The sequence below is a fragment of the Rutidosis leptorrhynchoides genome, chromosome 4 (genome assembly GCF_046630445.1).
Source record: "Rutidosis leptorrhynchoides isolate AG116_Rl617_1_P2 chromosome 4, CSIRO_AGI_Rlap_v1, whole genome shotgun sequence".
Lineage (NCBI taxonomy): Eukaryota > Viridiplantae > Streptophyta > Magnoliopsida > Asterales > Asteraceae > Rutidosis > Rutidosis leptorrhynchoides.
The window spans coordinates 637,222,556-637,294,644 of NC_092336.1; the positions used below are offsets into that span (position 1 = coordinate 637,222,556).

Consider the following 72,089-nt stretch of genomic DNA (forward strand, 5'->3'; position numbering starts at 1 on the left):
AATAAACGAATATTACTCGAAAATGGAACAATTGCAACTAAAATCTTGTCTTTCTTGGGGGATTTTGCTATGAAATATATGTTCCTTTTTAGCCTTATCAATATCCCCACACTTGAGCGTTGCTTGTCCTCAAGCAATACAGTCTTGAAATAATATAATACATCACACGAATCACTTCTTTATTCTTCACACTTTGTACATCAGTGATTTTGATAGAGCGGTATAAACAATGATATTAACAATAGAAACATGGTTAAAGGTGGGTGTGTCATCCACAGTTGCCTTGGGTTTAGGTCAACGACACTTGCAATCAAATAGCCGATTTACTTTCGGTTTCCAAAGCAAAGTGCACATTTGAAAGGCGGTTTACAGTCCCACATGACTATAAAAATTTAGATCCTTTAGGAAATAGGATCTTTATGAAAACATTTGATCTTTTAAAAATTCAAGCTAGATTTTACCCTAGACAAGTTTTCTGATTTGACCCACCATCGGTGTTGCAAAATATATTTGTGGATCAATATTTTGGCTAAAAACATTTAGGTTCGTGTAATCCACTGCTATCCCGGTATCGAAAAGCACACATCCAGTTTACTTGTTCCGTATATTACCTTTCGGCAAACTACCGTCCGGTTGTAAAGGAAAGCGATGAACAAGAAACTGTTAAGGCAATGTCTAATGACATGCTTTTGGTTATGGTCTTTTAACGTGTCGGATGCTAGAACTATCCTTGGTAGGAGCGATAGTAAAGATCATCCTATAATTTTTCGGTCTGGCACAAGGTCCTGTCTCCGACCATGCTATGCAACCACCGTTCTTACGGTTGACACCCGATTTGGTTCAGGTGACCTAATGAATTCCAGGTGAATTTCTTAGGATTTTACGTTCAATGCTAATGAACGCATTGAAAATGGTTTTTCAGAAAACAAATCGGTTTGTATTTTTGATCAAAATATTTTCTCGTTCAAGCTCGAGTTTAGATATCATTGAATTCCATGAGTTTGAATTCTCAATCTTTAAGGTCAATCTCTAGGATTGAGTAATATCAGTCTTAAAAGCTGATTTTTAATCTTTAAGGAGATTATCCTTTCTGGGGATCTGATTCATTAGTCTTATCAAGCTAATTTGCACGGTGCCCTCCCCATTTTACAAGACAGACCCTCTCATGGTTAGGATAAGTCTGACCACTTGGCGACCCTGTTTGATGCTGAGGTCCGTGGATTTCCTGCTGATTTTAGTGATGACTTTTCTAGGTTTTTCGTCAACCTACAGCTGGTCTGGACGACAACTTCATGACCTAAATCAAGAAGCGCGTGTCTTTTTCGGAAGACTTTACTTCCTTCAAATGATGGAATTGATTCATCGTGTAGATCCATCTCTTCTTTTCTTTCATCGGATAAAACAGTTGATTATCGTTCAAAACAAAAGTATTTTCAATTGTTTGTACAAAAATATGTGATAGATAGTTTTTAATTGAATAACTTGGTACATTCTCCCCACACTTAGTTTCTTTCTTTGCCTTTTTATTCTCCTTTATTCTAATTTAAATGAATTCAAGCGTTTTAAGTTGTTTCTCAATTTATGTCCTTTTCGAGGTAACGATAATTTCGGTATTAACACCTAGTTTTCATCGTTCATAAATATGTATAAACATGATTTTGAGTTCATTTAATTAAAAAATTTTAAAATTTTCATAATATTTAGAAAATAAGCCAAGTATAAACCCGAGAGAATTTATAACCCTTCCCCACACTTGAGATCATGCAATGCCCTCATTTGCATGAAATCGGACTATAATTATTAATTCATGAGGGTGATTAGTGTAGAAAAGTGATTAAAAATACCCAGTTTGTAATTACAAAGCTCGTCGAATGATAGATGGCGCGCCTCATCGTTCATTCCTTCATTTATTATATCACATTTGTTGTTTTGCATCTTGTCGTCAAAATCAGTACCTTTTGCTGAACTTAATGTTAGTCTTTGAAAGTGCGTTGTTTTACCCTGTTGTTTACATGATAAAATACGAACATATATACATATTTTTAAAGTTGGGTATATTACCCCACGTTCAAAAATTTATAAAATCAAATATATTTTTTTTTGGCATACTTTAAATCAATAAAATTAAAAATAATGATGAAAAAATTTTTCGCCCCGCCCTCGGGTAAAGTAATTTCGGCTCAACGGCCTAGTCTTCAACTCACGACGAATTTTAGAAATCATTTTTTTTCAACTTAATGAAATATAGTAAATTTTTGTTTTTAAATTCACACAAAACTTAAAAAGAAAACATATTAATTTCATATAAAACCTAAAAAACAAAAAAAAATTCAGAATGGGGGGAGAAAACTAGTTCTTTAGTGTCTGCTAGCGGAAAAGACCAATCGGATTTCATTCTCGAAACTACACGAGAACAGAACAACTAACTCTAGATAACATTTTCTTAGAACATTTGAATCTCCCCACACTTAGGTAGCTGTGGTGTCGAAATTGTGATTAACTTCATCGTCAATTTCTTTTGGTCCATAATCAACTTGCCTATCTGTGACTTTTTCTTTAAGCCAGTGCCCGGCTTCTTCCGTAATATCCCAAAATTCAACTAGTTTCGCCTTTTCTTTAGGCGACAGATTGGATACTAACCGGTTACATAACTTAAAGTTCCCCTTACTTCTAGCATCGATAGCCCGTTTAAAAAGTTTCTTCATTGAACTGTTAATAACGGGGTCATTTAATTTCGTATCAACAACGGGGTTCTTTGTTATCAGGTCATCATTAGGTGTTACTTCATTTTCCCCACACTTAGGCGTTTTATTATTATTAAGCACTACCGTTGGAGTTGGTAAAACAACATGGTTATTACCAATCGTTTTTATTGGTTCAACGGTTTTGGTTGGTGGAGGTTTAGATTTTCGAATCATAAAGGTGATCGATTTGTCACCACTTTTAAGTGTCATTCTTCCATTTCCTACATCAAATAACGCCCCGGTGGACGCAAAGAATGGTCGACCTAAAATTAGAGGAACGTTTGGGTCCTCTTCTATGTCAATGACAATGAATTCGACTAGAAAGGTTAAATTTCCTACTTGAATGGGTAGGTTGTCAGCAATTCCAACTGGGTGCTTAATGGTTTGATCAAAGAGTCGAACACTCATATCCGTTGGAGTTAACTCACCTACACCTAATCTCTTATATAAGGAAAGAGGCATAACACTCACACTTGCACCTAAATCTGCTAGTGCATCATACATGACACAATCACTAAGTAGACAAGGAACAATAAATTCACCCGGATCACCTATCCTAGGAGGAGGTTTTGGTGGAACTGTCTTCACCGGGTTTACTTTTACGGCTTTTGTTTCTTGCACTTTCTTATTCTTTTTCTTCTTCTTCTTTCCAGAGGTATCACAATCTTTATTACCTATCACTTGCTCATACTCAACTCCTTTTCTTGGAAACGGGATGGGTGGTTTGTATGGTGCCACCACTGGCTTTACATACTCGGGTGGTGGTGGTGGTGTAACTTTTTCATTGTTACTCACATCTAAAACCTTCCCATCTTCTGGAGCTGGTTTTTCAGAATTCGTTGAAACCATGTTAACATTCTCATTCCGAGGATTTACTTCAGTATCACTCGGTAGCTTTCCTTGTTCTCTTTCACTTATTAATCTAACAACAGTACCTACTTGTTTTTCTAGATTCAAAATGGAAGCTTGTTGAGTTCTAAGTGACTGATCAAACCTCTCATTCGTTTGGGTTTGAGATGTAATAAATTGTGTTTGAGATTCAACTAGCTTTGCTATCATTTCTTCTAGATTTGACTTTTTCTCTTCGAGTTGTTGTGGTGGTTTATACAAGCTAGGTCTTTGTTGATTGAAAGTGTTGTTTTGAGTTGGTTGGTTATTCGGACCTTGTTGGTTGTACAAGTTATTTTCGGGTCCTTTTGGATTGTAAAGAATGTATTGATTTCGATTGAAGTTCGGCCTTGGCGGTTGATAATTATTTTGATAATTATTTCCCGGCCTTTGGTTCATATAGGAAACATTCTCTCGTTGTTCCATCGTTGGTTCAATGTGACAATCTTTCAATAAGTGTGGTCCACCGCATTGCTCACAACTGATTCGTATTGCGTGAATATCTTTATTCATCTTTTCCATTCGTCTTTCGAAAGCATCTATTTTTGCGGAAACGGAATCAAAGTCAGGGCTAGAATCGGCTCTAGCCGCTTTAGATGATCGAAAGATATCTTTTTCTTGGTGCCACTCATGCGAGTGGGAGGCTGTGTTATCAATAATTTTGTAAGCTTCAGTTGCGGTTTTCTTCATAATGGATCCACCAGCTGTTATGTCGATGTCTTTTCGTGTAGCAACGTTGACACCTTGATAGAATATTTGTACTATTTGATAAGTGTCTAAACCGTGTTGAGGACATCCTCTCAACAACTTTCCAAATCTTGTCCACGCCTCATATAGAGTTTCATTTGACTTTTGTGTGAACGTAACAATTTCTCCTTGAAGTCTCACGGCTTTAGATGCCGGAAAGAATCTTTTAAGAAATTTCTCAACTAAAACATCCCATGTGTCAATCGCCCCTTCAGGTAACGATTCTAACCAATCTTTGGCTTCTTCCTTTAAAGTCCAGGGAAATAACATGAGATAGATTTGTTCGTCTTCCACTTCTCGGATTTTGAATAGTGTACAAATTCTTTTAAACGTACGAAGGTGTTCGTTAGGATCTTCATTCGGTGCACCACTGAATTGGCATTGGTTAGTCACCATGTGTAGGATTTGTCCTTTGATTTCATAATCTGGCGCATTAACATTTGGCTTAATAATGGCGTGACCTTGGCCCGTGCGTGTAGCTCTCATTCGATCTTCCATACTTAGAGGTTCTAGATTTTCCATGATAGGAAGTGTTGTATCCGAATCACTAGAGGATTCTGATTTAATGGTTTGTGGCTCAGGAGGAATAATTAGTGGTTCAGGATCTTGGAATTGTCCTTGAATATGCTCCGGGTTCTTAATTGTGAAGTCGGGTTCAAAAAATGGATTATCGGAAATTTGAACTGAAGTACTTGGGCGACTGGATGACGATTCTAAAGAAAAATCAACGGCGGTTATATTTGCTAAATGTCTTGATCTAGTTACAGGTGGTGAACGTATGACCGGCGGCGAACGTCTTGCTCGGTGCATTCACTGAATATCCTATTAGTTTTTAAAAAGGAAAGAAAAATTATAATAAGTTATCCAATTAATAGACTTTTCTGATTTTGCCCACGTTTCGAATAGCCAAAAGATGCAGCAGAGGGGCAGGATTCGTTTGGTCTCAATATAATTGAGGACTGTTTGGCTCCAATAACCCGGTCCACATACAAATCCAACTATTACTACGAACCAGAAAATTTTGATGTCTATCAATTTAACCACTTAAAATAAATTTTCGTAATTTTAAGAAATTTAGAGAAGAAGTAGAAAAAAATTCTAAGTCCTAAAAACTAGAATGGCGAGAAATAAGAAAGAAATAGATTGCGCGTCGAAAAATGTCGAAAAATAAAAGGTCGAAAAATAGGCGTCGAAAAATAAAAATAAGAAAGTAGTGCGAAATACGGCGTCGTAAAATTCTAAAGCACCTAAAACTTAGTCTAAGGAATAAGCACTTAAGGGATTTTACGGCAAAGCCTAAAAATTCTAGAAGTAAAAATAACTATGGCAAAACTAAACTTAATACTAAAAGTTGCGACTATAGTCTAAAAATCTAAAGGTAATAAAACTAAAAAAAACATTTTTTTTTATAGACAAAATTTTAAAAATATATATATTTTTTTTTTTAATAATTTTTTTTTTTTTTTTTTTTTTTTTTTTTTTTACGTTTTTTTTTTTTTTTACGTTTTTGTTTTTTTTTTTTTTTTTTTTTTTTTTTTTTATAAATTTTAAAAAAAAAACGATTTTTTTTTTTTTTTACAAATTTTTTTTTTAAAACGATTTTTTTTTCTTTTAAAAAAAACGATTTTTTTTTTTTTTTTTTTACACAAATTTTTTTTTTTTTTTTTTTAAAAAAAACGAAATTTTTTTTTTTTTTTTAAAAAAATGATTTTTTTTTTTTTTTTTTTTTTAAAACGATTTTTTTTTTTTTTTTTTTAATTCATTTACTATTCATGAATAGTAAATGAAAATAAATTAATTAATTTACTATTCACATGAAAGCGACATGATAGCAATTATTAATTATAAGTTACATAATGTACCCCTGAAGTATTTAATAAATACGACTTTTTTTTTAAAAAATTTACGTAAATTTTTGATTCTTAAATATTTTTATATTATTATATTCTATTTCAATATTATTATATTATTATATTCTATTTCAATATTATTATATTATTATATTTTATTTCAATATTATTATAATTAAAAATATAGCGTTTTAGCGCTCCCCGGCAGCGGCGCCAAAAACTTGATGTGGTAGCGGAGGGGTATAAAATACTACTAAATATGACACAAGTTTTAATTATTTATAGATGGGATATACCTAAACCTTGCTACAACACTATAGGCAGTGTACCTAATCGTAGAGTAGTGTAGTTTTTAGTAAGTCCGGTTCGTTCCACAGGGAGCTGGTGATACTTACTATATTTTTAACAACTATATTTATACAAAATATATATAATTATATAAGTAGTAATATTATTATAAAATGGGGGTTTTACCGTTTAATGACCGGTTTGTCGATTCTATATTTTAAGCGTAAAGATAAATGACGATAATTAAAGTGCGTAAAATAATGACAATAAATAAAATGACAGTAAATAAAATTGCGAGTAATAAAATGACAGTAAATAAAGATACGATGAGAAATATAATAAAAGAATTATGCTTATTTAAACTTCCGTAATCATGATGTTTGACGTGTTGATTTTAATTTATTACCATGGGTTAATTGTCCTTTGTCCTGGTTTATTTGATACATATATCTGGTTTTTGTCCATAATAGTCCATCGGTCATAAATATAAAGTGCGAGTATCCTCGTCAAATTACCCTTATACCCGAAGTCAAATATTCCAACTGATTAAGGATTTAAACTGTGACGCAGTTATCACTTCTGTCAACAATTACACCAGTTATCACTGTATGTAATCCACCCCTGTTTTAATTAGTTTATGAATATTAATTCATCCACTTGATCAGAATGAATAATCAATTACCCAACCCAATTGATTAATTAAATGATTATAACAGATTCCATATGAACATCACTAAATAGGACAACCATAATCATTATTAATTATTAGGTTAATTAATTTGAAGATAGGTTCGACAGACTCCAATGAGTTGTCACTCAATTAGACAATACCCCCCATCTATTAATAGTCAATAGTTCAATTTCCACAAGTGTCGGTCTTTTGCCCAAACCTTAATTATGGTACAAAGCCCAATTACCCAATTTTAGTAATTAGCCCAACATCATGATTACTTCGTTTTAAATAAGCATAATAATAACTTAGCTACGAGACATTAATGTAAAAAGGTTGAACATAACTTACAATGATTAAAAATAGCGTAGCGTTACACGGACAGAATTTCGACTTACACACTCAAATGATCTCTATCATAAATCTTATTATTATCATAATTTAAACTTAAAATTAAGATTATTGTTATATCTTATTACATTAACATTATGATAGAGATATAGAATATAGATATTGATAATTGATATTGATAATTGATCGAAGAAAAAAAAAAGATCGAACAAAAAATTCTTTTTTCCTTTCTCATCGTTACAATCGTTCCTTTTATAGGCTAAATTGTAAATTGAATTTTCATTGACGACCCCTGAACTATGCTCAATTAACAACTTTTTATTATTTAATATTATTCTTATTATGAATTATTTAAATATTATATTTTATTCTTGTGCATAGTTGACTCGTAATTTTTACACCGCTGCGTCGAGCGCTGAAAGTTGGTTCATGCCCCGGTTCCGGATTTTCGAACGTCCTTTCGTACAATTTTATATCTTGTACTTTGCGTTTTGTAACTTGTACTCTTGTCATTTTTAGACGTTCTTCATCAATAATTTGAACCTTTTTGATTGTATCTTGTACTTTTGAGCTTTTTGGACCTTTGCGTCTTCAAATCTTCGTTTTCGCCTTTTGTCTTCGCACTTATTTAAAATAAACGAATATTACTCGAAAATGGAACAATTGCAACTAAAATCTTGTCTTTCTTGGGGGATTTTGCTATGAAATATATGTTCCTTTTTAGCCTTATCAGAAACCACGAAAACTCCGAAACACATACGCCAGTTTTTAGGACTAGCTGGTTACTACAGAAGGTTCATCCAAGACTTTTCCAGAATAGCAAAACCCTTGACTGCATTAACGCATAAAGGGAAGAAATTTGAATGGAAGGATGAACAAGAGAAAGCGTTTCAGTTATTGAAGAAAAAGCTAACTACGGCACCTATATTGTCATTGCCTGAAGGGAATGATGATTTTGTGATTTATTGTGATGCATCAAAGCAAGGTCTCGGTTGTGTATTAATGCAACGAATGAAGGTGATTGCTTATGCGTCTAGACAATTGAAGATTCACGAACAAAATTATACGATGCATGATTTGGAATTAGGCGCAGTTGTTTTTGCATTAAAGACTTGGAGGCACTACTTATATGGGGTCAAAAGTATTATATATACCGACCACAAAAGTCTTCAACACATATTTAATCAGAAACAACTGAATATGAGGCAGCGTAGGTGGGTTGAATTGTTGAATGATTACGACTTTGAGATTCGTTACCACCCGGGGAAGGCAAATGTGGTAGCCGATGCCTTGAGCAGGAATGACAGAGAACCCATTCGAGTAAAATCTATGAATATAATGATTCATAATAACCTTACTACTCAAATAAAGGAGGCGCAACAAGGAGTTTTAAAAGAGGGAAATTTAAAGGATGAAATACCCAAAGGATCGGAGAAGCATCTTAATATTCGGGAAGACGGAACCCGGTATAGGGCTGAAAGGATTTGGGTACCAAAATTTGGAGATATGAGAGAAATGGTACTTAGAGAAGCTCATAAAACCAGATACTCAATACATCCTGGAACGGGGAAGATGTACAAGGATCTCAAGAAACATTTTTGGTGGCCGGGTATGAAAGCCGATGTTGCTAAATACGTAGGAGAATGTTTGACGTGTTCTAAGGTCAAAGCTGAGCATCAGAAACTATCAGGTCTACTTCAACAACCCGAAATCCCGGAATGGAAATGGGAAAACATTACCATGGATTTCATCACTAAATTGCCAAGGACTGCAAGTGGTTTTGATACTATTTGGGTAATAGTTGATCGTCTCACCAAATCAGCACACTTCCTGCCAATAAGAGAAGATGACAAGATGGAGAAGTTAGCACGACTGTATTTGAAGGAAGTCGTCACCAGACATGGAATACCAATCTCTATTATCTCTGATAGGGATGGCAGATTTATTTCAAGATTCTGGCAGACATTACAGCAAGCACTAGGAACTCGTCTAGACATGAGTACTGCCTATCATCCACAAACTGATGGGAAGAGCGAAAGGATGATACAAACGCTTGAAGACATGCTACGAGCATGTGTTATTGATTTCGGAAACAGTTGGGATCAACATCTACCGTTAGCAGAATTTTCCTACAACAACAGCTACCATTCAAGCAATGAGATGGCGCCGTTTGAAGCACTTTATGGTAGAAAGTGCAGGTCTCCGATTTGTTGGAGTGAAGTGGGGGATAGACAGATTATGGGTCCGGAGATTATACAAGAAACTACCGAGAAGATCATCCAAATTCAACAACGGTTGAAAACCGCCCAAAGTCGACAAAAGAGCTACGCTGACATTAAAAGAAAAGATATAGAATTTGAAATTGGAGAGATGGTCATGCTTAAAGTTGCACCTTGGAAAGGCGTTGTTCAATTTGGTAAACGAGGGAAATTAAATCCAAGGTATATTGGACCATTCAAGATTATTGATCGTGTCGGACCAGTAGCTTACCGACTTGAGTTACCTCAACAACTCGCGGCTGTACATAACACTTTCCACGTCTCGAATTTGAAGAAATGTTTTGCTAAAGAAGATCTCACTCTTCCGTTAGATGAAATCCAAATCAACGAAAAACTTCAATTCATCGAAGAACCCGTCGAAATAATGGATCGTGAGGTTAAAAGACTTAAGCAAAACAAGATACCAATTGTTAAGGTTCGATGGAATGCTCGTAGAGGACCCGAGTTCACCTGGGAGCATGAAGATCAGATGAAGAAGAAATACCCGCATCTATTTCCAGAAGATTCGTCAACACCTTCAACAGCTTAAAATTTCGGGACGAAATTTATTTAACGGGTAGGTACTGTAGTGACCCGAACTTTTCCATGTTTATATATATTAATTGAGATTGATATTTACATGATTAAATGTTTCCAACATGTTAAGCAATCAAACTTGTTAAGACTTGATTAATTGAAATATGTTTCATATAGACAATTGACCACCCAAGTTGACCGGTGATTCACGAACGTTAAAACTTGTAAAAACTATATGATGACATATATATGAATATATATATATAGTTAACATGATACTATGATAAGTAAACATATCATTAAGTATATTAACAATGAACTACATATGTAAAAACAAGACTACTAACTTATTGATTTTTAAACGAGACATATATGTAACGATTATCGTTGTAAAGACATTTAATGTATATATATATATCATATTAAGAGATATTCATACATGATAATATCATGATAATATAATAATTTAAAATCTCATTTGATATTATAAACATTGGGTTAACAACATTTAACAAGATCGTTAACCTAAAGGTTTCAAAACAACACTTACATGTAACGACTAACGATGACTTAACGACTCAGTTAAAATGTATATACATGTAGTGTTTTAATATGTATTTATACACTTTTGAAAGACTTCAATACACTTATCAAAATACTTCTACTTAACAAAAATGTTTACAATTACATCCTCGTTCAGTTTCATCAACAATTCTACTCGTATGCACCCGTATTCGTACTCGTACAATACACAGCTTTTAGATGTATGTACTATTGGTATATACACTCCAATGATCAGCTCTTAGCAGCCCATGTGAGTCACCTAACACATGTGGGAACCATCATTTGGCAACTAGCATGAAATATCTCATAAAATTACAAAAATATGAGTAATCATTCATGACTTATTTACATGAAAACAAAATTACATATCCTTTATATCTAATCCATACACCAACGACCAAAAATACCTACAAACACTTTCATTCTTCAATTTTCTTTATCTAATTGATCTCTCTCAAGTTCTATCTTCAAGTTCTAAGTGTTCTTCATAAATTCTACAAGTTCTAGTTACATAAAATCAAGAATACTTTCAAGTTTGCTAGCTCACTTCCAATCTTGTAAGGTGATCATCCAACCTCAAGAAATCTTTGTTTCTTACAGTAGGTTATCATTCTAATACAAGGTAATAATAATATTCAAACTTTGGTTCAATTTCTATAACTATAACAATCTTATTTCAAATGATGATCTTACTTGAACTTGTTTTCGTGTCATGATTCTGCTTCAAGAACTTCGAGCCATCCAAGGATCCATTGAAGCTAGATCCATTTTTCTCTTTTCCAGTAGGTTTATCCAAGGAACTTAAGGTAGTAATGATGTTCATAACATCATTCGATTCATACATATAAAGCTATCTTATTCGAAGGTTTAAACTTGTAATCACTAGAACATAGTTTAGTTAATTCTAAACTTGTTCGCAAACAAAAGTTAATCCTTCTAACTTGACTTTTAAAATCAACTAAACACATGTTCTATATCTATATGATATGCTAACTTAATGATTTAAAACCTGAAAACACGAAAAACACCGTAAAATCGGATTTACGCCGTCGTAGTAACACCGCGGGCTGTTTTGGGTTAGTTAATTAAAAACTATGATAAACTTTGATTTAAAAGTTGTTCTTCTGAGAAAATGATTTTTATTATGAACATGAAACTATATCCAAAAATTATGGTTAAACTCAAAGTGGAAGTATGTTTTCTAAAATGGTCATCTAGACGTCGTTCTTTCGACTGAAATGACTACCTTTACAAAAACGACTTGTAACTTATTTTTCCGACTATAAACCTATACTTTTTCTGTTTAGATTCATAAAATAGAGTTCAATATGAAACCATAGCAATTTGATTCACTCAAAACGGATTTAAAATGAAGAAGTTATGGGTAAAACAAGATTGGATAATTTTTCTCATTTTAGCTACGTGAAAATTGGTAACAAATCTATTCCAACCATAACTTAATCAACTTGTATTATATGATATGTAATCTTGAGATACCATAGACACGTATACAATGTTTCGACCTATCATGTCGACACATCTATATATATTTCGGAACAACCATAGACACTCTATATGTGAATGTTGGAGTTAGCTATACAGGGTTGAGGTTGATTCCAAAATATATATAGTTTGAGTTGTAATCAATATTGAGATACGTATACACTGGGTCGTGGATTGATTCAAGATAATATTTATCGATTTATTTCTGTACATCTAACTGTGGACAACTAGTTGTAGGTTACTAACGAGGACAGCTGACTTAATAAACTTAAAACATCAAAATATATTAAAAGTGTTGTAAATATATTTTGAACATACTTTGATATATATGTATATATTGTTATAGGTTCGTGAATCAACTAGTGGCCAAGTCTTACTTCCCGACGAAGTAAAAATCTGTGAAAGTGAGTTATAGTCCCACTTTTAAAATCTAATATTTTTGGGATGAGAATACATGCAGGTTTTATAAATGATTTACAAAATAGACACAAGTACGTGAAACTACATTCTATGGTTGAATTATCGAAATCGAATATGCCCCTTTTTATTAAGTCTGGTAATCTAAGAATTTGGGAACAGACACCCTAATTGACGCGAATCCTAAAGATAGATCTATTGGGCCTAACAAACCCCATCCAAAGTACCGGATGCTTTAGTACTTCGAAATTTATATCATATCCGAAGGGTGTCCCGGAATGATGGGGATATTCTTATATATGCATCTTGTTAATGTCGGTTACCAGGTGTTCACCATATGAATAATTTTTATCTCTATGTATGGGATGTGTATTGAAATATGAAATCTTGTGGTCTATTATTATGATTTGATATATATAGGTTAAACCTATAACTCACCAACATTTTTGTTGACGTTTTAAGCATGTTTATTCTCAGGTGATTATTAAGAGCTTCCGCTGTCGCATACTTAAATAAGGACGAGATTTGGAGTCCATGCTTGTATGATATTGTGTAAAAACTGCATTTAACTTATTTTGTTGTAACATATTTGTATTGTAAACCATTATGTAATGGTCGTGTGTAAACAGGATATTTTAGATTATCATTATTTGATAATCTACGTAAAGCTTTTTAAACCTTTATTGATAAAATAAAGGTTATGGTTTGTTTTAAAATGAATGCAGTCTTTGAAAAACGTCTCATATAGAGGTCAAAACCTCGCAACGAAATCAATTAATATGGAACGTTTTTAATCAATAAGAACGGGACATTTCAGATACACAATTAATATATAAAAGATAAAATATGGGTGCTTACGTATCAATATTGAGATTAAATATTGTAGGAAAGTACGTAGATGCAACAGAGATGATAAACACTAGATTTGATTCACAAATATACCCTCGAACATTACCCATAACCTCCTTGGCAATAACCCATAATTTCCTTAGCTCTATCCCGCTCAAAAACCCATTTTGAAGGTGACACGCTCACAACCTCGTCGTAGTATTTTATGTATATATACTACTAATAATAATATTATAATAAGATTAATAATAATCTTAATAATAATAATAATAATAATAATAATAATAATAATAATATAATAATAATAATAATAATAAATAATAATAATATGTGGAGAGTGGAGACCAGATCGAGCTTTTATAGTATGTGGCCTGCTACAGTACCTCATGCGATCGCATGAGTTTTCAGTGTTTTTGCCATGCGATCGCATGGCCGCCTTATCCTGTTTTTGTTTGCTAGTTCGTCGATATCAAATAGTGTTTTTACTGTAGCAAATAGTGTTACTGTAGCACTGTAGCAAAATACGGTTTCACTGTAGCAAATAGTGTTTTACTGTAGCAAGTCATTTTACTGTAGCAAATAGTGTTTTACGGTAGGAAAGTCGTTTTTACTTGTGCATATATATATATACATACATATAATTGTTCATGAATCGTCGAGAGCAGTAAAATGTAATTTAATACATGAAACAGTTCTAAAATTTTGAAATTCAACTTCATAGACTTTGCTTATCGTGTCGGAAACATTAAATCATTTAAAGATAAAGTTTAAATTTGGTCAGAAATTTCCGGGTCATCACAGTACCTACCCGTTGAAGAAATTTCGTCCCGAAATTTAAGTGAGGTCGTCATGGCTAACAATAGAAATGTTTTCATGACGAATATGAGTTTATAAATAGAATTTTATCACCGTTGAATTATATGGATAAAACAATCCAATTACTCGAAGCGTATGAGAGAAGTTATCATAATAAAGTGAAATGAGAGAATAGAGATTCATCTTAACTTTTGATGTATTAACGATTGATTTCTGGAATTTAAGGAATAGAAAATCTTCATAATCTATATAAGATTTGATTCTTCGAAATTTGCGGAAATTAGGATTTTCTTTGATTAAATGCGTAATCTGCCTCGATTGCTATGTATGATATTTCGCTATAAATTGACCTATTCCGTTTCATTTATTTTCACCACTCCTATAATCTTCTTTCTTATTTCATACATCCCAATAGATTGTGAAAATGCTTAATCCAGTTCTGATTCTTGATATTTTCTTGGCTATCGTATCCTTCATTCTTCTTTTTCATCTGCCACCAGAGGAATTTATTTTCTTCTACTATTACCTTGGGGTTATAGTGTTTTTCATTCTCCCGTGTCTTTATATTGCTATACGCATTGATATACACGGTTTGTAATTTCGGAGTTGTTATCGGGCTTTATATTCTCCATTATATTTCGAAGCTTCATGCTTTCGTTATCTCTTCCCGACCTTAAGTCAAGCGGATAATGGTCCAGAATTCGTAGGTATGAAGTTTCAGATGAACATAACTAATGTTCTAAGAAAGAAATGGTAATAGCACAATCTGACTTGTCAAATTACCAGAATACCTCGAAAAAACCGAATCATCAAGAAAAATATTTTCTTGATATGTTTAGAGGTTAAATAGAATGAAAGAGTTATGTAACATGGTTCATGATGAGGGTATGATCTGTGAACCTTTATCACGTTCCATTAGAAACTCGGCATGACTTACTGTAATATAATCACGTTGATCAGGTGTCATTATATTATACTAACTCATGCTTCAGTTCCCAATTACTACTTCAAAAACATTTGTATTTTAAATTCGAATTTTTCAGAATATAGAAACTAGAACAGTTTCTTTTATGATATTACACAGATAGTGTGAAGAGATAAATAATCTCGGACAATGATAGTTATGAAGATATTTATAATGAAAGATATGATAATATCTTAGAATATCTAATATCAACGGATGGTGAAGAAGATTTGTCTGTGAAGGTTTAGAGTCAGGAGCAAGGTATTCGTTAATATCTTCAGCAGATACTGAATCATTTGGATTCTTTGAAGGCAGGTTTAGTCTTTGTGATTTGTCCACAGCCTCCTTCATACTTTACTCAATCCGTTTTTCAGTTCCAAACCTTCTCTTTTTCTCAACTTTACCCCATACTATTCTTTATCATCAAACTTTTGACTGTTAAGGTCGTTTACAGTTTTTGCTGTTTCATTAGCATTTTTCCAATTTCAGAGAACTAGTTCATAGTTTGGGATGTTTTTCAGAAACTTCACATTCTAAGTATGTAAGTCTAGAAGTTGGATGTTATCTATATATAACTGTTGTCGTAGAAAATGCGGCGAAATTCAAAATACTGATTGCTAATTCCCGGTGGTTGGTATGGCAATTATTGTTACAAGATGTGGATGAGTACATGATAGGGTTTCAATGAGTATAAGGATTTTTCGAAAGGTCAAAGATCAATGGAGTTGTTGGTAAATTTACTGCTAATGTGGTGGAACATGAAAGGTTTTCCAGTAACAAGAACGTATATATCAAAGTCACAATAAGGCTAATATGAAAAAGTCGAAGTTGGTTGGAAGTGTGATAAAACTGGATACTTTAAAAAGGATTGCAATATTATTTTCAGTAATAACAATGCTAAAGGATCTTTCTCATTTTTTGAAGTCAAAGTATAGCTTTGAAAGATGTAGAGATCTAAGAATGATGTCACCCGTTAAATCTTGACTTGGATTCTGATCCGTCAATATCAGAATATGTAATTGAATTTGTATGGAAACGATTGTATATCGCTGTGAACATAGTTAATAAGTTTTTTTTGAATCAAAGTTGAAGAATGTACAGTATAACATATTAATTGTGAACTTATATATTTCCCGGGAATTACCTACCCGTTAAAGATTTCACAAGTAATATTTTGTACAAAAGAATTTTCATTACAGTCTTTATGAAAATATATGTATGTATATTTCTTCAGATGTAATACGGATTTAATGAGTTAACATCATATTAAGCTCATTTGATTTTTGGCGTGACTTAGAGATGATTAATCTCTAAAACATTAAAGATTACATAATCTTTGCGGAGTTTTTCACTAATGAAATCAACACTTCATTATTTATTCTTATTGATATTCCTCGGTGAAGGATGTTGGTGCTCGTGGAATTTTTGTGAAGCTTACAAGGCACAGATGATGTTTTCTGAAAAGTTTTGAGTATATTGAAATTGAAAATGTAAAATCAATTATGTAATTAATTAATACACTTGGTTTATTATGAAATGGAATTCTTTGGATTGAAACAGAGATTGTAGTTAACGAAGGTTAAGTTGTTAACGAAGGATGTACATCATAGCATATTAGTAATATGAATTTAATCGGGTAGTATTTACCCTTTTTCAATTCATACTTAATAGCTTAGTACGAAAAGATTTATGATGGTTTTAAAATATATATAAGATATACATATAAATTCTTCAGAGGGAATGAGTTAATATTTCATAACTCGTTGATACAAATATACGCATTGTTGACTTGTAATAATATCCACGGTGCTTTCTTGAACTGGCGGAGCTTGTGATGTTAGATGTGCTGATGATTCTAATGATGTTGACAGCACTAACTGTGCTGGTGAGGCTAAGGGTACTATTGATGCTGTTGGTAAAACAAGTCTAGCTTGTACCTTACGCATCATTCTTGTCAGGGTTTCTATTCTTCCTTCTATTTATCTGATTTACGGTTAGAACTGGGATAAATAATCTCTAAGATTTTAGAGATTACATAATCACCGTAGAATATTTCTTCGATGAAGTTATGAATCAGTACCTCATCATTTATTGTTGTTGGCACTCCCTGGTATCTACGGTGCGTATGATGTTGATATCCGAAGTACAGTTTTTAGATGTGATATTGAGGTGTGGGATGCGGATGTGGTTGTTGGTGGTGGTAATGGTACTGTTATTGTTGATGATGGTGGTACTGGTTATGCTGCTGGTGCTGCTGCTGGTGTTTGTAACCTTCGCACCATATTCTCCAAAGCCACTACCCGAGCGCGAAGCTCGTTGACTTCTTCTATTATACCGGGATGATCGGTGGTTCGGACGAGCGGACGAATTAGATCCAGAATTTGAGATAGTATATTATCGTGACGAGATACTCTAGAAATGAGAGAGAAAATGGTGTCTCGAACAGGTTCGCCGGTAAGTGCTTCAGGTTCTTCGCCAAGAGGGCAATGTGGTGGATGGAAGGGATCGCCTTCTTCTTGTCTCCAATAATTAAGTAGGCTACGAACCCATCCCCAATTCATCCAGAATAGATGATGGCTAATTGGTTGATCCATTCCGGTTACACTGTCTTCGGAATTCAGGTGAATATCCATATCGGAATAGCTGTCGGAGTTTAAGGAATTTGAACTAGATACGGGATCCATCTTGTATAATTAAGGAGATGATTTTTGATATGAATTAGATTATAGAATTTAGTTTGGTATTCTTCAATACATAATTTACATATGTATATATAATACCAAATTCCATAAATCACGGAGAAATTTTCGGAAGATGTCAGGAAAAGTTTACAGTAACAGATATGCTAAGATATGAATTTTTGTCTATACACTATTTATGCAATAAATGCAGGAAAACGTGTCTAGACTTAAGAATGATAAACATGTAATTTTCGACAATAAATGATAAGCAAAACTTTTAACATGCAGGCACGGTCGAAGTCCAGACTTACTAATGCATCGTAACCACTATCAGTTAGACACACTCATGCAAGACCTGGTTCGCTAGGATCAATGCTCTGATACCAACTGTGACGATCGCTCCAAATCCATATGGACGAACACGTCATTCATCGATTTCATTGCGAGGTATTTGACCTCTATATGATACGTTTTGTAAACATTGCATTCTTTTGAAAAGGCACACCATAAATGAATATTTAAATCAAAGGTTTTCGACATCTGATGATTTCTACATATAGACAATCACCGTAAATAATAGTTTACAATAGTAATTCCGTTGACAATGCAGTCAAAATAAGATACATGGTGATGATTTGGTGAATGCAACGTTTCCTTGAAAAATATGCCCTTTATGACTCCATGCACATAGCTTGTCTAACATATAAGCAAACAGCGGAAGACTTCTAGGGAACCTGAGAATAAACATGCTAACAAGTGTCAACACAAATGTTGGTGAGTTCATAGTTTGTATGTTTCGCATAATCTGTATATAAAGATGGATCACAAGATTTCAGTTGTTCAATCCAGAAACGTTTATCAAAATATTCTACGAAATTGAGCACCCTGGTAACTAAACTTAACGTATATATAATTTGTACCCTTTGTATAATCATCTTACTAATACACGCAAACCAACGTGTACGCTTCTCAAATAGCATACGTCCGTTAAAAGGCTAGTGCTCTAGCTCGGATGGGGATGTCAAGCCCTATGGATCCATATACAATTATTCGAGCCCACCAGTCCATATCCTATGTACTGGCAGCTACTAGTTACCAAAGCTAAGGGATTTTCGGTTTAACTCAGTGTAGAATTTAGTATGTACTTGTGTCTTATTGCGTTTAAAATAAATTGCATGTATTCTCAGCCCAAAAATATTTAAAGTATTTAAAAAGGGAGACTATAAACTCACCTTAGCCGAATATAAAGTCGTTCACCAAAATGTGATCGAAACTCGGATTACCAAATAACCGTAGATCTCAACCTAGAGAACATATATTGGTCAATAATTGTTTATCAAGCTAGGTCAGGTCATAGTGTATCACAATCCTAATGCTCGAAATTGACATACAAAAGTTATTCAAAGTTGTTTCAAAAAGTCAATTTTGACAATAGTTCAACAAACGAGACGTACCTTATATAAGGATTCATTTACTCGGTTGGTAATATTCAAAAATCCATTTTATCAATCTCGTAAACAAGTTGTTTAAGTATTAATTGCAGATTCAAAAAGCAATTCCAATTAATGTCAATTATAATTCAGTTGACCATATCTTTTGATCCGTTCATCAAAACTATTCGATATCTAAATGAAAAGTTATTGATTTTTCGCCAGCTTTCCAAAAACATTATATCATATACCTTTTACCAGTAATATATGTATTTAATTCGTGATCTATTATAAACTGTTTAACGATGAAAATTAGCATACACGTATATATTATATCATATACCTTTTCACTGTAGCACTGTAGCAAAATACGGTTTCACTGTAGCAAATAGTGTTTTACTGTAGCAAATAGTGTTTTACTGTAGCAAAGTCATTTTACTGTAGCAAATAGTGTTTTACGGTAGGAAAGTCGTTTTTACTTGTACATATATATATACATACATATAATTGTTCATGAATCGTCGAGAGCAGTCAAATGTAATTTAATACATGAAACAGTTCTAAAATTTTGAAATTCAACTTCATAGACTTTGCTTATCGTGTCGGAAACATTAAATCATTTAAAGATAAAGTTTAAATTTGGTCAGAAATTTCCGGGTTATCACAATTTAAGTAACATTATTTTAGAAAACTATTTGTACAGGGTGCAGTTTACTATCCTCCATGACTTAAAGTGGGTCTCAAGAAGAATCACAACCTGTTTTGTTCTTAATCGTAAAGGTTTAAAATTAAGACAAATCTTTGCATCACTTTGCACATTTCTTAGCCTTTTGGTGACTGTAGATTTAAATGGTGTGCCGTAAAGTGTCAATTTAAAAATTCGATATATATATATATATATATATATATATATATATATATATATATATATATATATATATATATATATATATATATATATATATATAAAGCTAATGTTGTACTGTGTGTGTTTAATGGTGATTGAAGTTATTTACTTCACAACGAATGTGACATTTACTATTGTCCAGTCATCTAACGAATAATTTTCTTCACTCAAAAAGTTTCTCTTCAGTTAGAGGTGTCAACTTGGGCGGGTTGGTTTGGGTAATTAGTAAATATTTTCCGGGCCAAGTCTCATAAACATTAGTTCTGCTTTGTGAATATCCTAAGGTAATAATTGAGTTAGCGTGTAAATGATGTGTTTGTCATTATGTATTTCGACTGTAAATTGTTATTGCATGTGTCTAACTGCAACTCTAAAACAATGAATGAATATGTGAAGCCTTCTATCATTGGAAAAGTATGCAGACCTGTCCAGACAAAGTTCCAGCCTTTAACCACCAATAATTGTAGTCTATGTACTGATAAGGTATGCATATTTATTACCCAACATAATTTACACTTACGTAAAACTAATTGTTTGTTGTAGTATTTCTTGCTATAATGTATGAAGGATAAAAATTATTACACATATGTGTAATAATTGTCTGTGGACTGATAAGGTATGCAGACCTATTACTCACCGATACTAATAGTAACCTTTTCAATTGATTTAAGTAGTCAACTAAGAGGAGTTATATTTTTGAAGATAACTTATTTTTGACACATCTATTTATGGTATAAGAAATCAAATGATTATAAATTATAATGTAAAGATATATCATTAAAAGATATTTAGTCAAATCCCCCTAAAATTTAAAAAGGGTTATACTTTAAGGATCAGTTGTTAATTATAATGATCAAAGGCTGTTTATTAAGTAGTATTTATCATCTCTACTATACCACTATGATTATAAATTTAATTACTTCATCACATTAGACTATCATAATATAATCCTGACTATCACACCTCTAATCCGCATTTAATTTGGTACAAAAAAATGACTGATAAACGAGTTTACTCATAATTTGTTTAACAACCAACGAAATGACTGGAGTACGTATTAACTGTTAAGGTTCCTAAGACGTGGAAAAAAACTGCTTGGAGGAAGTTAACAATTCACTTCATACATGATTCTGGTTGATGCAAAGGTACGTACTTATTTATTTCATATGTTCTTATAATCTTATCATATTCATATTGTTTATTAAAAAACGAATTGTCATACCTATGATTACAGTTTTGATTTGACATTACAAAGTCATAAACAGTTTGTGGGGGATTCGTTTTTACACATATATGATAAAGATATGTCACAATGTTCTTAAGTGTTTGCATTGACCAAACACTGACATGCATTACATGAGCAATCCGAGAACATGAAGAGTTTCGAATGGTAATGTTGTTTACCAGCTTTCAATAAAGATTTCAGCTTTTGTCTACAATAGGGTTACATCCTATTTTCATTTTGAAAAGTGAAAGTATTTATTTTGTCTGTAGTTTCATTCTATCATGATATCCATTTTGTTATTACAAAGCTTTTTACTCAATTCATTGAATAATACGTTTTCCCAATGAAACTCCATTTTTGTACTTTTTAGCTTTCAAGAATCTGATATTGAGGTGTTATTTCATGTATTGTGTTCATGTAGTTAGTTTCTGGGTTCTGCCAACAAGGTATTTGTATAACACCTTCTGAACAAATCGACAAGCGATGCTTACATGAACATGTATAGTGATTATTCTTGTGGAGTGTGGTTAGTGTTGTACATGTTGTAAAGTGTTATCAAGGGTGGATGATGAAAATGTTGATCCATGCCAAAGAAGGAAGAGCACTAGAGCTTGATCGGTGATACACGTAAACGTGTGGACTTGAAAATTTTCGATAATTAAAGATGTGTTCTTTGATGGTTTAGTTGATATCATAAGTCAAGATTTGCCATAGATGGGAGATATTAATTGCTTTTGGTTCAAAAATTTGTAGATATGCAACTCAAGTTTCAGTCAAACATAAACGAAGTGAGTAACTAATCCTTCATTGCTTCTATACTTTTTTTAACCCCTTTTAATTTTGTTATAATGTTGTTTGAAAAGCATTTCATAAACAATGTAATACATTAATATTACAATTGTATGTTTATTTCATCCACAACAATACTTGTGATACTGTCTATATCATACATCTATTGATATAACATTTTACAATTCCAGTTTGTTTGATTAAGAGTACTCGTGCAACGCACGGGTTCTTAAATCTAGTATATAATAATCGTTAAAAGTATAACTTACATGAAGTATCATTAGCTTAAAAGTATGTAACATGAAGTATCAATCATTAGCTTGCTGGTGGATTGAAGAACTGAGCTAATCAAAAGGTTTTAAAGTATATTTACTTAAACATCCATTATGAAAAATACATCTTTATTCTTTATAATGTTAATTTTGTTGTAAATTTAGTAGTTAAATATGGATGGTAATTAGTCAAATATGGATAGTAAAATTTGTACTATATATATGTGCATAATATAAGTTACAAAAACACACATATACATTAAATACATCACACATCTCTTCAACCTCTTTCTCTCATATATCTTCTACAACACATCTCTCTTTTATTGGTTCTTTCAATTTGAATATATTGAACCAGGCCACTAAAGGTAGTTATAAGCCTACTGAAATATAACACGTTATCAGCACGAAGTGCTCCGTATAATCAAGGTTTATCTAAGCAAGCACACGTCACTAATCAAGGTAAGAAATTATCTAATTTTTATTAACTTCACTAACATTTATATTTATGTTATTTAAGTTATATATGGTCGGTTATACCGCCTGAATTATATTTCTGTAATCTAACTTTTATTAACTTCACTAATATTTATATTTATGTTATTTAAGTTATATATGGTCGGTTATACCGCCTGAATTATATTTCTGTAATCTAACTTTCATTAACGTCACTAACATTTATATTTATGTTATTTAAGTTATATATGGTCGGTTATACCGCCTGAATTATATTTTCTGTAATCTAACTCTTATTAACTTCACTAATATTTATATTTATGTTAATAAGACCTCATGATTGTACGCAACACGTCATTTGACAACACGGTACTTTATGTACGCAACACGTCATTTGACAACACGGTACCATGGGTCGAGATTAATTCCGATCAATACGAATACGATGGGGTCTTTATATGTTATCTAACATTTATGATTACTTATGCAATTAATCATTATTTATTTCATGCATACTAATGTTTATTCTTAAAAGTAAATCTTAAAAGTTAAAATAAGAAAAAATAGTTTGTATTTTTATTAAAAGTAAATCTTAAAAGTTAAAATAAGAAAAAATAGTTTGTATTTTTATTAAAAGTAAATCTTAAAAGTTAAAATAAGAAAAAGTAGTTTGTATTTTTATTAAAAGTAAATCTTAAAAGTTAAAATAAGAAAAGTAGTTTGTATTTTTATTAAAAGTAAATCTTAAAAGTTAAAATAAGAAAAAGTAGTTTGTATTTTTATTAAAAGTAAATCTTAAAAGTTAAAATAAGAAGAAAAAAATCTTGTCCTTTATATTACTCATACGCGTTTTGATATAGTGACTTTATTCGTTAACGTCAACTAACGACGTTACAACGGTCATATATACATAACGGTTGTTAACGTCAACTGACGACGTTACAACAACTATATTTTTCAAATATAAAATAAACATCTCCGTTTTCACATTTTCACAAATCAATCTTCATTTTTCAGATTACTACTCTCAAAAAGTTTTTGTAAAAATGATTCACACAAGGATGATTTTTCCTATTGTATTGGTCATATTAACTATCATCATTGTTGCTAATATACCACCGGGTGAACCTATATTCTATCCTGCCCTTGTGGTTTTATTATTTGTAATCATACCATTATTCTGTTGTTTGCTACTTATGAATTTAAAATGATTCTAATTTCATTTTATTATTTGTCTATGAATAGAAGTTGATTATGATTATGATTTATGTTATTCATCTTTTTGATAATAGAAAATGTCGAATTTGAAAAGGCTTAAATTTGCTCATTTAGAACAAGTGGGAACAACTACTTAACATGGGTTATGAATGTAGAAAAACATCTCGAATCAAACGGTATTTTAGAAACCCTGAATGAAAATAACAATTATTCCGAACAAGAGAAAGCAATAGTAAGTATTTTTCTTAGCAAACATATTGACGAGTCCTTAGAATCTACATATTATATGATCGAAAATCCAAGTGTATTATGGAAAATACTCAAAGATAGATACGATATTAATTATCAAAAAATAAAAATAAAAAATAACGGTGATCCATGAAAGAATAAAATTAAAGATATTAGTAGACGCTCTTATAAGAATTCCGGAGATTCTTATTAATGATCTGGTAACGTGGATCATCAGTCTAGTATTTCTTGAATACATGAACATCTTGTTTAGCTCTACAAATAAGTCCCAAAAGAAAAGAAAACGAGAGTGAATCTGTTGACAAATCTTGATTAAATTAACTCTGAGCTACCTTGAGACTTGAATGGTTTGAATTTTCTAAGATGCCTAGTTTTTTTTATGTATCACTCATAAATAAATGGTTTTAGACCATAACGCATATGTTTTATTAAGTGTTATCTTTTATGTACTTCAGATTATAACTTGTTTGCAGGTAATATAATTTGATTATCTTGCTGAAATATAACTCATTATTTGCTTATCTTATTTGAAGTTTTAGTATGAATCCTGCAGAAATACAACATCAATTAAATGATAAAGACCTATGTATTGCAGATAGTAGTAACATACACACTATGATCAAATCTAAGAAATATTTCATTGATTTAAATCAAATGAAGGAATTATAAATACTATATCAGCTCTTGCAAACTTGATATAAGAAACGAAAAAGGCAAAATTTCATATTACCAAATGTTACGAATTTTTTGGTAAACAATGTCTTGTTTTCTCCCAAATCAAAGAGAAATTTGTTAAGTTTCTCTGATATATATCATAATGGATATGATTATCAGTCAATGATAATCGAAAATGAGAAATATCTATGTAGCACCGAAAAGCGCATAGGATTAAAAGCGCATATGATAAAAAGCGCATATGATGAAAAGCGCAGCGCATATGATTAAAAGCGCATATGATAAAAAACGCATATGATGAAAAGCGCATCGCATATAATTAAAAGCGCATATAATGAAAAGTGCATATGACGAAAAGCGCAGCACATATGATTAAAAGCGCATATGGTGAAAATGATATATGATGAAAAGCACATATGGTGATTAATGAAAATCACATATGGTGATTAATGAAAAGCACATATAGTGATTAATGAAAAGCACATATAGTGATTAACGAAAAACACATATGGTGATTAATGAAAATCACATATGGCGATTAATGAAAAGCACATTGAGAAATAATCACCAATGTTTCTTGAAAGAATTCAAGGGTATATATATGGACCAATTCATCCATCATGTGGACCATTTTTCTAATAGACGCATCTAACGCATGGTCTCATGTTTGTGTGTTATCAAGCCATAATATGGCATTTGCAAAGTTTCTTGCACAAATTATTAAATTAAGAACACATTATTCTGATTACACCATTAAAAGGATGAGACTTGATAATGCTGGTGAGTTAACATCTCAAGCTTTTAATAATTATTATATGTCTACAAGGATTGTTGTTGAACATCCAGTTGCTCATGTGCATACACAAAATTGGTTTAGCTGAATCAATAGATAAACGCTTACAGCTAATAACTAGACAATTAGAAATGAGTACAAAACTCTCAATATTTATATGGGGACATGTAAATTTACATGATGTGACATTAATTCGCATTAAATCAAGTGCAAGTTATAAATATTCTCCATTACCAACTTAATTTTGGTGGAGACCAAATATTTTCCATCTTAGAACATTTGGTTGTGCAGTGTATTTTTAATTGAACAACCACAACAAATGGTTCCTCAAAGAAGGATTGAAATATATGTTAGATATGAAACATCTTCAATCATAAGATATATTGAACCCATGACGGGTGATGTTTTTACAGCAAGTTTTGTCGATTGTCACTTTAATGAAACATTGTTCCCTATATTAGGGGGAGAAATGAAATATAAATAAAATGATGTTTCATGGTGTGAACACCAATTAAGGAATATTGATCATCGCACAAAAGAATGCGAAAAGAAAGTTCAAATATAATGCATATGCAAGAACTTGCAAATTAATTACTTTATGCATTTAAAGATACAAAAAATAAGTGACTAAATCATATATACCAGCAGTAAATGCTTCAGCTAGAATTGAAATTACAAAAGCTGGCAATAATGTCACTCATGAGTCTTTGCTACGGCAGAAACGTGGGAGACCAATTGGTTCCAAAGATAAAAATCCTCGAAAAAGAAAATCAGCTGATAATGAGGTAAAAGAAAGTGTTCAAGAAGAACCACAAATCAATACTCCTTCTGCAGAGGATATTGATAAATGTAAATACATAAATTGCAATAAATTATGCAATATTATGAAACTGAAATGAAATGAAAAATCTTGATGAGATATTTTCATATAATGTTACAATGACATCATGAATAAAGATGATGATCTGGAACCAAAATCTGTCATTGAATATCAAAATAGACGTGATTGAACTCAACGGAAAGGAGCAATACGAGCTGAATTAGAATCGCTCAATAAAAGAAAAGTTTTTGGATCAATCGTTATCACTTTTAAAGATGTGAAACAATGGGATACAAATGAATTTTTATCCGAAAAGAAATGTGCAAATGAAGTTACAAGGCAAAACTAGACTTGTAACTCAAGATTTCCCACAAAGACCAGAAATGAATTAGGAGAAAAACTTATCCTCCTATAATGAATACAATTACTTATTAGATACTTAATCAACCTGGTAGTTATTTAAATGCATCTCATGGATGTTGTTACTACTTATCTGTATGGATCACTTAATAGTGATATATATATATGAATATACCTGAAGGGTTAAGGTATCATAAGCATCTAATGCAAAACTCAGTGGAATATATTCCATTAAATCACAAAGATTTCTAAATGGGTTTATACAATCGGGACGTATGTGGTATAATCGATTAAATTACTACTTGATAAGAAAAGGGTATACATATAAACTTATTTGCACGTGTGTTTTATAAAAACAATGTTCGGATATGTGATCATAGCTGTTTATATCAATTATCTTAAATAAAGAAATCTATGAAGCCATTCAACTTCTAAAGAAAGATTTTAAAATTAAAAAAAATCAAGTATTACGTTGATTTACATATTGAGCATACTAATGACTTACTTATACATCAAACAACTTATACCGAAAAGATTTTAAAATATTTTAATATGGACAAGACAAAAACCATTAAGTACTCATATGGTTGTTAGATCTTAATATTGATACTAATCCATTTCATCCTCTAGAAGATCATGAAGATCTTCTTGGTTCAGAAGTTCTATATTTTAGTGCAATTGGGGCTCTTATGTATCTTACAAATTATACAAGATCTGACATTTCTTTTGCAGTTAATTTGTTGACAAGGTTCAGCTCAGCCCCTACCAAAAGACATTGGAATGGGATCAAACAAATAGTTTGATACCTTCGGGGAACTACTGATTTATAATTATTTTATTCTAACAACTCGAAACAAGATTTGTTTGGTTATACAGATGCAGATTATTTATCTGATCTACATAAAGCTAAATCTCAAACTGGATATGTATTCCTAAATGGAGGCACCGCAATATCATGACGTTCTCAAAACAAACACTTGTTGCAACATCATCAAATCATGCCGAAGTGATTGCATTACATGAAGCTACTCAGGAATGATTTTAGTTAAGATCAATGATACAAATCATTATTGATTCTTGTAGACTAGAACGCTATAAAAGCCCAACAACTATCTATGAAGATAATACAGCTTACATAGTACAAATGAAAGAAGAGTATCAAAAATGGCAGAACAAAACATAAATGCTGACGAGGCGCTAAAGCTATAAACGGTCATAAGTTTGATGGAAAAGAATGGTATATTGGTAAGGCTCAGAAAAAGACTGAAAGGGAATAGGAATTGAAACAACAGTTTGAGCAAACCATGAAGGAGACTGTAGACAAATCACATGGGTCAAACTTGTACATAAAAGATTTAGATGATACAGTTTCAGATGAAAACCTCAGATTCTTCTCATATACTCAAGATCTCGTAAAAGACAACCAGATTAAAATGAGATACGTTCAATCAACAACTCTGCTGATCTTTATACCAAAGCACTGTCAATCGCTGTTTTCAAAACATACGTTCACAATATTGGCATGAGGCAAGTTCAAAAGATGTGACGACTCAGCGTTCTCTACTTGAGGAGGAGTCAACTCTATGCTGCACTCTTTTTCCCTTAGCTAAAGTTTTATCCCACTGGGTTTTCTTTAGCAAGGTTTTTAACGAGGCAGTATTAATTGTTCTTTAAAAAAATTACCATCCAAGGGGGAGTGTTGTAAATTTAGTAGTTAAATATGGATGGTAATTAGTCAAATATGAATAGTAAAATTTGTACTATATATATGTGCATAATATAAGTTACAAAAACACACATATACATTAAATACATCACACATCTCTTCAACCTCTTTCTCTCATATATCTTCTACAACACATCTCTCTTTTATTGATTCTTTCAATTTGAATATATTGAACCAGCCATTAAAGGTAGTTATAAGCCTACTGAAATATAACAAATTTTTTATTTTTATCAAAATCATTTTTCGACCTGCCATGTAGCATAAACGAGATTTTCCTTTCATTCAGAAATCAACCAAGCAAAATTCATTAGAACAAAATAGAGATTTCGTTACACCATTGAAATCAAACCAAACACCAAAGGCACCAACCAACCTATAAACTACTACTAATTGGAACTGCAAAGTTATTGAAGAAACGATATAACAAAGTAACATTCTGGTCATCATCATACAAGTATGACACGTAACTGTGAGTCACATTTATTTAACAGGTACTTCATAGATAAGATGTATCATCATCTTTTACAAGTATTAGATAAAACAGTGCTACAAGCACAAACCTCGAAGCTCATAATCAAAAGATATAAAAGAAAAGGATTTGGAAAGGATTTGGAAACAGGAACAGAACCCACATCAAGGGCCAAACTTTAAGATCTTACAGCAAACCAGCCGAAAATCTACAGGGCTGATAGGATTTCATCTGCACTGGAAACGGTAAATTCTCCACCTGATTCAATGTTAGCAACTGTCACTTTGAGGTTATCGACTAACAAAGCAAACCTCCTTGACCTAATACCAAGCCCTTTCTCGTTGAGGTCAAGCTCTAGTCCAAGTGCGTGAGTGTAGCTTGCAGACCCATCAGCAAGAAATTTCACATTTTTGGTCTCTGGGTACGATTTCTTCCACGCCTTCATCACAAATGGGTCGTTTACTGCAAATGAAATCAAGAATACAACGCTTGTTATTATTATAACTCATAAGAACAAATGATAAACATACATTATGATCATCAGACTTACCACTAATCAACAGAAGTTCCTCAACACCCTTCGATTTAAGCTCTTCGGATTTCTCAATGAAGCCAGGGACATGCTTCATACTATTTCAAATGAAAAATGATTATGTGAATGTTATAATATTCAAATTCAAAATTGAATGTAAAAGAAAATAATAATATAATAAGCAACAAACAAAATGTTAACTTTGATCAATAACTAGTTCAAAAATGAGTGCATTTGAATACACAAGCCTGAATTTTTCTTAGATAGCCATATTAGTATCAATTTTTAGCCCAATAACTCTACTTATTTATACAAAATGCCAAATGCTTAAGTATAGTAATAATCCCAAATCGTAGTAATTACCCAAAATTAGGGATTTTTTTTAACAAAACCCTAAGATCGGAAGCTGATACAAGACATATGCAATTAAGCAGTAATTGATGGCACAGGTGAGCATAAAATCACAAAAAAACATTCGCAATTGCTAACAACAAGTAATAAAAGTAAACGAATTTAAGATTACCTGCAAGTAGGAGTAAAGGCACCGGGAACACCAAAAAGAACGACTTTTTTACCGGCGGTAAGAGAGTGTACGGACACAGTTTGCAACTGATCTTGTTCATCGAAGTAAGCAAGTGTTCCGTCTGGAATGGTGTCACCAACTGCGATCGGGGCCATTTTTTGTTTTGTTTTGACGAAGAAAAAGGAAAAGGAATGGTTGATTTTGCTTTTTTGGTCTTGTAATGAATTCCCTCTATATAGTCAGCAAGTGGCGGACTTGAAGATGATTAATTAATTAAATTAATAAACAATTTATAAATCCGGTACAATAATATGCTTCTATCTTGTTACAGTATTAAATTAAATTCTTTTTAATTTAGTTTGACTGAGTAAACAAGATCTGTTTTTGTACTTATTAATACCTGAATGATAATGACAATAAAAAACTAAATTAAAATTAAAGCTAGAGTAAATAATGATAGATCAAAATAAATTGTCAATTTGACAATATATATAATCATAATAAACCAGTTTAAAGACCCGTAATTTTACGAATTTGTTAAAAAAGAAAATAATAAATATCAATTCTATTTATTTTCATGAATGAGATCGTGAATAGTTGAAAGATGTAATTAAAAAGTCTTAAAACAAATTTTATTATTTATATTTAAATATTTATATTTAATATTTAATTATTAATAGCATAATTTATTTTGAATTACTAAACATACTACAATTTGAATTAAATTTTTTTTAAATGAAGAATTATGACATAAGCAAATAGCCTAAATTTAGCATTACTTTTCATGTGAGATTAACACCTAAGCAAAAGTGACATTATCATTTTACACATTTATAAGATAGTATAGATAGATAAATTTTAACAGTTTAGTACTTGAACTTCAACGTTAGTTTGGTATTCTCTAGCATTATTCATCATCTTGACTAAGGAGCCCTCGAAGACATGTACAAAAAGGTCGTTGTCGATTCTTATTTACATTTATTTCTGAAAATATAATCATGTATTTTATGACATTTTGGATTAAAATGTTTATTTTAAGCAAAAGTTTGTAGCCTTCGTTTGTTGAATTACCTAGACAATTAAATTTTCATTTTCATATAAATGCCTTTAAATCATCTTTGGCTATAGCATAATTGACCAAGTCTTATTTACTCAATTGACCAAGTCTACTACTCGTAACATTTATATTTTACAAAACAACATGTGCATACATATACACATACTACATTTTATAAATTTAAAATTTATAAAATAAAAGAAACACAATATTATAGTATTAAAAATCTCAAGAAGACGTCAAAAATCAGTTGCAAGCCTAACATGGAGAATCGAACCAAAAAAGTCAACCAATCATACATACATACATCAACATCAAATATTCACTGCCAAATCACTGGTAACTTTAAAGAAAATGTCTTCAACTTGAGCAATCATACATACATCATGATCAAAATGTCCCAAAATATCACATTGCCCGTGTACATTTTATTACACTATTTTTCTCGCTTTCAAAAACTATGATGAAGCTTGACTATTTTTGCCATTCTTATTGTTTATGTACTCCCATTATTTTGGGTGACTTCTTTTTTAGCTCACTCCCCATACCTACAAATCAACACAACCAAATGTACTTCATTAAATCGAATTAATACTTTCCTTTTTGCAAACGAAATCGAAGATTATTGTTTAAAATTTACCTGAACTCGACCATCAGACGTTCCAATAACCAAAACATCTTCAGTACTATCAATAGCCATGCATACAGCTTTACAGTTCGTTCCAATTTTTAGCGTTTCTCTTCTAACGAGCTTGTTTCTACACCATACTTCAACCATCCCCGTTTTGCAACCAAAGTAAATAAAGTCTGAGCTAATCGCCATTGCTCGTACTTCACTACTCAACAACTGTGACTGGATCAAACTGTATGTCGAAGCACTCCATATCTTCCACAAAATTCAATTAAATCAATAATCAAATACCTTGAATTTTGACATGTGACATATTAACCAGAAACAATCAATACCTTGAATGTTGTTCCTTCTATTGAAGAACTGGCTGCATATATTAATCCATCATGAACTTGCAACACATTAACTCGACTCCCTTTTGCGAGAAGTTTTCTTGAACCATTTTGAATCGTTGTTAATGTTCCAGTCGCCAAGTCAATTTCCTGTACGCGTCTCAAGTCTAAAATACAATGGAATTTTAAAGTATAAAAACAAGAAATTACAAACAAATTTGGACCTGAATGCTGTTATCCAAACACCCAGAATACAATCTTCCATTTACAAGATCCAAACACTTCACATCTTTACTTGGATTCAGTAATTTCGATTCTCCATTCCATGAATTAACCTAAGAAAAAAAGTCAGTTACATCCCAAAACATTTATTTATTTATTTATAATTATAATCTTATATTTTCTAATATACTCCGTATAATATAATATAACCTTGATTCCAGCCCCTTGTGGGATAAAACATGAGATGTTGTTAGCAACTAGCAGATTGTTAACATGTTCTTTCACATCATACACTTCTTCACAATGAATACCTTCTTTGTTAATCGACCAAACCTGCTTGATCATCATCAACAAAACTCATTACAAAACCTTTAATAGTTACGATAAAAAAGCATAGTACGAGGAAATTAAATGATTGTGTACCCTGATAGTTTTATCGTGTGAGCCGCTATATAGTGTGTTTCCTGATGGTAAAACAGTTAAGCTTGTAACTGCCTTTGTATGTTCTTGTACTTCTTGAATAAGATGAAGCATACTACTTTTCCCTTTACCACTACTTTTACCAGTCCAGACCTTTCGCGTTTTAACAAGAATAACCATAAAGCAATAACTTTTTATCAGTGCTAATGGATACTGAATACTTATGTTTACGGGTACTCATAACTATAATTAATTAAAAAAAAAAAAAAAAAGGTTTACCTTTATTGTACCATCTGAATGGCCCGAAAAGATCTTGTCTTTCTTGCATACTAATGACAAAACAACTCCGTTTGCACTGCAATCTTCCTGGCCTATTTCTATATGGTTCCACAGTTCCTGGTGCCATAACAAACAATCATTCAGGCGTCTGTTTCGTAACTTGTCAATATGTGACTGTTTGACCAGTCAAAGTCAACTGTTGACTTTGACCAAAAGTCAACTTTATATCAAATTTCCGGATTTTTGCAAATTATCATAAATGTCGCAATGTACTCGGTTTGCAGGCTAACTTACTGGACTGGATTCACTTTCTTCTGAAAATAATTTGAGCATTTTACACGCTACAGCAGAGGATTTTTTGAATTCTCTAAGACCTTTACATATATCCTTCGCGTAAATGGTCATATCACGTAACCCTTCTGAAAGAAAACTCAAACGAACACAAATTATAATCACTATATTTTTTGTATTTGATTTCTAAGTATGGTAAGTATAAAGCTAACCTTTGTCGTGCATGAAGCAACTAAGTGCTAGCATAGAAAGGGCTTTATCTTCTGTATCTTTTGCAGACTTAAAAATTGAGACGAATCGTTTAAGCAAGCAAACGCGTGCTGTTTCTTGAATCCCAGTGTCAGGAAGATGAGTCAGCATGTGTAGAAGCCACGTTGCAGATATAAAAGACCCCGAACAAATTTCTGCATATCTACTCCTTAATCCTTCAGATAACGCCTCGAAAATAATCCCAAATTCATGGTTCACTAACACAAATGCCATCTTTTTCTCCCATTCTTCAGCAGCTTTCTCTTCTTCCTGAAATAGAATGTTAAAAGGTAAACAGATAATTGTTAGTATTTGTGATACCCAAAAAATGACATTTAAAAAGTTAAGAACTTTTTAATTCTTTATATTAGTCTTTGAAGTTAAACTGGTTTTATACACATCAGCCACATGAAAAAGTCAAACATGGTAAATTGACCATCACCTCAGCTGCCACATCATCATATAACCAGATGATCAGTGACAGAATACCCTTATTTTCACAACAAAGCTAACAAACTAAAACTAACCATTGTTTCTTGAACGTCTCCAGATCGCATTGTAGATCTATAATTCTTGTCAAGTCCAGCACATTTCAGAAGAAATTTACGAACAAGAGGCTTCCCAGAATACGAAAATCGTCCTTGAAGTTCCATAAGTGTGTCAGCAGCCGCAATTTGAGTAGCTGGAGAATCTGTATTCTTGAGACATGATATAAGACTATCTATAGCCTCTTCTCTATAAATACTCATCTTTCTTGGTTCCACCTGCAATAAAATTTGTATTTATTTTACTATAATACCCTCATTCATGTCTATTTGATTCAACATGTATAAGTATATGTATATAAAAGGTTAGAGTCACACCAGTAAGTCGAGTTGAAGAAGGAGACCAGCGACTATCGGGATTTGTTCAGTAAGAGCCGTTTGTAGATATATGAGCAGCGTATGCATTGTACTAAAAGTACCTTCATCTTTTATGATATGCAACACTTGATTATTAAATGTTCTCCTAATGAAATAAAATTTCCAAATTTCATTATAAATTTACACATTGTTCTGACCCATGTAGAAAAAAGTGTCAAAGTGTACCTGTTTAGTTTGACTAGTTCAGAGAGAAACTGTACAATCTTAAACCGTTCTTGATCATTAGCATGAACGAAGCTCTCTAAAACTGGAGCAAGTTCAGCCTTATCCGCAATGACGTTTCGACACTTTCCATCATCATGTATGCATCGTAACAGTATACGCAAAACTGCGATTCTTTCTTCTATAGATTCAGATTCCACACTTTTGATAATCGATTCGATAGCCTTACTAGAAACGAGACTTCTAATGACTTCTAAAATGGCATTATCATCTTCGTTTTCAAGAATTTGGGCTAATAATAACACAGAAGCTGATTTGGGCTTCATACACATTTTCAAGAATTCATCTTCTCGTTTTTGAATAACGGTTAGAAGCTCATTCGCTATGTCCGTTATAAGAAAGGTGGAAATAGAAGGTTTTAAAAGGTATATCAACACAACAGCCTCTGATAACCCTTTTTTAAAAAGTGAGACTACGCATTCGACATCAGAATACACTCGTGTTAGAGTCGAAATCACCTCTTTATCTATCGATCCCATTTCAGAAAGTAGATAAACCGTCGCTTTTAACACTCGGGTGTCAACCGAACTGAATAAAATCTCCACAAATCCATTAATAACAGGCAGTTTCGACAGCATATTTTGAATTTCCACTTCCTTATTCTTTTCTTGCCAGAATCTTTCAATTTTGAGCACCGCCAATTCTGCTTTTTTTAGAACTTGTGAAGTACAAAGATCCGTAATAACAGCTCTGAGTTCGTTAATCGTGCCATCGTTTGTTTCTCGGCTTATCACACTTTTAGGAGAAATCGGGTGAGCAACATGATTGTTTTCTTCAAACTGAAACTCTTTGTGCGGTGTTAACTCTTTCCAGTTAGCAATGAGCCTCTTGAGGACAAAGTTGGTTTTTGGGAGTTGAAGATTGTGAAGCTTTTGGTGAGTAATTGGGCACGTGGAGTTACCTCTATCGATCCATTCTTGAATAGCTTCCCTTTCGTAAGTTTGACCCGTTTCAAGAGTAACTGGATCGTTGAATATAAGTTTTGTGATAGGACATACGAAATCTTTAGGTGGTGTGTTCTGACTCTCTATATCCTCCATGAAAAAACTCAAATTTGCACAAACGTAATGGAAGAAAGATTCAATAATACAAAAAGAACTATTTTATAAACCATGAGTCCAACAATGACATTGTTAATGTTTGTGCTGTGTTGTGCTGTGCTTAGACAATCTCGTTAAGTAAGACAAGATTTTGCTTTGGAAAGTCAGTCGAAAAGCGATGAACAGATTATGTTTTTCTTGAAGTTTTCGATTAGAACATATATGTTTTGGTATTAGAATGTGATGAGTAATGTCCAGCATGATATTGTCCTGGTAGACTTTTAAATAAGAATCTTTATCCGATTTTATAATGTCGATTTTTGGTTAGATGAGTTTTTAAGTAAAAAGATTTAAACTTGGACTCAGAAGTTTGGCATTGTTCTTGTTGGGTTGTATATGGAACTTCATGTTTCTTCCAAGAAATGATTAAACAAGATTACTTGAATTTTTGGTACAAGTGGAGTTAAAAAGTTAGAACTTATCAAAATACATCATTCAAGTTATGATATGCAATTCTTAACATAGTAACTAAATTTAGTTATAAACACAATCTGAACCATTTGATAATTTTTAAGTTGTTAATTTTGTATGTTTCTGCATATACATCCACCAGCAAAACTTGATGATTTTTCAGCTTTTTAGTTCCTTTTAGACAAGTTTTAATTAAACAATTGTATGATAATAATGACATGATATATATGATGCTCTTACTTTCGACACATACTAATACTACTCCTGTTGGTAGCTACTAATCTTTTTAAGCAAAATGCTATCAATGCAGACAGTTTTGTTAATGATAAAGTAACACACATCTTATAGACAATATACAGTCAATTAATACACTAACAAATCAAAAAACTAGTACTCCAATACAGCAAACAACATACAGAAATGCTACAAACTAACAGATAAACAATTTTAATCAAGATTTCATATATAAAGAATAATTGTACAATTTTAATTAATGCAATGACTGCATTTTGAGCTGCGAAGGTGTAGAATTAGGAGCTTCATTCGAAATTGCAGACCTCGGACGATCGATCAGGAAAAGAATGTCTTCCATATCGAAATTTGATATGTGCAATTTGTCAGTTTAGCACCTCGAAATTCATCTTTATTGTCGTCATCTGATAAGTAAATAAAATAAATAAATTAGGTCAGTGTAAATGCTGTGAGGTAAGAAACCCTATAGGCACAGAAAGGTGAAGTAGCTGTATGTATGAAGCGTGAGCCCATAGGAAAATCTTCGATTTGGTTCATAATTTGGTGTTTTTTTTTTCGGGTTGGACCGAACCGGCCCTCAACCCAAAAAGTTGAAAACCTATGAACCATGTACCAGACAAAATATCCCCGGGTATTTCATTTTAGAGTCGGTTGCTTCTCAATCTTCAAGTTTTTTCGGTTCTACCCGATTTAGAGTCGGTTCCTTCTCAAATTTCGAAATTGTTTCGTCCTCCTATATATGCAATTTTATATCTTTGTTTCATCGTTTGTGATCATGTCGGAAGAGTAGTTGTAGAAGATCGGCTGCGAAAGGGTTTTCCCTTTTTTAGTAGTGGAATCAGAAATTTTTTTCACCGGAAGCGACGTTTTTTAAAACCGTAACATTTTTTTGGCAAAATATGAAGATTTTTTTGCAAAAAAATTGAGACTTTTGGGCAAAAAAAAAATCATCGGCGACAAATAAAAAAGGGAAAATTAATTGAAAATGCATTGAACTTTCATCAAATTCCTATTGTATGCATCCAACTTTCAAATCTCCTATTGTATGCATTTAACTTTTTAAATTGTTCTATTGTACGTAGTTAACCTGTTATAATAGGTAACCTTTCAGGTCACCTCCATTTCATTTTTAGGTATTTACATTATTAATCCTCATGTTTGTAAATCCTCATTTCATTAGTCCCTTCATCATCCTCCATCTTCTTCATCCTTTTCAAATACCAAGTATGTTTTCAGATACACCATTTGTAATTATTTTTCAGATCTAAAGCTAAAAATCAAAATTGAACAAATTTAGATTCCATTAATTTAATGACACAACCAAAATTAAACCATATGTACAACTTACATTTTTGTTTCATCCCAAAAATCCATTTCATCTTAATCTCATAGACTTCATAAATCAAATAAAATTATATTCTTTATTTTCTTATGCTAACAGTAAAGATCATTCCATCAAAATTCAAGCTAAATCAATAAATTACTAAATCATTAAAACCAACAACAATCAATATATGAATCCAGATCTAGTTACCGTTTTGATTATGATCTCCATCGTAAGAAACCACCGCAACACGAATCAGTAGAGGTTGACCTGCGTTGCGAAACCACCGCATCACGATTAAGGTTGACCTAGTGGGTTTTAGAACATCGTTTCAGATCCATCGCTCCGGGAACTCGACTCAGAGTCATAGTTCAGATCCATTTCGATGAAGATGTTGCAGAAGGTATTTACCCGGATCTTGTTACGGTGGTGGAGTTGCAGGCCGTCGTCGGTGATGGTGGTGACGTTAGCTTTGATTTTGAGCATTGTTGAAGATGGAGATTTTGTCTGATTTCCCATGGGGTTTTTTTTTTTTTCCTAAGTTAGATTTTTTTTTTTTTTTTACGTGAATGTAATTTATGTTTTTGCCTGATCCCATTGGCCATTGATTTGTTTATTTAAAATTTTTCAATTTTGATATTTAGATTTAGATCTGAAAAATAATTACAGTTAGTGTATCTGAAAACATACTTGCAGATGGTGTAATTGAAAAAAAGGATGAAAATGATGGATGATGATGAAAGGACTAATGAAATGAGAATTTACAAACATGAGGGATCAATAATGTAAATACTTAAAAATGAAATGGAGGTGACTTGAAAGGTTACCTATTATAACAGGTTAACTACATACAATAGAACAATTTGGAAAGTTAAATGGATACAATAGGAGATTTGAAAGTTGGATGCATACAATAGAAATTTGATGAAAGTTTAATGCATTTTCGATTAATTATCCCAATAAAAAAATCAAAAATTTGCACTAAAACTTTCTAATCCATTTCGCACGTGTCACTTTCCACTGAAGTAGGGACGACTTCCTTCCCACCATTCCGGCCCATTATTGATCCGATGTTGAAGGTAACGATGGGAAATGGTCCAGATACAATGAAAGAAATCGGACCGGATGAATTTCTGTATCAGTATAAAGTTATAAACTGAAATATAGAAATAACGACACAAATTATGAACACGAATTAGATTAAGAACACGAATTTTGAAATTACACACTATAAAAAGGGTGTTATAACTCGATTGGGTACATTTTTTAGACGAATTCGAATGTCATATTCCATCGAATATTATGACACCACAATTGTTATAAAGCATACATGACTTGACTCCATTATGATATTATCATTCTTATCTTGACTTATTTGTACATCAGTAAAATATCATTTTCCAGCATTAATCGAGTATGTATGTGGTTTAGGAGGTTTCACTTTTAAATTTGAAATATATATATATATTTTTTATATATTTGAATAGTGGAGATAAAATATAACCTAAAATGACCCCCTTCATAAATAAATGGGTCAAAGCATGATTTCTAACTGTAAATATGATACGGAACTTCAAAAGAAAATTTTATTTACCCAAAAGTTCTCATCACTCGGGTTGAAACATGGATAGCAACATCATCAGAAGTAATCTTGGCAAGCCCAAAATCTGTGAAAGGACCCGTTCATATACATTATAAACGATTCACAATAGTTGATTACATCGCGAGGTATTTGACCTCTATATGATACATTTTACAAACATTGCATTCGTTTTTAGAAGACAAACTTTCTTTACAACGAAAGTTGACGGCATGCACACCATTTCATAATACATCCAACTATAATTGGCTTAATAATAATCTTGATGAACTCAATGACTCGAATGCAACGTATTTCAAAATATGCCATGAATGACTCCAAGTAATATCCTTAAAATGAGCTAATGCACAGCGGAAGATTTCTTTAATACCTGAGAATAAACATGCTTTAAAGTGTCAACCAAAAGGTTTGTGAGTTCACAGGTTTATCATAACAATCATTTCAATATATTAATAGACCACAAGATTTCCGTTTATAAATATATGTACACTCACAAGTGTATAAAAGTATTCTATAAGTTGTAGGCACCCGGTAACAAGCCTTAACGTTCATGTTTTACCCTCTGAAGTACACCAGATCAGGTGTGTTTAAAATAACCTCGAAGTACTAAAGCATCTCATAGTCAGGATGGGGTTTGTCAGGCCCAATAGATCTATCTTTAGGATTCGCGCCTACCGTACATAGACAAGTAGTTTAATGTTACCAAGCTAAGGGTATATTTATGGTTTAAACCCACATAGAATTAGTTTTAGTACTTGTGCCTATTTCGTAAAACATTTATAAAAACAGCGCATGTATTCTCAGTCCCAAAAATATATATAAAAGGGAGCAAATGAAACTCACAATACTGTATTTCGTAGTAAAAATACATATAACGTCATTTAATAAGTGCAAGGTTGGCCTCGGATTCACGAACGTATCAATATTGAGATTCAATATTGCAGGAAAGTACGTAGACGCAACGGAGATGATAAACACTAGATTGACCTCACGAGCATACCCATGAACCATACCCATCACCTCCATAGCTATAACCCATAATTTCCTTAGCTTCGACTCATTCAAAAAAACTATTTTTAAATCACTCGGACAGCACTCCGTCGTAATATTTTATGTATACTAATAATATCTTGAAATAATACAGAGCAAATATATATATATATATATATATATATATATATATATATATATATATATATATATATATATATATATATATATCAATTGAGAGAGTTTAGAGAAATATATTTTCAAGTTTCTATGAAATAATGAAACCTATTGAATTCTATTTATAATAGATTTTTGAATTATAAAAATGAATTATTAAAGTATGAATTATTAAAGTATGAATTATTAAAGTGAATTATTAAAGTATGAATTATTAAAGTAAATTATTAAAGTATGAATTATTAAAGTGAATTATTAAAGTTAAAGTAAAGTAAAAGTAAAGTAAAGGTAAAGTTAAAGTATAGTAAAAGTATAAAAAACTATGTATGTATAATACGCGTATAAATATATACAATATTAATTTAAATCGTTATATATATTTAATGAAATAAAATATAAATATCGTTATATTTATTATACTGGTTAAGTAATGAGTTGTCAAAAGTGATTCTAGATATTTATAAAAGTTATATACGTTTTAATAATAAAGTTCTTTTTAAACTGAAAACGTCTTTGTACGTTTGAAAATAGATTAATAGAATATTATGGAAACCAATTCTCCACTAACTTTTGTCTAACTTTCGTAAATGACACTTTTTGTTTTTATTTATAAATAGCTTTACAAATTATTCTGAATATCGTTAAGAGGAATAGATTTTCTCAAATCATAGTGGACCTCTCAACAGAGACTTGTAATCATAATTCAATGTTTCTGATAATTCAATCATTTAATATATTTTTTTTCGTCGAAAATCATATTGAAACAAATGCGTTCGTGTGAAGTATTATACGTTTAATACTTTATTAATATTCTCAAGTTATAATATATATATACATATACATATCTATTTATATATAACGGTTCGTGAATCGTCGGAATTTGGTCGAGGTTATAATGAATGTATGAACACAGTTTAAAATTCTTGAGATTTAACTTAACAAACTTTGCTTATCTTGTCGGAATAATATAAAGATTAAAGTTTAAATTTGGTCGGAAATTTTCGGGTCGTCACAATCTGCAACTTGCATGATTGAGACTTAAATATAAGTTTTAGGGAGACGACCGACTTCGAAACTTTATAAGAATAATAATAGGCTACCTTTGCTTCGAAATTGAAATTAAGAAGAATATTAGCAGCTTTAATATCACGATGAATAATCTTAGGATGGATTGCAAAAAAAAAAAAAAAAAAAAAAAAAAAAAAAAAAAAAAAACCACTTAATGACTACTTAATAATCACAATACCATGTAAAATTAAGGTAGGGTGTCACCTTGACGTGGTAAAAGTCATCAGTTCGAGCCTGATTGACTATCCCTAAAATGTGACTTTTTCTATTTTGTCTTCTATATTAGAAAAAAAAGGATGAACTTACAATCCTCGTGAAGATAAGCTAGTCCTTTCACGGCTCCAAGTGCAATTCGTGATCTTGAAGAGAGTTCTATCACAGGGCGATCATTTCCTAGAATTATCATATAATTTGACCGTCAATCATCTATCCAAATATATTTATTTAAGTATTTTGAAATAAATGAAGATAATTGTTCACTTTGAACATTCTACTAGTTTAAAAGTACCACAAATAGTATATTTTAAAATATTAATATTTTGATAATTTATAATTACAATAAACCATTCGATAAGTCGTTACAAAACTAAATAGTTAATTCGTTTTCAGTAATAATACCAAATGGACACCACCGAGCTCATGGCTGAGTGGTACCAAGCTTCTGGATTGTGGGTCCACATTTTCTCATCGTGATTGGTGCGGGTTCGATTCCAGGGGGAGAGGTTTACCGCATATTATGTATACACAATCAACCTTAGGGTCTGTGGTCCCTACGACTTTGCTACTGGCAGGTGTAGGTGCATGATAAAATCGATTCGGTTCACGTAAGTGCGAAGATTCGAGAGCGGGTTTCTTCTAGCGTGTGTGGAGAGTGTAACCAACTAACCGACCGTTCAAAAAAAAAAAAATAATACCAAATGGACAAATGGTTATGGTTTTACGATTTCGCATGAAGCGACAAATACCCAACCCAATCGACATTGGCCCAATATCTAAGTCCAGCCTCAAGTCAACCAATTAAACCCAACTAACTTGCTTAACCCAATGTCCCAATACATAATTTACAAAGATCCGACAATTAATCAGAAACCCTAGAGTCATTCAACGATTCCAGCCACAATCTTACGCTACCATCTTCAACCTTCACCAACCCTGAATCGTTCGGTCCACACTCTTCACAGATGGAAACCATGAAAACTTACAGGTACGTTCCTTCAATTCAATTCGCTCTAAACATCAAATCGATTCCACAAAACGTTAATTTTTATGTTTCTGTAGGAATCAGTTTCCGGTTCATTATTTTATATCCTTGATATACCAAAAAGATTTCGGTTTATTTAAATGAATTAAAATCGCAGTTGATTGAAGGAGGTTTAATGTATTATTTTTGTATGAACGAATTGATTGATTGATTGATTGTAGTATAAATGAAGAAACGTTGGATGGAGCAACAATAGCAGCGAAGGATGATTATTCTAAAAACCCTAGAAGAGGTGAATTATTACTGCTATTAATTATTCTTATTACTTTTTATTATTTATAGTTATTATGACTATTATATATATATATATATATATATATATATATATATATATATATATATATATATATATATATATATATATATATATATATATATATATATATATATATAGGGGCAGGATCAATGGGGAATTAACCAATCGGGGAATGGGGGAATCAATTTTTTTTTTTTTTTTCGTTTTTTTTTCGTTTTTTTTTTCCGGCATCAAGATCACACGAAAATATGAACATTTAGAAGAGACACTTCGTGATGAATGTTATTATTTAGGCGGGAAAACGATCGACAAAAATAACATTCAAGATAATATTGTTCGTGAAGAATATGAACGTTTTTTTTCATGTTTTGTGAAGTAAAATTTAGCCCGGTTTAGGGTTTAGGTTTTGGTGTTTTGGGTTTATTCCATAAACCCAAAACACCAAACCCTAAACTCTAAACCGTTCGTGTTAAAAACTCAATCTAAATCCTAAATCTAAACCCTAAACCCTAAATTTCTAAACCCTAATATCTAAACACTATAAACCCTAATATCTAAACCCTAATATCTAAACCCCAATAGCTAAAACCTCAAAATACGCTCGAAAAATACGATAATTGTTATATATTACTTCTTCGAGCGTTTTCTCGCCAAAATAAAAACATTTATCACAAAGTGTCTCTACTAAATGTTCATATTTTCATCTCATCTATAATGTTCGTGAACAAAGTTTTTTCAAAAAAAAAAAAAAAAGTTTTTGCTTCCCCCCGAATGGTTACTTCCCTCTTGATCCTACCACTATATATATATATATATATATATATATATATATATATATATATATATATATATATATATATATATATATATAATTCTTATCAATCATATTTAGTAATACAAAATTGCTATAAGAAAACTTGTTACTGAATAAAAGTGTAAGTTTAACTTTTGTGTATGTTCCAAGTTTGTAGCAATAGGGAATTCACATGACAATGTCACAATGAAAATAAATTTGAAAACCTAAATATGCAAACCAATACGGCCCAATTTTTGATAGTGTGCTAGGATGAAGAAGCATCATCATCATCATCATCATCATCATCATCATCATCATCTTGATTGAAAACTGATCCATATCTACTGCAAATCAAACAATTATAATCTGTTAATGTGCAACAACAGTCAAATAATTATAATCTGTAAATGACTTGGTTGATTAAAATCCACCATCACTTATTTTTCTCTCTTATTTGCAGTCTTAGTTGCAGACATAGACGAAAAAGAACGCATTAGGCGTTGCCGGTTATATAAGGAGAAGTTGATTGAGCAGACGGATAAGTATCTATTGTGTATGAGGAATACACAATTTAGCGACGAGTAGTAAACCAATGGTATGTTACTTATCATCACGATGAGTAAGTGCCATGGATGTGTTTACTTGTTTTCTTATACTATACTATGGTGTGGTGTTTTGTTTGATTGATTGATGAATGCTTATAAATAAAATGGTTTTTTTATTAATTGAAAATTAACATATGTATGTACAAAGTTGCTGTGTATATTATTAACTAATTAATGAGAAAAATAAGGTCAAAACAGTCAGCATTTAATGTGTATAGCCCATACCTTTACTATGTCCAAGAATTGCACTTGTTACACGGTTAACTCTACGAAAATGTTGGACTATCGAACGCAAGTCATCAGCCTCTCTACGATCATTACCATATTGGAAACAGCCCTAACTTTTCCCTATAAAAAATACATCTAAATGATGAAAGTCTTGATGAATACATCGTTTAGGGACAAGAAGTAAACCTTATGACCTGCTTTTCCCTTACTGCTTACTCTAATTCCGAATTTAACTAGTCGTCTCCTTCGCTATGAATTAGGGCTCTAAAATAAATTACACAACTAACAATAGCAAATATTCTCGAATGTGTTGATTGCGGCATCTTTATTTTGCCATAAGATGATCAAAATTGCCCCAATTGTAAGCATCTGGATTCTAATATCGACTGCAACCTTTTTCGCTCACACAATAGAACCAAATCCTTATAATGTCCCGTTATAATCATTACGAAATAATCTGAATTTGGAGCCATCTCAAATCCTCTCTTCTGGGACAGGGCATCACATCTATTTGAGAGCTGTAAGGGCAGAGAGTATTTTCAACGAAACATGTAATTTTCATATAAGTAGTTTAGAGAGTTTGACAATTATTGAGAATTCCACGTTAATAAAACATACTTCAGGGGTCATTCTGTTTTATCTATTTTAGAAATTATGTTATAACAGGGGCTAAAGTATGTTTGACTAGCGTTGGCTTCTCAATAAATGGCAAACTCTCTAAACTACTTAAATGAAAATTACCTGTTTCGTTGAAAATACCCTTTGCCCCTACAACTTTTAATCAGATGTGATGCCATGTCCTCAGCAAACAAGGATTTGAGATGGCTCCACATTCAGATTGTTTTGTAATAACTCTAACGGAACATTATACGAGTCCGGTTCCATTGTGAACGGAACATTATAAGAATCCGGTTCCATTGTGAGAGCGAAAAAAGTGTCACAGTCGATATTAGGATCCAGAGGCTTACATTGGGTCAATTTTGGCCATCTGATTGCAAGATAAAGGTGACGCAATCGACACATTCGAGAATGTTTGCCATTGTTGGCTGTGTAATTTGTTTTAGAACTCTAATTCACAGCGAAGCAGTAGGTTAAATTTGAGTATGCAGTTAGGGAAAAAGCACTTTATAAGTAAGGATGAGTGGAAATACCGTAATCCCGAAACCGGTACCGTATTAAAGAACCGAAAGGTAATCAGGATCGGTTTCGGTTCATTTTACGTAATTTCGGTATCGGTTTTTTAGAGCGATACGTGTACGGTACCATGTATACCGAACATAAGAACGTATGTTTTTTTTGTTAATATGAAATTTAGATTAATTGGAGGTGTGTTAGATGTAGAACCTACTCTGCAACTGGTGCGGTTTTTGTTATTAATTTACGAACAACTTGTTTTAATTTGAGATGTAGTAATTCTTATGTTAATAGTATAAGTTATGGACTCTATTAAGAGTTCAACACGAGTACTGAATCAAAGTATGTTATAATGCCCATTTATTAAAAATATGCCTCGCCATCTGATGATTATCGGATTGTTTAACATACTTATTGCTCGGCCTTCATGTTATATCTACATTAGAACTAGATTAGATTACACACTATAATATGTGTTATGCATGACATTGTAGAATCCTACAAATTTTAGCTAGTTTTGAATTGTAAATAAAAGCCTGTTATATTTGGATTAATTTTCATCGTCAGTTATATAATTATGCTTTTTGTGTAATTAAATGGATTTAAAGTTGTACCAACAGACCTTTCGCCTAGCAATATCCAAGTGGTTGACTATTTAAGTTCCATTTACGACAATGTGTAACTAAGTTGTGTGTTGGTTGTTATAAAGAATGTAAAATGTGGTATTATTCATTAGCATTATAGACTCATTTTGGTGCTTGTTTTATCAGATGATACATGCCTTGCGGTTTAGCTGTCAAGAAGACATTTACCTAGTTTTCTCGTAGCAATTATACAACTACTTAATCTGTCTTTGTGGGTACACCTTACACTCTTCAAAATCGCCATTCACCATTGCTCCTCTGTTAGAAAGCCATAGATGCGACATAATATGAAGCTGAGCCATCATGTCTTCTTAGAATTTCGACCCCCTTTGTTCGGCTTTCCCATGTTTTAAGTCTGTTATTTTCAGTTAGAAACCAGGTCTAGTATATAACAGGTACTAGGGTTTATATTTTGGGTATCTTTCCATTCATGTAATCTGTAATCAATTGAGTGTCTAATAAGATTTGTAAGTGTTTGGCGTTTAATCTTTCATCTCGTGTTGTTTTGATTATCATCTAATCTGCAACACACCCATTCTTTTGCCAAATGGTTTCAAAGTCAATCATATAGTTTTTGTTTTTATTTTTACAGATAAGATATATATTGGTGAGGTTGATGACACTTTCAGTGTCAATCATGTGCACTTGAATCGATTTGCTGGTTTATACTTTATGCATGAAATGCGTGCCGCTTTTTATAATGATACCCTGTGAAGACCCATCATTTTACGGTGTTGAGACAAACGGACCGGTTCTATCTCTCTCTCCTGCTCCAACTGGTTACGATCATGCATTAATTTTTAGTATTGTACATGGGAGTGCATATTTTGAATTTCCACTTCTTTTTTTGTTTCTTGCCACAATCTTTCAATTTTGAGTACCAGCAATTCTGCCTTTTTTAAATAACAGATTATGTTTTTTTGTAGTTATCGTTTAGCGCATATGGTTTGGCATTAGAATATGAGGATTCATGTCCAGCAAGATGTTCTCTTGAAAGACTTTTATTTAGAATGTTCATCCAGTTTTGTAATGTCGATTTCGGGTTAGTTTAGTCATTTAAGGAAAACAAAGATTTGAAATTGGACAGAAGTTTATGTTTCTTACAAGAAATGATCAAACAACATTACTTGAATTTGGTCTAACTGGAGTTAAAAAGTTAAACTAATTAAACTCTTTTAAACGAATTCTATCAATGCATACAGTTGTTTTGATAAAGTAACACATATTACAGAAACAATTAACAATCAAGACTAACAAATTGAACACTTTTCTGTACAAATGTTACAAACCATTACATAGTACTATCCGTAGAAAAAGCTATTTGCTATAAATGAGAAGTGTAAGAAATGACATGAGATGATGGAACCTTAAGTTGTAATGTGTAATAGATAATCAATCAAATGTGCATAAATGCTTACAAGCAGGGCCGTCTCGCTAATTTCGGAGGCCCTGTTCGAAACTTAAAAAGAGCTCATATAAATGTTAATTTTTTCAATACGTGTAATATATAATACCATGATAGCGTAATCAATAGAATTAAAAATTTCAAAACAACCGTTGCAAAATGTTATTCTCAAATAGCTGTTAACTCGTTATTGCTACACTATTGTTTATATAAAACCACTACTAGAATCGGGGTCATCCCGGACGACGAATCGGGACGATTACTCGTCCCCTATAGTGTTCCCGGACGATTATTCGTCCCCAATAAGTCGTCTGGGAAAGTCCGTCCTAGAAAGTATTCCCGGACGACCACGTTTTCATCCCGGACGCACAAGTGGGCCCCACTTTGACTTTCAACGGAACGTTCGTGGACGGTTTTCCCGGACGACTCTTCCCGGACGATTCCTCGTTTCTCCGTTTATTTTATTTAATCGCTCAACAACGCTCGAATAATGACGTCATAATGACGTTGTTTGTCTTCCCGGACGACTCTTCCCAGACGACTTATCGTCTGGGAAAGCTGTTATCTGCATTTTCAGCAGTTTCTGTTTCTGCGTTTCCAGCCGAATAATACGGCACAAAATCGCAGTTTCCAGCACATTTACAAATGAAAAGCCTGCTATATAATAACGATTACGAATTCACAAAATACCATAATAACACTAAACAAAAGTCTTGAAACATACACTTGTCCAAACATGCATTATTACAATATCCGAAAAACTACAAAATAAAAGATCGTTTACAAAACATACCAACCATTTCATAATTGTCTTGACGCACACCAAACAAATTACAAACCGGCAAATCCATCATTATACAAATCGTCATCAAAGTCATGGTTCGAGCTCGGGTTAGCGGAAGTGGAAGTACCGGTATTGGAAGTACCGGTAGTGGAAGTACCGGGAGGATAGCCAAATCTTGGTCGAACATCATCCGGGATTTGCATATTATTAAAAGCAATTATTCGTTCAATGTCGGCCGCCGTGTAGTATGGTTGTGGTGGTATTTCGGGTTGACGACTCCGACCGGTAGACGATGAAGATTCAGAATTAGATACCGACTTTGGCATCTTCGGGCCCAATCCGCGTTGGTGTCCCGGTCGTTCGCCCAAAACTTGTTCCATGATAAGTTCCTCGTCGGTGCCGGGAAATTCTTTTAACAACCTCTTCATATCTTTCTACAAAGTTAAAAAAATATAAATATTACTAACATATCATTATTTATATATACAACATACGTATAAAAATGTATCACTTACAAGACCATTGTATATATATATATATATATATATATATATATATATATATATATATATATATATATATATCGGGAGTACACCAATTGGCTTATACTTATATTTATAAGAAGTACACCATAATCTATAAAAATGTATCACTTACGTAATTTTTTTTCGGTATGAACGAATCATTCCACTTGGTAACATCCTTGGGTTTGTGCAAGAGCTTGTAATTTTTTATAGGACCGACTCTCGCATCCTTGGCTTGACGTTCGTGCTACAAACACATAAATAAATAACTTAAATGTATAAAATCAAATAACCCATTTTCTTACATTTTATCATTTATATAAAACATTAAAAACAAGTAGGTGTAAGTAATTTACCAAATGTTTAACTATCGATTTGGCACCATGCAAACTGTTGTATTTGACTTCAGCCCGGTTTAATTTATTTTGAGCACAACGCTTTCGATATGTTTCGTCAAGCATCATGTCAACAAAAGGCTCCCACTCTCGGGGTTCACAATCCTCGGGTGCGTTCGCACGAATGAAATTTATATCATTCGGATATTCTTCTTCGAGGAATTCGTAATAACCAATATACTCACTTTTTGCGTTTTTCCTTCGTGACGCCGCAATCTTGTTAATACCCGCTCGGATTGAAGCCGCATGCTCACCTTCTAGCCATGTATCAATTTGAAAGTAATTCTACGATAAAAAGTAATAAATATATTAAAAGATTATATATAAGAAACGCATATATATATATATATATATATATATATGTATATATATACATATATGTATGTATATATATACATATATGTATACATATATGTATGTATATATATATACATATATAAGTGTATATATATACATATATATACATATATAAGTGTATATATATATATATATATATATATATATATATATATATATATAAGTGGTAATTAATTAAACTTACGCGTATATCAACCCAGACGTCGTCTTTGAAAGATGATGGCACATCCGCCCAACACTTGTAATATTTTGGGAAGCTTGGTTTCCGAACAACACTAGATATCAAATTAACAAACATTGCACTATTGTCGTCTATCGGATTAATGGTTTTCAACTTAATATCAAAGTCAATCGGGAGTTTTCCATGAGCATTCCTCAACTTTCGCAAACCTATGTTTTGTGTTTTTTCCCGTTTACCCCGATTATTTTGGCCCCCGTCCCCCCCGTCCCCCCCGGCCCCCCAGCCATCATTAGGAAAAGCATAGCAAAGAAATTCATCTGCATAAATACAAAATAAAAGTTAATAGAACAATGATATATACATATACATTTATACAAAATATAGTGAATAGAACAATAATATAGACAATGATATAGGCAATGATATAGAAATACTTATACTAATGCGGAAAATGATATATATTCATATAAATATAATATATTTACAACAACAAGCATATATATATATACACACACACATATAAATATATGTGTATATATATACATATACTTATACTAATGCGGAAAATTTAAAAAGTCGTTCATAGAAATATAAATCATTTGATTACAACAAGCATTTTTAATTAACCACTAAACCAAACAATAAGCATACAACAATAAGCATAAGCATAAACATAAACATAAACATAAACATAAACCTAAGCATAAGCATAAACATAAACATAAACATAAACATAAACATAAACATAAACCTAAGCATAGTCATAAGCATAAACATAAACATAAACAATAACATTGATAATTATATACTTATACTTGTATACTTATAATTATATACCTATACACTTATACTTGTATACTTATAATTATATAATTATATACTTATACTAATTTTTTTAATTAAACTTGTATACCTATCAATTTACTAATTAAAATTAAATTTTAGGACCAATTACAATCAAAACTTAAGCAACTTAACAAAATAAGCATGAAATTCATGAACCTAAACATATTGTCATATAAACTACATACAACAATAAGCATACAACAATAAGCATAAGCATAAACATAAACATAAACATAAACCTAAGCATAAGCATAAGCATAAACATAAACATAAACATAAACATAAACCTAAGCATAGTCATAAGCATAAGCATAAACATACTTGTATACTTAGAATTATATAATTATATACTTATACTAATTTTTTTAATTAAACTTGTATACCTATCAATTTACTAATTAAAATTAAATTTTAGGACCAATTACAATCAAAACTTAAGCAACTTAACAAACTAAACATGAAAATTTATCAAACTTAAGCAACTAAATTCGGATTTAAGCAACTAAACATGAAAATCATCAAACTTAAGCAACTAAACATGAAAATCATCAAACTTAAGCAACTAAACATGAAAATCATCAAACTTAAGCAACTAAATTCGGATTTTAGCAACTATAATCACAACAATTATCAAATGTTAACCCAATTTTCGGATTTGGGGTTTTAACAAACTAAACATGAAAAAGAATCAAAATTAAAAAAGAAAAAAGTGAAGAACATACCTTGGTAGTGATTGGGATAAAGGATTGATGGATTTGGTGTGGAAGATGCTCGAAATTGCCGGAATATGCTCGTAATCGCCAGAATTGTTTAAGGTTTTTTGGTAGGTGAAATTGTGAAAAAGGAAGCTGAAATTCAGCTTTTCTGCGTCATTTTTTTCCGGACGACTAATCCCGGACGATAAATCGTCCGGGAAGGTGATGGAGGGAAAATGAAATAATTAGGCGCCGGATGAAATTTTTGGTGAAGTGAGTTTTTTTTTTTTATTTTTCTTTATTTATTACTTATAAATTATAAAAAATTACTTAACAATAATTTTTAATTACTTAAATATTATTATTAATTACTTATAAATTATAAAATTATTTTAAATTTTTAAATAAATTAATAATTTAAAAAACAATATAATTACTTAAGTTATTAATTAAAAATTACTTAATAATAATTTTTGCATAATTTAAAAAAATTATTTTTAAAAAGTTAATTATACATCATGGGCTTACAGGGAAGTAGCTGAGTGTGATAAAGTAATTAAACCTTTTTTTTTTAATTTATTTCTAAAAACGGCTATTTTTTCACCTATAAATACACCCTCTAACTCAACTCATTTCACACACTTCTCAACTCAAAATCAAAATCAAAACACTTCCAACCAATAAAAATGTCAACACTTCCCCCAATGATTGTTTCATTCGATGTTCGTTACGGAGGTGATTTCCGTAATAAAATGAAGGAATACATGTGGGGCAACACAATTTCGTTTGAAGATATCGACATTCGTGATGTTGGTTTACAAGACTTGCTAACCTTTCTGAAGGAAAAAGTTCCGTGTGAATTCACGGCTGTTTACTTTTATAAAGACGATTGTGATGCGGATTTAAGGCCAGCAAGTTATCTCTCTACCGATGACCAATGGTACTTTATAAAAGATACCATTGAAGATCGTGATAAACGCATTTCTCTGTATGTGGTTCTTGAAGATGAAGAGACGTTAGGTTATCGTTACATCGCTGAATCAGCTGAAGCGGCCAGAGAAAAACCGATGTCTCCTGAGTACCTCACAGATGGTGAAATGACTGGTGAACTCTACTTCGCAGATGATTAATATTTTGTGTTGTATTTTAGTTTAATTTGTTTCGAGTTTAAAAAAATGTAACCGTTTGTGTGATGAATAAAAGTGTTGTTTCGCAATCTTTCCAACGGATAAAATATTTAAAAATAATAATAAATAAATGAAAGGAGGGGTGCAGTAGCTGAGTGCACTGTAAAGTAATTAAACCTTTATTTAAAGCATTGTACAATTTCAGACTAATGACAAAAAGGTGCAGTAAAAAGTTAATTATACATCACCTCGAACAGGGAAGTAGGTGAGTGTGATAAAAGAAATGACATGTCGTCACTAAATATTAAACCCTAATTAAATTCAACCTACCCCTAAACGATCCGGTCTAACTTTAGGTGGGAAATTTTGGGCGGGAAAACGATAGATGGCTTTTGGGCGGGAAAATTCTTTCTATATAATAACCCACTAATAACAACAATATGTGACTGCACAATATGAATCACCATTACCAGTATGGTCCAGAAGAAACTTTTGTTGTGAAATTCTGTCGAACATGTGGTTCAAAGATGGTGGTCAAAACTTGCCTGTCGGATGAATACCAGTACGGTCGACGCTTTTATGGTTGTGGTGGTATGTCCCGGATCTTGATGATGTCTGAGCGTTGCAGAAGGCTGCAAATTTGGATTGATCCGCCCTACACTGAAAGGGGGCGTGAAGTAGTAATAGAATTGTTAAGGTCTAAAAGAGCTCTAGAACGTTCACTCAAAATCGCAAATCGTCAAGCGAAAATGTTGAAACTGATGTTAATTTGTAGTTTTGTAGCATTTGTGTTGTGTTTTATTTTCAAGTAACTGATGTAGTTTATTTTATAAGTATTGTGTTGTAGTTTGGAATGTATTGGACGTGTTGTAAGTTTGGAAGTAACTGATGTATTTTCTTTTAATAAACGTGATTTAAATGACTAATAAGCGTGTTTAATAAACCACACATAACCCCCTACCACTTATACTCCTAGTCAGTTAACTAAACAAACCACACATGATTACTACATCCGTAACTAGTTGTAATGGTAGTACTTAACATCCACTATTCTATGCAACGTTTCCAATAGTCTTGAAAGTACATCAATATTCAACACTAATGTTTACACCCTAATTAAGTACCAACATAACCATGTGCTTGTTATCTTGATGCATGGCCTACCAGTTTTGATAACTAAGCAAAGATGCTATCAGAAAACTGAAATGATTTGACATAGCCTAGCAACTTTAATTAAAGAACCATGCATCAGAGATGCTTTAATTAAAGCTGATGAAGACAGAGATTCTTTGACTAAAGTCATGAATCAGATATGCTTTATTTAAAGTAATATTCAATAGTTGTATTCAATAAACGTGTTTATTGACACAACTACCTACCACCTACTACCTCTATAAATATCACCTCTCAATTATGGAGGGAAATCACCTTATACTTATACCGAGTTTTCTTTCTTCTATTTCCACATTCACACATCACCTTCTTCTTTCCCTCCCACTATCACACAATGAATCCACCAGGAATCGTTAGACCTATTAGTGAAGGTCGTGAGGTCAATGTAGAAGACCTTCCAGAAATTCTACAAGAATTCGAAAGAATGGACTGGCTTCCTTTCGTTCATGTTGATGAGTAATTTTTTCCTCCACTCGTGCGTGAATTCTATAGAAACTTTCAGTTCATTAATGAAGATACAGTGAGGTTTCGACTCTATAACACTCAACACGAGTATACTCTCCCACAATTCGGTGCACTATTGGGCGTTCCATTTAATGGTAGAAAGATCTATCATCCCGGTTTTGAACTTGAAGGTCTTCCTGATTTTATTCCAAAATATGAAATGACCACACTTCTATGCCGTGATGTTGTTCCATACAGGACCATAGAAAATACGGGCATCATTGACGGTTATCTTCATCCTGAAGTTGTCACAAGAAATGAAATTATCACGAGTAACATGTACCACCGTGAACCAGATGTTGATAATTTATTAATGACTGAAGCTTGTATTCACTGGTGCATGACTCACAATATTAGAGTTAATATTGCTCATTTAATCGCTTCCAGAATGAACGGGCTTTCTAACTCAACAAGACCTCTTCCATATGGAGCGTTTCTGAATCGTTTATTTACTAATATTGGTGCAGTTAATGGTCGTTTAGGATCTCGTATGTTAAGGACGGTACCTATTACTGCTGAAACTACGACAACATCGAGCTCAGGTTCTGGAAATTCGTCCACTCGGTCGGATGCTCGTAGTCATCCTCGTCACCGTCGTTAGTAGTGTGATTTAATTTGTCATTCACAATCTTTGTATAATATTCCATTTCGTAGTGTGATTTAATTTCGTAGTGTGTTTTAATTTCGTTGTGTGATTTATTTCAGATTTGTCTTCTGTAGTGATTAATTCACAGTCTATGTATAATATTGAATTCGTGTGTGTTTACATGTGTGATTTATTTAATTTCGTTTATCCAGTGTTAATTATAGTAAATTGAAATAAAACGACAATTTTATTATATATGTGATAAAACGATACATGGCCTACCAGAAAACTAGAATTACCAAACTTAACTAAACTTAACAGTTTAGCTGTCCGAAATGATACAACGTAAAAACGATACTAATATTACCAAACTTAACTAAACTTAGCAGTTTAGTTGACCGAAATTAAAATACATTTCTTCATCTTCGAAAATCAAATAGAGAGAAATGCGATTGGAACACCAGAACAGTGTCTCTTTTATACCGTTCCACTGCTCTTCGGTACGGAGATACATAGCGGACAATTCCGGAACATAGTCATCTTCGTAATACAACACATCCGTGTATTCGAACGGAACCATTTCCTGCAAAAACAAAAACAAGTCCTCTAAACTTGCGTGGCGGACGTCAATTTCTCTGAATATAGACTGACAACTACGGGCATAATCGTAATCTCTCCTCTGATTACGGAATTATCTTCCGTAATACACTTCCAACGAGACAATCATCGGCTCAAGGGTACGCATTTTCGATGTTAATTTCGTATTTATATAGATGATGTGTATATGTGTTTGTGTATATAAATGGTTTGTATATATATATAGCAAAAATTTGGCCTGATCAAGTTTTCGTCCGGAAAGGATATCCCGGACGATAAATCGTCCGGGAAGAAATTGGCGCTAAAAAATCCCACGTTTTGGAGCCAAATGTTTTCAGGCAAAAAAAAAAAAAAAAAAAAAAATTCTTCCGGGACGATTTCTGGGTCGTCCGGGAAAAACGGTCAAACTTGCAGGTGTTAGTGGCCCCGTTTTTTGGCGTCTAGTACCTCATCCCGGACGATGCCCATCGTCCGGGAAAACCGGCGTCCATCAAAATCGTTTTTCTAGTAGTGAACTGTAATCCTAACATTTTTTTGTAACGAAGTAATTGGTCAACTCCTTATAGTCAATACTCCCCTTATATTGTTTTTAATACCTATAAACTTCAATCTATCAAGTCTTTCTTGTTAGATAATAGATCGCAAGTAGATATTCTGTTATGATGTACGAATAAATGAATTATTACATAGGTATTTCAAAATTTTGGGCCCCTTAAAAATTTGGGACCCTGTGCGGCTGCACACCGGAGACACCCCTGCTTACAAGTAGTCTTGCTTAAATACAAGATGAAACAAGAACAAAATGATTAAGACACCAACTAAGCCACCCATTAAAGCTAGATAACAACTAACTCACACATGGACATGACAACTAACTTAATCATAAAAGCAAACCATAGAACATGGATAAATATTTGCCACCAAATCAATAATACACAAAATAATAATACAAGTTCAATCATTTTGCATTACTTTATTGTAACACTCCCCCTTAATGCAAAATTCCTATCATTGCTTGTTTAAGTCACATTTTTTAAATAATAGATTATGTTTTTTTGTAGTTATCGTTTAGCGCATATGGTTTGGCATTAGAATATGAGGATTCATGTCCAGCAAGATGTTCTCTTGAAAGACTTTTATTTAGAATGTTCATCCAGTTTTGTAATGTCGATTTCGGGTTAGTTTAGTCATTTAAGGAAAACAAAGATTTGAAATTGGACAGAAGTTTATGTTTCTTACAAGAAATGATCAAACAACATTACTTGAATTTGGTCTAACTGGAGTTAAAAAGTTAAACTAATTAAACTCTTTTAAACGAATTCTATCAATGCAGACAGTTGTTTTGATAAAGTAACACATATTACAGAAACAATTAACAATCAAGACTAACAAATTGAACACTTTTCTGTACAAATGTTACAAACCATTACATAGTACTATCCGTAGAAAAAGCTATTTGCTATAAATGAGAAGTGTAAGAAATGACATGAGATGATGGAACCTTAAGTTGTAATGTGTAATAGATAATCAATCAAATGTGCATAAATGCTTACAAGCAGGGCCGTCTCGCTAATTTCGGAGGCCCTGTTCGAAACTTAAAAAGAGCTCATATAAATGTTAATTTTTTCAATACGTGTAATATATAATACCATGATAGCGTAATCAATAGAATTAAAAATTTCAAAACAACCGTTGCAAAATGTTATTCTCAAATAGCTGTTAACTCGTTATTGCTACACTATTGTTTATATAAAACCACTACTAGAATCGGGGTCATCCCGGACGACGAATCGGGACGATTACTCGTCCCCTATAGTGTTCCCGGACGATTATTCGTCCCCAATAAGTCGTCTGGGAAAGTCCGTCCTAGAAAGTATTCCCGGACGACCACGTTTTCATCCCGGACGCACAAGTGGGCCCCACTTTGACTTTCAACGGAACGTTCGTGGACGGTTTTCCCGGACGACTCTTCCCGGACGATTCCTCGTTTCTCCGTTTATTTTATTTAATCGCTCAACAACGCTCGAATAATGACGTCATAATGACGTTGTTTGTCTTCCCGGACGACTCTTCCCAGACGACTTATCGTCTGGGAAAGCTGTTATCTGCATTTTCAGCAGTTTCTGTTTCTGCGTTTCCAGCCGAATAATACGGCACAAAATCGCAGTTTCCAGCACATTTACAAATGAAAAACCTGCTATATAATAACGATTACGAATTCACAAAATACCATAATAACACTAAACAAAAGTCTTGAAACATACACTTGTCCAAACATGCATTATTACAATATCCGAAAAACTACAAAATAAAAGATCGTTTACAAAACATACCAACCATTTCATAATTGTCTTGACGCACACCAAACAAATTACAAACCGGCAAATCCATCATTATACAAATCGTCATCAAAGTCATGGTTCGAGCTCGGGTTAGCGGAAGTGGAAGTACCGGTAATGGAAGTACCGGTAGTGGAAGTACCGGGAGGATAGCCAAATCTTGGTCGAACATCATCCGGGATTTGCATATTATTAAAAGCAATTATTCGTTCAATGTCGGCCGCCGTGTAGTATGGTTGTGGTGGTATTTCGGGTTGACGACTCCGACCGGTAGACGATGAAGATTCAGAATTAGATACCGACTTTGGCATCTTCGGGCCCAATCCGCGTTGGTGTCCCGGTCGTTCGCCCAAAACTTGTTCCATGATAAGTTCCTCGTCGGTGCCGGGAAATTCTTTTAACAACCTCTTCATATCTTTCTACAAAGTTAAAAAAATATAAATATTACTAACATATCATTATTTATATATACAACATACGTATAAAAATGTATCACTTACAAGACCATTGTATATATATATATATATATATATATATATATATATATATATATATATATATATATATATATATATCGGGAGTACACCAATTGGCTTATACTTATATTTATAAGAAGTACACCATAATCTATAAAAATGTATCACTTACGTAATTTTTTTTTGGTATGAACGAATCATTCCACTTGGTAACATCCTTGGGTTTGTGCAAGAGCTTGTAATTTTTTATAGGACCGACTCTCGCATCCTTGGCTTGACGTTCGTGCTACAAACACATAAATAAATAACTTAAATGTATAAAATCAAATAACCCATTTTCTTACATTTTATCATTTATATAAAACATTAAAAACAAGTAGGTGTAAGTAATTTACCAAATGTTTAACTATCGATTTGGCACCATGCAAACTGTTGTATTTGACTTCAGCCCGGTTTAATTTATTTTGAGCACAACGCTTTCGATATGTTTCGTCAAGCATCATGTCAACAAAAGGCTCCCACTCTCGGGGTTCACAATCCTCGGGTGCGTTCGCACGAATGAAATTTATATCATTCGGATATTCTTCTTCGAGGAATTCGTAATAACCAATATACTCACTTTTTGCGTTTTTCCATCGTGACGCCGCAATCTTGTTAATACCCGCTCGGATTGAAGCCGCATGCTCACCTTCTAGCCATGTATCAATTTGAAAGTAATTCTACGATAAAAAGTAATAAATATATTAAAAGATTATATATAAGAAACGCATATGTATATATATACATATATGTATGTATATATATACATATATGTATATATATACATATATGTATGTATATATATACATATATATATACATATATATACATATATAAGTATGTGTATATATATATAAGTGGTAATTAATTAAACTTACGCGTATATCAACCCAGACGTCGTCTTTGAAAGATGATGGCACATCCGCCCAACACTTGTAATATTTTGGGAAGCTTGGTTTCCGAACAACACTAGATATCAAATTAACAAACATTGCACTATTGTCGTCTATCGGATTAATGGTTTTCAACTTAATATCAAAGTCAATCGGGAGTTTTCCATGAGCATTCCTCAACTTTCGCAAACCTATGTTTTGTGTTTTTCCCCGTTTACCCCGATTATTTTGGCCCCCGTCCCCCCCGGCCCCCCCGGCCATCATTAGGAAAAGCATAGCAAAGAAATTCATCTGCATAAATACAAAATAAAAGTTAATAGAACAATGATATATACATATACATTTATACAAAATATAGTGAATAGAACAATAATATAGACAATGATATAGGCAATGATATAGAAATACTTATACTAATGCGGAAAATGATATATATTCATATAAATATAATATATTTACAACAACAAGCATATATATATATACACACACACATATAAATATATGTGTATATATATACATATACTTATACTAATGCGGAAAATTTAAAAAGTCGTTCATAGAAATATAAATCATTTGATTACAACAAGCATTTTTAATTAACCACTAAACCAAACAATAAGCATACAACAATAAGCATAAGCATAAACATAAACATAAACATAAACATAAACCTAAACATAAGCATAAACATAAACATAAACATAAACATAAACCTAAGCATAGTCATAAGCATAAACATAAACATAAACAATAACATTGATAATTATATACTTATACTTGTATACTTATAATTATATACCTATACACTTATACTTGTATACTTATAATTATATAATTATATACTTATACTAATTTTTTTAATTAAACTTGTATACCTATCAATTTACTAATTAAAATTAAATTTTAGGACCAATTACAATCAAAACTTAAGCAACTTAACAAAATAAGCATGAAATTCATGAACCTAAACATATTGTCATATAAACTACATACAACAATAAGCATACAACAATAAGCATATGCATAAACATAAACATAAACATAAACATAAACCTAAGCATAAGCATAAGCATAAACATAAACATAAACATAAACATAAACCTAAGCATAGTCATAAGCATAAGCATAAACATACTTGTATACTTAGAATTATATAATTATATACTTATACTAATTTTTTTAAGTAAACTTGTATACCTATCAATTTACTAATTAAAATTAAATTTTAGGACCAATTACAATCAAAACTTAAGCAACTTAACAAACTAAACATGAAAATTTATCAAACTTAAGCAACTAAATTCGGATTTAAGCAACTAAACATGAAAATCATCAAACTTAAGCAACTAAACATGAAAATCATCAAACTTAAGCAACTAAATTCGGATTTAAGCAACTATAATCACAACAATTATCAAATGTTAACCCAATTTTCGGATTTGGGGTTTTAACAAACTAAACATGAAAAAGAATCAAAATTAAAAAAGAAAAAAGTGAAGAACATACCTTGGTAGTGATTGGGATAAAGGATTGATGGATTTGGTGTGGAAGATGCTCGAAATCGCCGGAATATGCTCGTAATCGCCGGAATTGTTTAAGGTTTTTTGGTAGGTGAAATTGTGAAAAAGGAAGCTGAAATTCAGCTTTTCTGCGTCATTTTTTTCCGGACGACTAATCCCGGACGATAAATCGTCCGGGAAGGTGATGGAGGGAAAATGAAATAATTAGGCGCCGGATGAAATTTTTGGTGGAGTGAGTTTTTTTTTTTTATTTTTCTTTATTTATTACTTATAAATTATAAAAAATTACTTAACAATAATTTTTAATTACTTAAATATTATTATTAATTACTTATAAATTATAAAATTATTTTAAATTTTAAATAAATTAATAATTTAAAAAACAATATAATTACTTAAGTTATTAATTAAAAATTACTTAATAATAATTTTTGCATAATTTAAAAAAATTATTTTTAAAAAGTTAATTATACATCATGGGCTTACAGGGAAGTAGCTGAGTGTGATAAAGTAATTAAACCTTTTTTTTTAATTTATTTCTAAAAACGGCTATTTTTTCACCTATAAATACACCCTCTAACTCAACTCATTTCACACACTTCTCAACTCAAAATCAAAATCAAAACACTTCCAACCAATAAAAATGTCAACACTTCCCCCAATGATTGTTTCATTCGATGTTCGTTACGGAGGTGATTTCCGTAATAAAATGAAGGAATACATGTGGGGCAACACAATTTCGTTTGAAGATATCGACATTCGTGATGTTGGTTTACAAGACTTGCTAACCTTTCTGAAGGAAAAAGTTCCGTGTGAATTCACGGCTGTTTACTTTTATAAAGACGATTGTGATGCGGATTTAAGGCCAGCAAGTTATCTCTCTACCGATGACCAATGGTACTTTATAAAAGATACCATTGAAGATCGTGATAAAAGCATTTCTCTGTATGTGGTTCTTGAAGATGAAGAGACGTTAGGTTATCGTTACATCGCTGAATCAGCTGAAGCGGCCAGAGAAAAACCGATGTCTCCTGAGTACCTCACAGATGGTGAAATGACTGGTGAACTCTACTTCGCAGATGATTAATATTTTGTGTTGTATTTTAGTTTAATTTGTTTCGAGTTTAAAAAAATGTAACCGTTTGTGTGATGAATAAAAGTGTTGTTTCGCAATCTTTCCAACGAATAAAATATTTAAAAATAATAATAAATAAATGAAAGGAGGGGTGCAGTAGCTGAGTGCACTGTAAAGTAATTAAACCTTTATTTAAAGCATTGTACAATTTCAGACTAATGACAAAAAGGTGCAGTAAAAAGTTAATTATACATCACCTCGAACAGGGAAGTAGGTGAGTGTGATAAAAGAAATGACATGTCGTCACTAAATATTAAACCCTAATTAAATTCAACCTACCCCTAAACGATCCGGTCTAACTTTAGGTGGGAAATTTTGGGCGGGAAAACGATAGATGGCTTTTGGGCGGGAAAATTCTTTCTATATAATAACCCACTAATAACAACAATATGTGACTGCACAATATGAATCACCATTACCAGTATGGTCCAGAAGAAACTTTTGTTGTGAAATTCTGTCGAACATGTGGTTCAAAGATGGTGGTCAAAACTTGCTTGTCGGATGAATACCAGTACGGTCGACGCTTTTATGGTTGTGGTGGTATGTCCCGGATCTTGATGATGTCTGAGCGTTGCAGAAGGCTGCAAATTTGGATTGATCCGCCCTACACTGAAAGGGGGCGTGAAGTAGTAATAGAATTGTTAAGGTCTAAAAGAGCTCTAGAACGTTCACTCAAAATCGCAAATCGTCAAGCGAAAATGTTGAAACTGATGTTAATTTGTAGTTTTGTAGCATTTGTGTTGTGTTTCATTTTCAAGTAACTGATGTAGTTTATTTTATAAGTATTGTGTTGTAGTTTGGAATGTATTGGACGTGTTGTAAGTTTGGAAGTAACTGATGTATTTTCTTTTAATAAACGTGATTTAAATGACTAATAAGCGTGTTTAATAAACCACACATAACCCCCTACCACTTATACTCCTAGTCAGTTAACTAAACAAACCACACATGATTACTACATCCGTAACTAGTTGTAATGGTAGTACTTAACATCCACTATTCTATGCAACGTTTCCAATAGTCTTGAAAGTACATCAATATTCAACACTAATGTTTACACCCTAATTAAGTACCAACATAACCATGTGCTTGTTATCTTGATGCATGGCCTACCAGTTTTGATAACTAAGCAAAGATGCTATCAGAAAACTGAAATGATTTGACATAGCCTAGCAACTTTAATTAAAGAGCCATGCATCAGAGATGCTTTAATTAAAGCTGATGAAGACAGAGATTCTTTGACTAAAGTCATGAATCATATATGCTTTATTTAAAGTAATATTCAATAGCTGTATTCAATAAACGTGTTTATTGACACAACTACCTACCACCTACTACCTCTATAAATATCACCTCTCAATTATGGAGGGAAATCACCTTATACTTATACCGAGTTTTCTTTCTTCTATTTCCACATTCACACATCACCTTCTTCTTTCCCTCCCACTATCACACAATGAATCCACCAGGAATCGTTAGACCTATTAGTGAAGGTCGTGAGGTCAATGTAGAAGACCTTCCAGAAATTCTACAAGAATTCGAAAGAATGGACTGGCTTCCTTTCGTTCATGTTGATGAGTAATTTTTTCCTCCACTCGTGCGTGAATTCTATAGAAACTTTCAGTTCATTAATGAAGATACAGTGAGGTTTCGACTCTATAACGCTCAACACGAGTATACTCTCCCACAATTCGGTGCACTATTGGGCGTTCCATTTAATGGTAGAAAGATCTATCATCCCGGTTTTGAACTTGAAGGTCTTCCTGATTTTATTCCAAAATATGAAATGACCACACTTCTATGCCGTGATGTTGTTCCATACAGGACCATAGAAAATACGGGCATCATTGACGGTTATCTTCGTCCTGAAGTTGTCACAAGAAATGAAATTATCACGAGTAACATGTACCACCGTGAACCAGATGTTGATAATTTATCAATGACTGAAGCTTGTATTCACTGGTGCATGACTCACAATATTAGAGTTAATATTGCTCATTTAATCGCTTCCAGAATGAACGGGCTTTCTAACTCAACAAGACCTCTTCCATATGGAGCGTTTCTGAATCGTTTATTTACTAATATTGGTGCAGTTAATGGTCGTTTAGGATCTCGTATGTTAAGGACGGTACCTATTACTGCTGAAACTACGACAACATCGAGCTCAGGTTCTGGAAATTCGTCCACTCGGTCGGATGCTCGTAGTCATCCTCGTCACCGTCGTTAGTAGTGTGATTTAATTTGTCATTCACAATCTTTGTATAATATTCCATTTCGTAGTGTGATTTAATTTCGTAGTGTGTTTTAATTTCGTTGTGTGATTTATTTCAGATTTGTCTTCTGTAGTGATTAATTCACAGTCTATGTATAATATTGAATTCGTGTGTGTTTACATGTGTGATTTATTTAATTTCGTTTATCCAGTGTTAATTATAGTAAATTGAAATAAAACGACAATTTTATTATATATGTGATAAAACGATACATGGCCTACCAGAAAACTAGAATTACCAAACTTAACTAAACTTAACAGTTTAGCTGTCCGAAATGATACAACGTAAAAACGATACTAATATTACCAAACTTAACTAAACTTAGCAGTTTAGTTGACCGAAATTAAAATACATTTCTTCATCTTCGAAAATCAAATAGAGAGAAATGCGATTGGAACACCAGAACAGTGTCTCTTTTATACCGTTCCACTGCTCTTCGGTACGGAGATACATAGCGGACAATTCCGGAACATAGTCATCTTCGTAATACAACACATCCGTGTATTCGAACGGAACCATTTCCTGCAAAAACAAAAACAAGTCCTCTAAACTTGCGTGGCGGACGTCAATTTCTCTGAATATAGACTGACAACTACGGGCATAATCGTAATCTCTCCTCTGATTACGGAATTATCTTCCGTAATACACTTCCAACGAGACAATCATCGGCTCAAGGGTACGCATTTTCGATGTTAATTTCGTATTTATATAGATGATGTGTATATGTGTTTGTGTATATAAATGGTTTGTATATATATATAGCAAAAATTTGGCCTGATCAAGTTTTCGTCCGGAAAGGGTATCCCGGACGATAAATCGTCCGGGAAGAAATTGGCGCGAAAAAATCCCACGTTTTGGAGCCAAATGTTTTCAGGCAAAAAAAAAAAAAAAGAAAAATTCTTCCGGGACGATTTCTGGGTCGTCCGGGAAAAACGGTCAAACTTGCAGGTGTTAGTGGCCCCGTTTTTTGGCGTCTAGTACCTCATCCCGGACGATGCCCATCGTCCGGGAAAACCGGCGTCCATCAAAATCGTTTTTCTAGTAGTGAACTGTAATCCTAACATTTTTTGTAACGAAGTAATTGGTCAACTCCTTATAGTCAATACTCCCCTTATATTGTTTTTAATACCTATAAACTTCAATCTATCAAGTCTTTCTTGTTAGATAATAGATCGCAAGTAGATATTCTGTTATGATGTACGAATAAATGAATTATTACATAGGTATTTCAAAATTTTGGGCCCCTTAAAAATTTGGGGCCCTGTGCGGCTGCACATCGGAGACACCCCTGCTTACAAGTAGTCTTGCTTAAATACAAGATGAAACAAGAACAAAATGATTAAGACACCAACTAAGCCACCCATTAAAGCTAGATAACAACTAACTCACACATGGACATGACAACTAACTTAATCATAAAAGCAAACCATAGAACATGGATAAATATTTGCCACCAAATCAATAATACACAAAATAATAATACAAGTTCAATCATTTTGCATTACTTTATTGTAACACTCCCCCTTAATGCAAAATTCCTATCATTGCTTGTTTAAGTCACATTTGTTCTTGTGACTTTTGAATGATATAAATTCTTGTGAACTTCCCAAACCTCCCTTGATGAGCCTTCATCACGGACATGATCAACACACTCTTTGCTAATTGACGTCACCAATACAAAGAGACCCTTCCGACACTTGATCATCCATTTCCTTCGTAATTCTTGCTCCGGGACATCCATAGTAATTGTTGCACCGGTCATGGCAACAAATTTCCACAAATCTTGACCTTGCAGATACACCTCCATACACATACACCAAAATTTGTAATCACCAACAAGTTTCTCCTTCTCCAATTTCATGCTTCCACCATTTCCATATGCGACCTCCATTATTGCTAGCAAGAACAATGCTTTTCTTCAACCTTCTTTGAGTATAGGAACACAAAGAAAAATGCTTCTAAACCAAGAAGCAATTGCCTAATCCGGCTCTAGATACCATGTAGAAAAAGCTATTTGCTATAAATGAGAAGTGTAGGAAATGACATGAGATAATGGAACCTTAAGTTGTAATGTGTAATAGATAATCAATCAAAGATGCATAAATGCTTACAAGTAGTCTTGCTTAAATACAAGATGAAACAAGAACAAAATGATTAAGACACCAACTAAGCCACCCATTAAAGCTAGATAACAACTAACTCTATGGACATGACAACTAACTTAATCATAAAAGCAAACCATAGAACATGGATAAAGGTTTGCCACCAAATCAATAATACACAAAATAATAATACAAGTTCAATCATTTTGCATTACTTTATTGTAACACTATCATCTACATGTACAGTTTCTATGATTTCATATAAAAAGAACTCGTAGTGAGATTTGAACTTAAAACCTCCGCACAACACGAAACGGGTTATTCGCACAAGTTTCATGACTAGTTTTCATATATGACTAACAAACTATTCACAATAGAAAACGAGAATGGTTATATATAAATAAATAAAGAACAGTAACTTAAGATAGCGTTACAAATTTTAAATACTGTAGTATGTTACACAGTACCAACAAAATCTCTTTATAATCCAACAATGTCAAAAATGCAAAAAGAAACAAACTGCCTATTTAAAACCTCAAACAGACCTTAGTACTAACAACTCTGTAACCACCTCAAGACTCAGTTTCTTCAGATTTCGTCTTACTTGACTCGCCGAGTGTAAACCGAATGAACCTCCAAACCTTAATGTTCTCACCAATAGCCGCAACAGTCTGCTTCACAAAATCTTTCACAAGAACCGAATCATCTTTCAGAAACGGTTGCTCAAGAAGCGCAAGCTCCCCGAGCCTCTTTGCGACCCGCTCATCCACAATCTTTCCCCTTATACCCTCGGGTTTCGACAAAATATCTTCTCGTTGCATCTCGATATCTTTCTCTTTACTCACAATGCTCTCGGGAATATCTTCAATCGAAACGTACTCCACTTTGGGCATGCAACGACTTGCATGGCTAAATCATCAACTAATTCTTTGAACTTTTCACTTCTACCAACAAAGTCGGTTTCACAGTTGACTTCAATAAGGACACCTATACGAGAATCGTGAATGTAGGACCCGTTTCTACCTTCGGCTGCTAAACGACTTGATTTCTTGTCAGCAGTTAAAAGACCTTTCTTTCGTAGATACTCTTGTGCCTTCACCGAATCTCCCCCGGTTTTAGAAAGAGCCTTTTTGCAGTCCATCATACCTGCACCAGTTTCTTCGCGTAGTTGCTTTACCAACGCTGCTGAAATTGCTACTTTCGATGTCCTAATTAAAGGAAATAAACGGGCATCAATTTATGTTCCCAAAAAAAAAAAAAAAAAAAAAAAGGGAGAATATCCAACAGAGGACCAAACCAAGAACCAAATTTTATACATAAAGCCTCCTAAATCATTCATAAAAAAGATATATATAAAAAAAAAAAAAAAAAAAAAAAACTGTACTAAAAATCAAATATTTTTTTTATTAATATATCATAACATTTGAAGTGCTAATATTGTTTTCGTTTGCTATTCTGGACTCTAATGTATCCAAAAGTACCTGTATTGACCCGTGCCCATTTTGACCTTTTGTGCGACCAGGGCATATTGACCCAAACCAGGTTTCTATAAAAAAGGTTGACATACTCATCAGCGGTGTCAGAAATTTAGGTCGCTTCAGGCTGTGGCTCGGTTGTTGGTGAGTATAAACAAATGGCCGATAGCGATAGCGATAGCGATATGCATAGCTATTCCGATAGCGATAGCGATTTCGATAGCGAAGTCGTCCTTAAATCGTTCGGTCCAGACTCTTCACAGATGGAAACCAGAACCATGAAAAGTTATAGGTACGTTCCTTCAATTCAATTCGTTCTAAACATCAAGTCGATTCCACAAAATGTAAATTTTTATGTTTCTGTAGGAATCAGTTTCCGGTTCAATATTTTATATCCTCGATGTACCAAAAAGATTTCGGTTTATTTGAATGAATTAAAATCGCAATTTATTGAAGGAGGTTTAATTTATTATTTTTGTATGAACGAATTGATTGATTGTAGTATAAATGAAGAAACGTTGGATGGAGCAAGAATTGCAGCAATTGGTGATGATTCTAAAATCCCTATTTTTGAATTTTTTTTTTTAATTACAATTTTGCATTCAGTCGGTTTTGTATCCACCATCACTTATTTTTCTCTCTTATTTGCAGACGGAGACGAGAAAGAACTCATTATTAGGCGTGGCCAGCACCTTATTGAGAAGTTTTATGCAGCGATGGGTGTTGATTATAAAAACCCTAAAATTGGTGAATTATTACTCCACTATTAATAATAATAATAATAATAATAATAATAATAATAATAATAATAAACTTAAAAGTTTTAAAACTTACAAAAAATTAGTGGGAAGCCTAGAGACAATCTGGGCCCCCACACCTCTAGCAATAGCAAAACATATCCTATTAAAAATATGAGCAGCAGCACCGGCACCAATATCTTGCGCCATCGAACTCTTCTGAACCCGTTTTAGCAAAGAAACAGCCTCCTTCTCTAATTCCCCAAGGGAAGAAAATGAGAAAGGAATGAAACCATAACCAATCGCCAGACAACTAGATTCGTACTTTCCGACGAGCCGCATTAATCACAGCACGTCCAGGGACAAAGTCAGAAAGCCCAGACTGTGTCAAAGGAGAAGACCCTGTCAAGTCAACACAAACATCGCGACCACAATCCCAGGAATAAAATAACACATCTGCAGGTCTGAGGGCCCTGTCGTTCCCTCCAGACAACCCAATGTCAACCTCCTTTCTCGCTGAAATCCCAGATCGATAACAAACATCAACAAGGGAATCCCGGACAATATTATGTCGATGCTTAATACCCACCATACCAGCACAAGACACCGCGTGATCCCCGAAAATATCCCCAGTAAAAACCCTTGAACAGGCAGAGCATGCCGTCGAGATAGAGAACAATGGAACACCTAACCGGTAGCACAATGTGTAAATAAGTTGTGTGTGTTGTTATTATTATTATTATTATTATTATTATTATTATTATTATTATTATTATTATTATTATTATTATTATTATTATTAATTAATTAATTAATTATAAATCGTATATAGTAATACAAATATGTGTTATATGCATGACATCATAGAATCCTACAAAATTTAGCTAGTTTTGAATTGTAAATAAGTCTGTCATATTTGGATTAATTTTCATCGTCGGTTGTAATTATGCTGTTTGTATAATTAAATGGATTTGGTGTTGTACCAACAGACCTTTCGCCTAGCAATTAAGTTCCATTTAGGACAATGTGTAAATAAGTTGTGTGTGTTGGTTGTTATAAAGAATGTAAAATGTGGGTATTATTCATTAGCATTGTAGACAACGGATATCTCGTTTTGGTGCTTGTTTTATCTGATGATACACGCCTTGCAGTTTTGCTTTCAAGAAAACATTTACCTAGTTTTCTCATAGCAATTATACAACTACTTAATCTGCATTTGTGGGTACACCTTCCACTCTTCAAAATCGCCATTCACCATTGCTCCTCTGTTAGAAAGCCATAGATGTGACACAATACAAAGCTGCGCCATCATGTCTTCTTAGAATATCGACCCCCTTTGTTCAGCTTTCCCATGTTTCAAGTCTATGTTATATTCAGTTGAAAACCAGGTCAAGTATATAATAGGTGCTAGGTTTTATATTTTGGATACTTTTCTATTCATGTAATCTGTAATCAATTGAGTGTCTAATAAGATTTGTAAGTGTTTGGCGTTTAATCTTTCATCTTGCGTCATTTTGATTATCATCTAAACTGCAATAAACCCATTCTTTTGCCAAATGGTTTCAAAATCAATCAGAAAGTTTTTGTTTTTATTTTTACAGATAAGATATATAGGTGGAGGTTGATGACACTTTCAGTGTCAATCATGTGCACTTGAATTGAGACAAACCGACTGATTCTCTCTCTCTCTCCTGCTCCAACTGGTTACGATCCTGCATTTATTTTTAGTATTGTACATGGGAGTGCATATTTTGAATTTCCACTTTTTTTGTTTCTTGCCACAATCTTTCAATTTTGAGTACCGACAATTCTGCCTTTTTTAAATAACAGATTATGTTTTTCTTGTTAATGTATGTAGGCTCTCAATGCTTAGCAGATAAGCTAAGTATACGGTGTTGGTGATTTTAGTGTTATCAACAATCATTTTAGTTAATTGGGATTTACTAGAAAGCAAAGGCTTATCGAATTAAGCTCAATGACGAGTTTGGAGAGTGCGGAGTGCACGCCCGTTCGAGTTAATTCAATAAGGTATTGGAAATTACATCTTTTGATGAAAGGTAACCATGAATGGTTACATCATTTCATGAAGAGAGATGTTATTTTCTAAAAGGTTTAAAAGAAGAGTTGCATCTTTTCGTTGAAAGGTTGCATATTTACATTGAAAGGTTACATCCTTTCGTCGCACCTTTTCATCTCTTATATATAGAGGATTTTGCTTTCATTCTAACAAATAGAAAACATACACATATTCTCTAACAATTTGATCAGTGATTTCATTGCCAAAAACACTGATTGCGTTCTTGTCTTATCCCTGTAAAGATTTCGTGTAACCGAGGCAATCGTAGGGTCGAAATACTTTATAGAGAAAGTGAACACACGATTCAAGAACGAATCCGGCAGTCAATTCTAACCCTCATTTCTAACAAATCTATAAAGTATTTTTCGTGAGGATAAATCTTCGATGGAATCGTGGAGCGTGAAAGATAAGGAATTTTCATCAAAGTCATGAACCGTATAATGTTGATTGAATGGAATCCTATATTCACTTATACTATTTGTATAAGAAAAGAATAACCAATGATGTGTTGAAATTAATGCAAATCGTCCAACGTTGAAATATTACCATGAAGTGAGAGACGCTTAATTAATTGATGCAAACAGTCATGTGCACCAATATGAATATTTATGTTATTCATGGCATCAATTAATGCAGTGAAACTTTTTGCAAACAATTTCTTTTTTTTCTTTCCGTTATAATCAATTGGGATCCATTTGAAAAGCATACGTTCTGAAGAATTTTGTATGGACCCGATGACAATATTTATGTGGAACACGCATCAATCTGTCTCATGTTCTTTTGACAAACGGATTAACAAGTCAATT

At 32.6% G+C, this 72,089-nt stretch overlaps 3 protein-coding genes across 3 annotated transcripts; all 3 read right to left on the bottom strand.

Annotated features, from left to right (window-relative positions):
- Positions 1 to 29,653: 29,653 nt before the first annotated feature.
- On the bottom strand, positions 29,654 to 30,737 carry LOC139904290 (peroxiredoxin-2B). The gene is made up of 3 exons (XM_071886229.1): positions 30,572 to 30,737; positions 30,067 to 30,146; positions 29,654 to 29,978 (listed from the first exon to the last, which is right to left on the bottom strand). The coding sequence occupies exons 1-3, from the start codon at positions 30,724 to 30,726 to the stop codon at positions 29,725 to 29,727; spliced, it is 489 nt and encodes a 162-aa protein (XP_071742330.1). The 5' UTR covers positions 30,727 to 30,737; the 3' UTR covers positions 29,654 to 29,724.
- A 1,296-nt stretch (positions 30,738 to 32,033) lies between these two features.
- Positions 32,034 to 54,514, bottom strand: LOC139843150 (putative E3 ubiquitin-protein ligase LIN-1). The gene is made up of 20 exons (XM_071833220.1): positions 54,482 to 54,514; positions 53,903 to 54,017; positions 50,693 to 51,006; positions 50,113 to 50,436; positions 49,890 to 50,003; positions 49,288 to 49,666; positions 48,955 to 49,102; positions 39,292 to 39,417; positions 35,141 to 36,295; positions 34,916 to 35,060; positions 34,580 to 34,816; positions 34,016 to 34,322; positions 33,807 to 33,931; positions 33,513 to 33,629; positions 33,237 to 33,386; positions 33,024 to 33,146; positions 32,816 to 32,926; positions 32,595 to 32,741; positions 32,269 to 32,514; positions 32,034 to 32,176 (listed from the first exon to the last, which is right to left on the bottom strand). Exons 1-20 carry the CDS (start codon positions 54,512 to 54,514, stop codon positions 32,159 to 32,161), a joined length of 4,434 nt encoding a protein of 1,477 aa, XP_071689321.1. The 3' UTR covers positions 32,034 to 32,158.
- Positions 54,515 to 67,566: 13,052 nt separating this feature from the next.
- On the bottom strand, positions 67,567 to 68,495 carry LOC139843151 (polyprotein of EF-Ts, chloroplastic-like). The gene is given in 3 exon segments (XM_071833221.1): positions 67,567 to 67,880; positions 67,883 to 68,202; positions 68,476 to 68,495. Coding segments are annotated over 3 exon segments (654 nt in total).
- Positions 68,496 to 72,089: the final 3,594 nt, after the last annotated feature.

Bases quoted from the DNA above. Each gene is read 5' to 3' on its own strand.
- LOC139904290 (XM_071886229.1), bottom strand. From the start codon at position 30,726: ATGGCCCCGATCGCAGTTGGTGACACCATTCCAGACGGAACACTTGCT. The intron at 30,147-30,571 runs GTAATCTTAAAT...CATTTGAAATAG, and splicing joins GCCTTTACTCCTACTTGCAG to TATGAAGCATGTCCCTGGCT. The intron at 29,979-30,066 runs GTAAGTCTGATG...TTTCATTTGCAG, and splicing joins GGAACTTCTGTTGATTAGTG to TAAACGACCCATTTGTGATG.
- LOC139843150 (XM_071833220.1), bottom strand. From the start codon at position 54,514: ATGCATCAAGATAACAAGCACATGGTTATGTTG. The intron at 54,018-54,481 runs GTACTTAATTAG...GCCCCCTTTCAG, and splicing joins ACAAGCACATGGTTATGTTG to TGTAGGGCGGATCAATCCAA. The intron at 33,147-33,236 runs GTACACAATCAT...ATGATCAAGCAG, and splicing joins CACACGATAAAACTATCAGG to GTTTGGTCGATTAACAAAGA.